At 35.3% G+C, this 64,620-nt stretch overlaps 6 protein-coding genes and 1 pseudogene across 6 annotated transcripts; all 7 read left to right on the top strand.

Annotated features, from left to right (window-relative positions):
- Window positions 1-3,874: 3,874 nt before the first annotated feature.
- Window positions 3,875-7,505, top strand: LOC140958027 (zinc finger BED domain-containing protein RICESLEEPER 2-like). The gene is made up of 4 exons (XM_073415431.1): window positions 3,875-3,943; window positions 4,422-6,471; window positions 6,824-6,900; window positions 7,497-7,505. Exons 2-4 carry the CDS (start codon window positions 5,856-5,858, stop codon window positions 7,503-7,505), a joined length of 702 nt encoding a protein of 233 aa, XP_073271532.1. The 5' UTR covers window positions 3,875-3,943; window positions 4,422-5,855.
- A 16,112-nt stretch (window positions 7,506-23,617) lies between these two features.
- Window positions 23,618-28,640, top strand: LOC140956733 (dnaJ protein ERDJ3B-like). The gene is made up of 10 exons (XM_073413596.1): window positions 23,618-23,951; window positions 24,034-24,182; window positions 24,314-24,443; window positions 25,115-25,226; window positions 25,433-25,549; window positions 25,665-25,751; window positions 26,834-26,893; window positions 27,386-27,463; window positions 27,930-28,001; window positions 28,125-28,640. Exons 1-10 carry the CDS (start codon window positions 23,881-23,883, stop codon window positions 28,281-28,283), a joined length of 1,035 nt encoding a protein of 344 aa, XP_073269697.1. The 5' UTR covers window positions 23,618-23,880; the 3' UTR covers window positions 28,284-28,640.
- A 22,353-nt stretch (window positions 28,641-50,993) lies between these two features.
- LOC140956858 (phospholipase A1 PLIP2, chloroplastic-like) lies at window positions 50,994-54,218 on the top strand (annotated as a pseudogene).
- Window positions 54,219-54,871: 653 nt separating this feature from the next.
- Window positions 54,872-55,489, top strand: LOC140958026 (protein FAR-RED ELONGATED HYPOCOTYL 3-like). Its single transcript, XM_073415430.1, has one exon. It carries the CDS (start codon window positions 54,872-54,874, stop codon window positions 55,487-55,489), a length of 618 nt encoding a protein of 205 aa, XP_073271531.1.
- Window positions 55,490-59,457: 3,968 nt separating this feature from the next.
- Window positions 59,458-61,304, top strand: LOC140957599 (uncharacterized). The gene is made up of 2 exons (XM_073414925.1): window positions 59,458-59,480; window positions 59,570-61,304. The coding sequence occupies exon 2, from the start codon at window positions 59,575-59,577 to the stop codon at window positions 60,400-60,402; it is 828 nt and encodes a 275-aa protein (XP_073271026.1). The 5' UTR covers window positions 59,458-59,480; window positions 59,570-59,574; the 3' UTR covers window positions 60,403-61,304.
- LOC140958025 (uncharacterized) lies at window positions 60,490-61,248 on the top strand. The gene has a single exon (XM_073415429.1). The coding sequence runs from the start codon at window positions 60,490-60,492 to the stop codon at window positions 61,246-61,248; it is 759 nt and encodes a 252-aa protein (XP_073271530.1).
- A 10-nt stretch (window positions 61,305-61,314) lies between the features above and the next one.
- Window positions 61,315-62,716, top strand: LOC140956874 (uncharacterized). Its single transcript, XM_073413781.1, has 4 exons — window positions 61,315-61,905; window positions 61,985-62,135; window positions 62,223-62,288; window positions 62,362-62,716. Exons 1-3 carry the CDS (start codon window positions 61,377-61,379, stop codon window positions 62,224-62,226), a joined length of 684 nt encoding a protein of 227 aa, XP_073269882.1. The 5' UTR covers window positions 61,315-61,376; the 3' UTR covers window positions 62,227-62,288; window positions 62,362-62,716.
- Window positions 62,717-64,620: the final 1,904 nt, after the last annotated feature.

The following is a 64,620-nucleotide window of genomic DNA, read 5'->3' as shown; positions in this document are numbered from 1 at the left end:
AAAGAGAACTTTGTTTGCAGGTTGAACAAATCTCTGTACGGTCTCCAACAGGCGCCGAGGTGTTGGTACAAGAGATTTGATTCCTATATCATGAGCCTTGGATACAACAGACTGAGTGCAGACCCTTGTACGTATTTCAAGAGGTCTGGTGAGGATTATATCATTTTGCTGTTGTATGTAGACAACATGTTGGTAGCAGGCCCCAACAAAGATCATGTCCAAGGATTGAAGGCACAGTTGGCTAGGGAATTTGATATGAAGGACTTGGGACCAGCAAACATGATTCTAGGGATGCAAGTTCACCGAGACAGAAGTAACAGAAAGATTTGGCAATAAAAGAAAAATTATTTGAAGAAAGTCTTGCAACGCTTCAACATGCAAGATAGTAAGCCAATTTCGACCCCTCTTCCTGTTAACTTCAAGTTATCCTCAGATATGTGTCCTAGCAGTGAAGCAGAGAGGATAGAGATGTCTCGAGTACCGTATGCATCAGCAGTGGGAAGTTTGATGTTCGCCATGATCTGTACAAGACCGGACATTGCTCAAGCAGTGGGAGCAGTTAGTCGGTATATGTCGAATCTTGGACGAGAGCATTGGAGCACTGTTAAGAGGATCCTTAGATACATTAAGGGTACCTCGAACGCTGCATTATGTTATGGAGGATCGGATTTTACACTCAGGGGCTATGTCGATTCAGATTATGCTGGTGATCCTGATAAGAGGAAATCTACTACTGGTTATGTGTTTACACTTGCAGGGGGAGCGGTAAGCTGGGTTTCAAAACTGCAAACAATTGTGGCAATATCTACAACGGAGGCAGAATATATGGCAGCTACTCAAGCTTGCAAGGAAGCAATATGGATTAAAAGGTTATTGGAGGAGATCAGGCACAAACAAGAGAATGTTCCTTTATTTTGTGACAGTCAGAGTACTTTGCACATCGCAAGAAATCCAGCCTTTCATTCCAGGACGAAACACATTGGAGTACAATTTCACTTTGTGCGGGAAGTAGTAGAGGAAGGAAGTGTGAATATACAGAAGATCCATACAAAGGATAACATAGCTGATTTTCTGACCAAGCCAGTGAACACTGATAAATTTGAGTGGTGTAGATCCTCAAGTGGTCTAGCAGAAAAGTAATCAGCAGAGAATGACAAGTTTGAAAGGATGTGTGGAGATGTGTTTGATTCTCAATCAAATCTCCAAGNAAACAAAAATTTGTAAAATCAATTAACCAAACTGGTTGAAGTGATCACAATTCTGCTTCTCTTTTATATTAAAGAGTGGATTAGTATCTTTTGCGAATTAAACTTATATTTGTAAAAAAACCATAAAATGTACCAAATAATTATATTTAGGGATGTTTTGGCCTCGATAGACCAGTATCATGCATTTTAACGACTCTTGTTATATATAAAACATGCAAAAGATAGGATTATATTAATTAATTAATATTTTTGATACACAAAATATATTTATGCAAAATAACTATTTGGTCATTATTTTGATTGATTTACTATCAGATCATTTTAATCAAACCTATATTTTACTGATCATATGTACATGAATTCTCTCTAAATCTTAGATAAATTTATATTATAAATATATTATATATTTTTAAAAAAACATAATATTTCTTTCCACATTTGTGATATTCGTTCAAATATAACAAGTATTTTGAAATAAAGACTAGCCTGTTGCCCATTGATGCGTGGAGATTGACGATCATATCTTCTTCCTCAGGTGAAAAATTGCCTCTCTTCAAGTCAGATCTTAAGTAATTTATCCACCGCAGTCTGCAACTCTTCCCGCATCTAAGTAAACCTTACAAATTATATATGTTTCACAATCCGAAATTCGATTAATTAATATATATGAAACTGATCATAATCAAATCAAATCAGCATATATATATACACACACATATACCTGCGTTCTTGGGCAATGATCTCCAGGAGCCTTCTCCATTACGTTGAATATAGTTTCTAAGTATTTCGTCTTCTTCTGCAGTCCATCTTCCTCTTCTGAGACCGACTTTCTCACAGCATGGAGTTCTTCCCATAATTTTTTTATACGAAAACTAAACTCAATGAATTGTCCTAAATGTGCATGTATATATATTTATGAAGGCAGCTTCATTAATCCTCTACAACTTGCTCGGCCCCACCTAGCTACTTAGCCGATCCTTTCATTAATTAATCACTTTAAACTATGCATGCATGCTTGATAAATAGCCTAATTAGCTTCCTATATATGTATTATAGAATCCAATTGCAGTTAAAAAGTTACTAAAGATCCCTATATATCACAAAAACAGCGGAGTATTTTGAAAAGAAACGTAAGGTAAAGTATTTTTCGTTAAAATTCTAGCTGATTATTATCTGGTGTGTTGGTGTACTAATAAAGTAGCTGTGTTTTGCTGCATAATATACATCCGCAATCATATATTTGAATAATTTTAAATACTTCATATAGTAGTTTCAGACACCATGTTTTGTAGTATATAACACGTGCTTTAAAATTTTGGAGCTGATGTTTTCGCATCCACCCCATCACTTGCTCCGTTTTTAATTCTGCATGCCTCTATCCATTCCACGTCTCCCCTTTCGCCTAACGCTATGCTTCCTTGAGTATTTGAAATGTCTATGTATCTTATATTTTTCTTCCCATTTCCTTCGGGTTTATAAATGACCTACGAATAGTAGCGATAACTTGAGCTTCTCAGGGGAAAAAGCTTGGTTGATGTTAGAGATTTTTCTCAAAATCATGTTTCTACATATATATGAACATGATATATAATAAGCGGAAGCTTAATCGAGTGTTACCTCCAGCTATTGAATAATTTGAAACTTTTCTGATTTCCTCCGATCGATGCCTTCTAAGCACTCCACCCTATCGATAGATGTGGTATATATTTTTTATGAGTTGTGTGCTTAGGGACATCAATCACCGTTATTTATAGGCGTTTCTCATACCATCGATGAGTGTATCGGGAGCCGAGATTCAAAAGAAGAAACGTGTACGCATCTCAATTTCTAAAGTTGAGACGGTGCATGTATCATTTTTGTCAAAAGTTGTAGGCAATGGTCGTCGCCATTTTCTACACGTCTTTCTTTCTTCTGATTGATATGGGTCATTTTTCTTACATTCTTCCACTTGACCCATATATCTCTTTTACCACAGGAGAAAACAGAACACATTAATCATGGCGATAGATCCTCTAGAAACGAGTATTATCTTCCATGTATCACAATCCATTATGTATCTCAAACTTATAACTTAATGAATAAACCTTATGTTTATTCGAGGTCCAACTTTATTGATATTTCTCGAATCAATGAATGTGTGCACAATAAATATGAGAAAATATCACATCATAGTTTCATTAATTTGTTCTTGCAAAAAAATTACATAAAGGAACCAAGTCTCATTCTTTCTGTATAATCCTTAAATTTCAATGGTGGCATGCCTTTAGTCAAAGGATCTGCAATCATCAATTCAGTACTAATGTACTCAATAAGTAATTTGTTATCTTTAACACGTTCTCGTAGGGGTGGGCATAAAACCCGAAAAACCGAAAAAACCGACCAAAACAAATAATTCGGTTTAAATGATTCGGTTTTTCGGTCGGTTACGGTTTTAAAATTTATGAAATTCTGTTTTTCGGTTCGGTTTTCGGTTTTACTCCCCCAAAAAACCGAATAACCGAACCGACCATATTATTGTTAAGTATAGGGCTTTTATGTATAATGGGCCATATTGTTATGTATAAAACTTTTTATGGATAATGGGCCTATTACGATTTAACCCTCAATTTTCAATTTGCCGTTTTGTTTTCTTTCTCACGTCGACGTTTTATTTTCTTCTCACCAATCACCACTCACCACTCACCACAACCGTCTACGACTACCAGTCACCACTCGGCACTCACCATAGTCCACAGGTATGCAGACCACAACCCGACGCTAAACATATTATTATTTGATTATTTTGTAAGGATTTTGTGGGAGTAAGCAACGATGTGTAACGTACGCTGACGATGAGAATGGGTGCCAAGACCTATCAATAATTGAGAAATAATGGTTACTGTGTTGTGAAAACGGGTCTTGTGGTTATTGGTTACTGTATTGCGAAAGTGGGTGCCGATACCTATCATTTATCAATTACTTATGCTAATTGTTTCTTCTTTTGTGGCTACTGTCCATTCTATATACATACATATTGTGACGTTTTGCTTTTTTTTTCTTTTTTCTTTTTCATATAATTAGTTCATGGTTTCCATATATGCTTGTATATCCACCTCGTGACAAGATTCAGCAATTAAAGTTTTTTATTTGGAGTACTTCTGGTTTGATTTTGAAAGGGCACACATGCAATTTTTATCATTATTGTTTCAGGTTAATTTGTTTCATTTTTTATAGATGGCAGAAAAAGAGGGTATGATCGATGAAAGCAAGAGTTCAAATGATAACGCTCCTAATTCGTCATCTGCAGATTCGGTTGATGTTGGGAAAAAGCAAAAATCTGTAAGACCTAGATCTCTTATTTGGGAACATTTTGAGAAATATGAGGATTCTAATGGGACACGTAGAGCAAAATGTAATTATTGTGGTTCAAGTTATGCTGCCGATTCAAGTTTAAATGGTACTTCATCTTTGGGTGCTCATTTGAAAAAGTGTAAAAAAATATTCATGTAATGTGGAAACTAAACAAGCAAAAATTGCCTTTCAAAACATTTCAAAAGATCATATAACAATCAATGCTTGGAGATTTGATCAAGAAGGTTGTAGAAAAGCTTTGGCCAAGATGATACTTGTCGATGAATTACCTTTTAGTTTTGTGGAAATGGAAGGATTTAGACACTTTATAAATGTGATACAACCATCATTTAGAATTCCATCTCATAGGACTATAACAAGGGATTGCTTTGAACTTTTTTTGGAAGAAAAGAAAAATCTTAAGCTCTTTTTCAAGGAGACACGTCTAAGAGTTTGCCTCACAACAGACACATGGACTTCAATACAGAGAATTAATTATATGTGTCTTACTGCTCATTTTATTGACGAAAATTGGAATTTGCAAAAAAGAATACTAAATTTTTCTCCAATATCTAGCCATAAAGGCGATGATATGGCAATAGTTATCACTAAATGTTTGCTTGATTGGGGTTTGGATAAGGTCTTCACTATCACAGTCGATAATGCTAGTTCGAATGATACTACAGTGAAAGAGATGTCAAACCAATTCAGTAAATGGGGAAGTAATTTGATGGATGGTAAACACCTTCATGTGAGGTGTGTGGCTCATATAATCAATCTCATTGTTCAAGATGGCTTGAAAGAAGTTGGAGATTCTGTGAGAAGAGTTAGACAAGCTATAAGATATATTAGACAATCTCCTGCAAGGATTAAAAAATTCAAAGATTGTTGTGAACTTGAAAAGATAACAAGTAAGAAGTCCTTGTGTTTGGATGTTGTTACTAGGTGAAATTCTACTTACTTGATGTTGAAAATTGCTTTGGAATTTGAAAATGCTTTTGTAAGATATGGTATTCATGATCCTGGATTGTTGGATCATCTTCTTACCCATGTTTGTGAAGATGGAAATGATGTAGATGCATTGACAAGTGGTGATTGGGGAAATGTGAGAAAAATGGAGACGTTTCTTGAAGCTTTTTATAATCTTACGTTGAGAGTTTCAGGTTCATCATATGTTACTTCAAATATCCACTTTCATGAAATTGGCGAGCTTTCTTGTGTTTTAAAGTTGTTGGTAGAGAGTGATGACAGTGTTTTGGCTACGATGGCAAAAAGGATGAAATCTAAATTTGACAAATATTGGGTGCTCCAGAAAAAATGAATAAGATGATTTTTATTGCATGTGTTCTTGATCCTCGTTTCAAATTTGATTATGTGACTTTTGTGCTTTCAAAGATGTATGGGCAAGAGAAAGGGCAGCAATTAAGAGTTGAAATAAAGTTGTATATGACTTCTTTGTTTGAAGGATATAGGAAGGTCACTTCAAAAATGTCTCAAGGATCATCCAATAGTAAAGTTGATCCATCAGGTATAAACATAGGAAATATTCATGAAAGAACACTAATACAACAAGAATACTTGAGACATAAGGCTGAAAGTGGAAATATGGATGCTAAGATTGAGTTAGATAGGTATCTCGATGAAGATGTTGACGTTGCAAATGAACATTTTGATATTTTGCTTTGGTGGAAAGTTAACTCTTCCAAATTTCCTACTCTGGCTGAGATGGCTCGTGACGTGTTAGCAATTCCTATTTCTACAGTGGCGTCAGAAAGTGCTTTTAGCACCGGGAGACGTGTTCTAGATTCATTTAGAAGTTCATTAACACCTCGATTAGTGCAAGCTCTCATTTGCCTTAAAGATTGGTTCCGAAAAGAATCTTCTCCCATTAAAGTAGAAGAAGACTTGGATCATCTTGAAGAGATTGAATCTGGTCAGAAATCTGTGTATTTTTTTCTATTTTATTTTAAAATTATTTTGTTATTTAATGTTGGCAATTATTTTCTTACTTTTTTTAGATTTGATCAATATTGGAAGGGATTCTTGCATTGGAAGAGATTCTTGCATAACTAATATATAATCATTTCCAAGAAATATTGTACGTTAACTAGTTAAATTTAAGCATTTTCACTTATTGTTACTAGTTGTAATGAAATTTTTTTATATGACTTTGTGAAAGATCTTTGCAATTAGTTTCAATAAGTTTAAGTTATTGCTTCAAAATTGTGATTCATAATCACTTTATAATTGTAATGAATTTCATGTCTTTTTTTTTTGCTAAACAGGATTTTGGAATTTGAGATTTGGAAGTTCAAATATTTTGAAGGAGATGGCCCTGCGAACTGTTTTGGGATTGTCAGACGTTATATATATAGACACACACACACACACACATACATATAAGATTAAGTCCCAACAAATTAAATTTTTGACAAATACTATGATTTAGATTTTAGAGGCATAAAGTGTGGTATAATTTTATTTCTTAACAAAATTTTTGCTAACCGTATATAACCGAACCGTATTACAAAAAAACCGAACCAAACCGTAATAAAATGGTTTGGTTTTGGACTAGAGATATTCAAAACCGAAAAACCGAACCGTTGTAGAGTAAAACCGGACCAAACCGACTGTTGCCCACCCCTACGTTCTCGTATGGCTAAATACTTAATGTCGATGTGCTTACTTTGACTACCACTTTTGTTATTTTTAGCCATAAAAACAGCAGCTGAATCGTCACAATATATTCTTAATGTCCTAGATATAGAATCCATAATTCTAAGCCCTGAAATGAAACGCTTCAACCATACACCATGTGAGGTCGCCTCAAAACACGCTACGAACTCAGCTTCCATAGTGGAAGTAGGAGTCAATGTCTGCTTTGAACTTCTCTAAGATACAGCTCCACCAGCTAGCATGAAAATATATCCTGAAGTGGATTTTTCTGAATCAATGCAGGCAGCGTAGTCTGAATCAGAGTAGCCAGTTACTTCAAAATTCTCAGTTCGTCTGAACATAAGCATATAATATTTGGTCCCTTGAAGGTACCTCATCACTTTCTATGCAGCTTTCCAATGTTCTAAACATGGATTACTCTGATATCTTCTCAATATCCCAACAACAAATGCAATGTCAGGTCTAGTGCAAATCTGAGCATATATCAAGCTTCCGACAGCAGAAGCATTGGAAATGTTTTTCATTTGTTCCCGCTCTAGATCATTCTTTGAGCATTGGCTCAAATTGAATTTATCACATTTCATAACGGGAGCTATATTTGGTGAACAATCTTTCATCCGATATCTCTCTNTTCTAAACATGGATTACTCTGATATCTTCCCAATATCCCAACAACACATGCAATGTCAGGTCTAGTGCAAACCTGAGCATTTATCAAGCTTCCGACAGCAGAAGCATTGGAAATGTTTTTCATTTGTTCCCGCTCTAGATCATTCTTTGGGCATTGGCTCAAATTGAATTTATCACATTTCACAACGGGAGCTATATTTGGTGAACAATCTTTCATCCGATATCTCTCTAAAACTTTGTTGATATAGGTTGCTTGAGACAAACCTATAATACCTCGAATTTTGTCTCTATGTATCTTAATGCCAATGACATAAGATGCATCGCCCATATCCTTCATATCAAAGCGTTTAGAGAGGAATTGTTTCATCTCATATAACAGACCCTTATCATTGGTTGCAAGTAATATATCATCCACATATAGAATAATGAAACAAATCTTGCTCCCACTGACTTTCTGGTATATACATTGATCCATAGGGTTCTCAATGAATCCGAATGAAGAGATAACATCATGAAATTTCAATTACCATTGACGGGAAGCTTGTTTCAATCCATATATAGATTTCTTAAGCTTACAAACCAATTGCTCACAATTACTAGAGAATAATCATTCAGGTTGTTTCATATACACCTCTTCCTCTAGTTATCCAATGAGAAAAGCTGTTTTCACATCCATTTGTTGTAAATCTAAGTCAAAATGTGCAACTAATGCTAGAATGATACGGAGAGAATCTTTTTTAGATACAGGAGAAAAAGTCTTCTTATAATCGATTCCTTCATGCTGAGTGAATCCTTTAGCAACGGGTCTTGCTTTATATCTTTCAATGTTATCTAATGAGTCTTTCTTTGTTTTGAAGACTCATTTATATCCAATGGCTTTTACACCATCAAGCAACTGAACAAGATCCCAGACTCCATTAAATGCCATAGAATTCATCTCTTCTTTCATAGCATTAAACCATAACTTTGACTCGTTACAACTCATGGCTTGTGAAAACGTTTTAGGAACATTTTCGACTCTGATGTTAAAGTCCGATTCTTGTAAATACACAACATAATCACTAGATATTGTTGATCTTCTTATTCTAGTAGATCTCTTAAGGTTATTTGGTTGATTAACAATTTCTTATTGTTCTTCATTAACAACTTGATCTACTGGATTTTCATCAGCGATTTGTGGAACTTCAGTAACTGGTTGTCTAACACCCATTTTGTCTTGAGGGGTGTGAATAACGACCAATCTTTCATTTGAATAAGAGGGTTGTACATTAATATGATCATTCTCAAAAACTATATCATGATCACTCCCACTAATCAAGTCATTTTCAAGAAATTTTGCATTTCTTGATTCTACAATTCTAGTGTTGTGAGATGGACAATAGAATCTGTACCCTTTGGATTTTTCGGCATACCCAATGAAATATCCACTTATAGTTCTTGGAAATGTGTCCCAATCTCCGATGCCATAGTATAGAGGAATCTTCATTTATAACACATCTTTTAATACCTCCTTGAACATGCATAGTGGTGTTTTTATTTTGTAAAGAAATAGAGAAAAGACCATCAACCATTGTACTATTTCCAATAAGATTTGATTTATAAAACAAATTTATTGATTTATCCAAAAACTGAAAGGAATACCAGGAGGTACAAGTTTTGAAACTGAAATTAAATTCCTAGAAAAACTAGGAACATAAAATGTTTTTTCCAATTTTAAAATAAAACCACTATCCAATATAAGGCAGAAAGTCCCAATAGCCTCCACATGCGAAGACATTTTGTTTCCTGAATAGATGCTCAGCTCATTTTCTATGGCTTCCTTAGGTTTTGCATACCATGCAAAGTATTTGTAACATGGATTGTAGAAATAGAATCAATCAACCATGTGTTATAAATCATATCAACCATATTAGATTCATAACAGACAAATGAAGTAGGAATACCTTTCTTTTCAAGTCAATCCTTAAATTTATTGCAATCCTTCTTCATGTGTCCCGTCTTTTTACAGAAGAAACACTTGGATTCTTTCTTGATGTCAGGTTGAGGTGTAATTATTCCTTTCCCTTTTCCCTTGACTTTGGCTTGCTTTTTATATTTTTCTTGTGTAGTCATAAATACATTATCACTCTTTTCTATCAACAACCTTCCTTCCTCTTGAACACACATGGTCATTAATTCATTGATTGACCATTTATCCTTATGTGTGTTATAGGAAATTTTGAAGGGTCTATATTGCTGTGGAAGAGTGCATAAAATGTAGTGCACAAGAAAAGTTTCAGACATTTCCACTTCAATTGTCTTTAGTCGAGCCGCTATGTCCCGCATTTTCATTATGTGCTCTCGCACACCTCTCACACTGGTGAGTCTTAATGAAGAGAATTCCATAATTAGGGTGCTTGCAAGTGCTTTATCTAAAGACTGAAATTATTCATCGATAGCCTTCAGTAATTCTCTGACATTATTATGCCGATCAACAGAACCATGCATACCAGCAGAGATTTTGGTCTTTATGAACATCACGCATAGTCGATTAGATCGCTCCCATTTTTTTATAAAGATCAACATCATCCGGAATGATGTTTTCAGTAATAACAGATGGTTCTTCTTTCCGTATAGCATAATCAATATCCATCCACCCTAATTGAAGAAGAATTCTTTCTTTCCATATTTTATAATTATCGCCCTTTAGTTTGAGAATGTCACATTTCATATCAGAAAAACTAGCATGTTGCATAACTGCACAAAATATCATATGCTTAAAATATCATATGCTCAAAATATAATGTTTTAAAAATCTAGTGACATAAAATTTGCTTGTGGGCTAAAATTTTAATTCAATAAGATTTTTCTGTAACTTTATGATAAAACTATCAAAATATATTTTCCTTAACTCTTATGGGTAAATTAAGAAAAATATAATTTTATATTTTAACCTAATTAGTTATATAAATATAATAAAAATCCATGTGGGGTAAAATTTATTATGTTTATATAATTAATTACAATTGATGTCCATTATGTGATCCAAATCCAATTAATGCATAATTTTTCATAATTAAGGATGTTGTGGCTATTCCTCAATTATTTAAAATTATACGGTTCACCGGAAAAATTTTTGACTTTACTTTAATACTTTATATAATAATTATTTAGTAACATAATCAACATTTTTCAAGAGTGCTCACAGGAAAGATAGGTAGTGCTAAGGTTTTTTAAATACCTAACTCCTAGTCAGAGCGACATTCCTCAGGGAGACCAGTGGCAAGTCAAGGCAATTTAAACCTATCTATGAAGGACTCCCTCAGATCATGTTTTCTTATGTCACCTTATAATTATTATTCAACTTAATTTTATCCACATTTATGTGAATCTTTATAAGCCAAAATTTTTCATTAAATAACTTTATATTCACATTTTTACTTAATATGAACAAATACGTTCCCCATCAGTTTTTTTCTTCAATCAGAATAGTGATAAAGTGAGGATCACATTTACGTGAAAATGTGGGATCCTCATCAGTTTTTCTCTTTTATCAGAGTAGTGATAAAGTGAGGATTATTTGTTCATTTGTGAACATCTGAAATATTTTTTTTTTATAATATTATATTCACATCTTACTTGATATGTTCATTTTAAATTTGTTAGGATCGGTTTGGGGGAAAATAGTTGAGCTATAATAGCTCGGTTCTTGAAATATTGAACACCGATGAATTAAATTGAGTTTGGTGTTCAAACCAAGTGGAATACACTCGAAATAATCCTTCGTAGAAACCGATTAAATATTTTTTAAAGCATTTAAAATATATGCAAGTTGAATGAGTAAAAATATTTTAGTTGAAGCATTTTATCAAACAATTAGTATGCAATATTTTGGTATTTGAAAACACATAAAATACTTCAACAATACATCTTTAAAACTATGAAAATGATGAGTAAATGCAATAAAAAAAATAGACACGAATTTTTTTATTGATGTTCGAAGACTTCAAATGCTCCTACGTCACCCCTTCTTCCCCTTGGGAAGGATTCACTAGAAAACTTTGATTTATACAACATCTTGTACAAAACCATTTCAACTTAGGACTTATCTCTTGCCTAACTGAAACTCCTTGCACTCAAGATTATAGGCAGCACCTTACAATCAGCATATTGTTTAATGTCTCATATGCAAAGACTACAAACACAATTTTTTACGTCTTTGTGTAAAGACTCACTCAACTAATCTTTGAAGTTCAACTCTCTTGTATATGTGTGAGTGATTGTGTGTGAGGATTTATCAGTTACAGTCTACATCTCAAATGTATCCTCACACAAGGGCTTGTGCTCTCAACTAGCTGATTTCTTTATGCTAACTGTCCATGCTTTGAATCCCTTTCAAAAGCTCTTGTTTGATCTTCAAGATATTGTATTTATAAGCTCCAATAATGATATATACGTTAGACACAAGAATATGACCGTTTGAAAGGTTTATGTACTGTTTCTGAAATTGCAACGGTCAAATTCGCCTTGCTGGACATTTTCCTGACTGGTCAACTCTGGTTAACTCAACTGGTCGTTCAGTTCAACTGGTCAGTAGTTGGTTCAGTTCAGTTCAGCTGGTCAGGAGCTGGCTCAGTTTCAGCTGGTGTGCTGAAATCAGCCTAGCTGATTTCAGTTTGTGCACAACCAGTAGTTTTATCGTCATTTATCAGCCTTTTAAGCTTTGATTCAGACTTTGACTTTTGAAAATGATTTGTAGACCATTGTCTTATCTTTTCAACGCATACTGAATCGCTTCATTTAAATAATCGAGCTGAGAGATATGACCAAAATACCGCAGCTGCTCAAACCCAACTGATTGTTGTCTTCGTGCGATCAGTTACGATCAGGTTGACCTAGATAACATCCGAATTTGCCCAACTGACATGAAATACGACTTGGTTTAAATTAAGTTTTCTGATCAGTTCAGTTGGCGGATTGTCATTTGATCATCCAGCTGGGAGATATCATCAAAACACCGAAACTCGCCAGAAATTCAGTTTGTGCAGAATTCAGTTTCAGCTTGCTTCTTGTTTTAACAACTTCACACTTGAGTAAATATGTTAAAAACACAATAACAAGTTTTGTTAACATCAAAATCAAGATTGCGAACATGAAATGTTCTAACAAAATTATAAACAACTTAATATAATTTAATATGAACATAATGTGAATATTGATATACCAATTATTTTTTTTTAATATTATTTGCATTTCAAATTTCAAGAATAAATGCATTTATGACTACACAAGAAATTTCAATAATATTATTTGCATTTCAAACATAATATTAAATTTGCATTTACACATCAAACACTTATCCATAATATTTGACATTATATCTAACATGCAAAAATAATTTCTAAACATGTATTAGAAATTACATCGATCTTGAAATTATTTTAATGTGTACAAATTATTTAACCAAATATTATATGTATACTAAAATATACATATAACTTAATTAAACATTAATTAATTATTTATTTATTTATTTATTATTATTAAAAATAATAAAATAAATAATTTTTTTATTACGACAATTGCAAGCAATTGTAAAATTGTGTGGGTCCCACATTTTAAAAAAAAATTGAATTGATTGCCGACAGTTGAGGAGAGACCAACTTTCTCAATAATTCAATTCACATAAAGACAACTGAATGCATACACGTTAAATTGTATTCTGATTCATTTTTGAAGCCATGTTGCAGAGAGTTATCTTCAACCTCTCGAGAACTTCATATTCTAAGTTTCTTGAACAAAATTGCAGAAATCTTCCTTATGATAATTTTCAAGATTTCGACCGAGAAATTTTAAGGTAAGTTTCTTAATATCATTATGTTCGAACTTTCAAAAATGAAAAACAAATATTTTTAAGACAGATGTATCACGGCTCTGATACCAAATGTTAGAGATTTTTCTCAAAATCATGTTTCTATGTATATATGAACATGATATATAATAATCAGAAGCTTAATCGAGTGTTACCTCTAGCCATTGAATAATTTGAAACTTTTCTGATTTCCTCTGATCGATGCCTTCTAAGCACTCCACCCTCTCGATAGATAATGTATATTTCTTATGAGGTGTGTGCTTAGGGACCTCAATCACCGCTATTTATAGGCATTTCTCATATCATCGATGAGTGTATCGGGAGCCGAGATTCAAAAGAAGAAACGTGTACGCATCTCAATTTCTAAAGTTGAGACGGTGACACACACACACACACATATGTATATATATATAACACACACACACACACATATATATAACATATTACTAAAAAAATATACCAATCCTCAAAGCATTAAAATCATGAACGTTTTGAAATACTGTTTTAACCATAACCCTCATAAAATAATAATTTGCGGAAGAATCGCAAGGTCCTCGGGCTTCTCGTGCGTCACCAGTTCAGTCCACTCAGTCCTCAGCACCTCCAGTCTCCTCAACAATATGCTCACCTGCATCAATCACACATAGTGAGTCTAAAGACTCAACAAACCCGAAACATATAACAAAGTACATATACATATCAAGCAGCAGTGAAAAGTACTGTAATTAAAATAACTTTCATGATCTTCAAAAGAGTGAACATAAAAATAAAAATATTCCTATTCGAATCATGTCATCATATACATATTCGTTTTTCTTTTATTGAATTCAGATCATTAGTTGTGAATTTCGTATCAGCTGTTGGTTGATAGATCCATCTATGAATAACCATGATACTAGTCGGCGGGGACATCAACGACACTCTCACCCGTCAACTGAGCCTTGGCCTTATACGTTTCATGTTCGTGTTCGTGTTCGTATTTGTCATAACCAAGTCACCTCCTTCAAACATATTATCACCTTCATCACTTATAAAATTTCATTCATATAAATACATTTTCTCGAAAACAAGCATGCAACATATTTTCAGCATTTTTCATAAAAATTCCATGTTCATATAAAATAAACATTTTAAACATGCATATTCAGTTATCAAGGCACTGTTAGGACTGTTAACTCAATTCAGGTGCAAAATGACAATTTTGCCCCTAAAACCCTAATTTGACCATTTTATCCTTGGACCTTAAAACTTTGACCCGAATCCATCCAAACTTATTAAAACACCCTAAAACATACTTATAATCATTTCTCGGACGTAGACTCGAGCCCATGCATTAAATTATATAATTCATTTAAAACTTGATCGGAGTCCCGGTCTTAACCCGAATCAACCCTAAACGCAACCAAACTTCCCAAACTTAAACCATGACTTAATGACACCTAACTATTCCTAAAACAACCATATCCAGATCATAAATCCCCTAATCCCCTGCAAGCCACAGGAATTTCCGCACCAAAAGAAAGAAAAACCGAAACCCTAACTCCAAGCCAAGCTCATATCTCGACCCTAGCCCAAACCACACCGGAACAACCTCGAACCAGCCACTCCTAGGACTCGACTGAACCCTCTCCTAGACTGATCTACCATGGTCCCCAGCCCCATGCATGCGGACGTGCATGGTTCACCCGAAACAAGCCAAAGCTGAACCACAACAATCCCTAGCTCCCTCGATCCACCCCTAGACCACGACCAGCTGTGCACTAGCCATCCTGGGCTACGTCTCAGACCCATCAGGGTCTGATCCAAGGCCTGGAACAACCCTTGCACCGCTTCTCCCCTCCTATCACTCGATCGAGCCAAAACCGAGACAAAACCAAGAAGTTTGATCAACCACCTACAACGACTCATTCCAGATCTGATATTTTCATCTAAACCCTCTCTAAACCTCCTGTAGATCGTCCCCTAACCATCAAAACCTGGCAGCCCCTTCATCCATCATATAAACGTGAGAAGCATGACAAAGAATCCCATATTTTTCATGTAAAAACTATATAAAATCGATTCATATTAGTAGATCTAACAGTTATCATGCAAAATCGTTCAATATGCATATCATGATGTGATCGATGGATGAAACAATATGATTTTTAACCTTGTTCAACTGGTTGTTCATCAGATATATTTTCTGAACAAGCTTACTGTTATAATAATTGGAATAGCCACTCTTAGAGTTCTGGTTTTTATAGCTGAACCGTTTAGGTGACCAGCTTCGCGAATCATTTGAACTCGTAGGGCTATATCTGATTCCATACTTCTTAGCCCTGTTCTTATTTTCAATCGGTTGCTCAACTGGTTTACTTGGTTCTGAAAGTTCATGTACCATAGCTGATTTTACAAAATGAATATACTTCTCTTTGCACATATTCAGCTTTGGAATAGTATCACTAGTAGACATCTTGGCTATTAAAGCCTAGACCAGTTTTATCAGTAACTGATTTATGTAAATCTTGCATTTCAGTCAACGTGACTGATGAGTTATTCCAAGCTCGAATCAGACCAGTTTGTCTTGAATTTTCAAGTTTCAACTGCTGAATCAAAGATTGGTTCTCAATCATTTCAGCTTTCTGCTTAGCAATCTCCCTTCTTAGACTCAACAGTTCAACTGATTCATCAGTTTCAATTTTATTGACTTGGGGATCAGTTTGCTTTTATTTGACCTTCTCAAATGAGAGAGCAAGCTTGTGATACTCATTTACCATGTCGTAAAGTGTGGAAATAAGTTCTTCTTGTGTAAAATCAATTGAACTGAAATCAAATACATGTTCACTGTTTGACTCCAGTTCTATGTCATCAGCCATCAGACACTTTGCTTCTTCTTCATCACTGGAGCTGCTCAAGCTCTCAGATTTTGAATAATCGCTATCAGTTTCTGCCCATTTGGACTTGCTTTCTTCAGCTAACAGGATTTCATGTTTCTTTTTGAATGATCTCTTGTCATCCTTATCTCTCCTCATGTGCTCAAATGACTTCTTTCCTTTTTCAACTGAACGTCAACTATCCTTCTTTGGGTTAGGACAGTCAGCAATGAAGTGTCCATTTTTGCTACAGTTGTGGCAAGCATTTGGTTCTTCCTTAGAGATGTTCTTGTGTGATTGTCTTTGAAATGAACCTTGATTCCTTCTCATGAATTTCCCAAACTTCTTGATGAACAATGACATGGCATCATTGCTCAGATGTTCTACAGACTTTTCAGCTGAGCCAGTTGGTTCAGGTTTCATTGTACTGAGGGCAGTTGTGACTTTTGGAGTTGATGGTTCTCCCTCTCTAATCTGCAGTTCAAACTCGTAGGCTTTGATATCAGTAAATAAATCATGTAATTCTACTTTGTTCAGATCTTTGGATTCTCTCATTACCATTGTCTTCACATCCCATTTTTTGGGAAGCACACGAACAACTTTCAATGCAACTTCTTTATTTGAATACACTTTCCCAAGTGCATTCAGTTCATTGATGATGCTGTTGACTTGTTCATCATATTCATTCATCGATTCTCCAGTCTTCATCTTGATATTATCAAATTTTTGTACAACGGCTGAGAGTTTGTTCTCCTCTGTTTGATGATTGCCTTCACACAGCTGAATCAACTTTTCCCAAATCTTTTTAGCTGTTTTGAACATCTTGATTTTCCTGAATGTGATCTTATCCAATGTTTTGTATAAGATATCCTTTGCCACATTATCCAAGTTCTCTTTCCTTTTGTCTTCATCATTCCACTCTTTTCATGGTTTTTCAATACGATGAGGTGCTCCATCCGTTATGGCAATAGCTGGATTTGCTTTCATTATCTTCATTGGTCTCTCAGTTATAATGTACCACATATCATCATCTTGTGCAGCTAAATGAGTCTGCATTCTGATTTTCTAATCATCTAATTCTTCTCTTGAGAACATGAGAATTTTATTGAAGGAAGGCATGGTGATAAGACATGTATTCAGAAACAAGATTTAAACTGCTCTGATACCACTTGTTAGGATCGGTTTGAAGGTCGGAGTGTTTAGAAGGGGGTTGAATAAACACTATAAGATTTTTGACTCATTTTCGATAAAGATGAATCAGTTTAGTGATAAACTGAATTCAGTAATCTTGTTGTCGATAACAACAAGTTAACTAGTTTAAGTGTGGAAATAAACTAACTCATAGATTGAATACTTCAACGAATAACTGAAACAAAGAACACAAAGATTTTATGGATGTTCGAAGATTTCAAATACTTCTACGTCACCCCTTTTATCACAAGGATAGGGTTTTCACTAAAATACTTTGACTAAATATAGAGGTTGTAATAACTCACTTCAGTTTGGACTTAGACACTGCCAAAAACTGAAACTCTTAGTTCCTTTACACTTTATCATTATACAACTGATTTTTTTTCTTAGCACAATTGATCTTAAAAGATCGAATAAAACAGTATAATGTGCTAGTAATTTTGCCCAAATAATAGCCTGGAAGCTATAAATATTTATGTTAAGTGTGAGCTTTTCTGTAAAATATCATAGATGAGCTTTGTATATTCAAAAATCAATCAGAGTAATGATTCAAAAGTTGTTCTCTCAGCTGAACTCCAAGGCTATTTATAGGCTTTGCTTCCAACGATAACATTAAATGCATTAAATGACTCATATCCATTGATTTGTCTTTATGAATGTGTCAACATTCTTCTGACAATAGTACACTGTGACAGTCTGATATGCGGCGCTCCCACTATGAGTTACAGTCTGCTTTGTACAATTTTTCGGCTGATGGCTACGCTTTGACTGCTGATTTGTTAAACTGATCATTAATTGACTTTAGCCGATCAGTTGAGCTAACTGTATAACCGATCAGTTCAACTGATAGTTCAGTTATCTTTGCAGGTTCAGTTAGCATCGATCAGTTCGATTGCCTTCGATTATTTAGCTCATTACTTATCAGTTCGGGCAACTTCAGTTTGGGTAATTCAGTTGAGCCGATCAATTCTGCAATCTTCAAAAGCTTTATTTGTCAAACTCCGAAATTCTAATTCTAACAGACTGTATAATTGAGGAGTGATTAAAAAATTTGATAGGTACTACTCATATCAAAAAGGTGTATCTTCTTTTCGGTTGCTTATCACATAAGAACTCTAAGGTTAAGCATGCTTCACTTGGGGTAATTCTAGGATGGGTGATCCTCTGGAAAGTTTCTTAGGATGCGTGTGAGTGAGAACATAAGCACGTTAGAAAGACTCGTCTTGGTACAGTGGAGACAGTCGTCGAATCTGGAAACGATACAGTTGGTATCAGAGCCGACATCTCCTTGTACGATGTGGTTCGAGGACGAACCAAGCGGAAGCTGGTGGGCATGTGAGGCCCGAGGTCGAAGAGGGCTGGGGGTGATCGCTGGTGCCATGAGGTTGCACGGATAATGGGCGGATCCTGGCAAGATTCTAGGCGAAGGGAATATGAGTGAACCGATCTTACAATGTAAAGAGAGGGATTCCGAAAATTGTTCAGGTATGGGACCATACAGTTGAGTAGTATTTAAAAGATTTAATAGGTACTACTCATATTAAGAAGGTGCATCTTCTTTTCGGTTGCTCATCACACAAGAACTTCAAGGTTAAGCGTGCTTGACTTGGGAAAATTCTGGGATGGGTGACCCCTTGGGAAGTTTCCTTGGGTGCGTGTGAGTGATGACATAAGTACGCTGAAAAGACTCATCTTGATACAGTGAGGACAGTCGTCGAATTTGAGACATTACACACATACTCTAATAATATATACTATTATACCTATTATATTGTAATGAACGAGAATTTTCTACTAACTAATTTTCGTGCTTCGAAGCTATAACATTTTTTAAGTATAAAAAGTACCTCTATAGTCAAATTACAAAAAATATTCAAATTTTATGTTAAAAAAAAAATAAGAAAAAAGTGTTTTTAGTAAATTTATAACTTATCTAAAACTAACGTACATTATCAACTTTAAAAAAATCTTTCATTTTTAAAAGTATCTATTTGTTTTCATCAATACTTTTAAATTTTTTTAGATGATCACATCACTTTTAATTCAAAAATTATGAGAAAATATTAATTTTTAAAAAATATTTTTTTTAAATAATATTCTAAAGTTATAGTTGAAATAATATAAATCGCGATATTAACTAGTAATTTTGTGCATATATTGATGTAAAATAAATATATATTTTAAATATATTTTTTAATTTTATTTAATTTGACAAAAATATCTTGTTTGTGTTCTTTTATGATAATCAAGAAAGAGCATCCGGACGCCAAACTAGATTTGATAGATGTTATTAATATGAGTAGTGAAACGACCTCGATTTTTTTTTTCCTAATATTAAATCATAAATTATAAATTTCTAAATAAAATAATTTAACATAATCATGGATCATAATAATTTAACAATTTAAATCTAAAGTTCATAAAATAAAATCCTAAATCGACTAACCACATAAAATAAAATCCTAAATCGACTAACCAAACCTTCCTAAATTGACCTTTGAAAAGATAAACTAACAATAAAAATAAAGCATAAAAATATCTTTAAATAAAATCCTTAACATAAATCTTTAAATCATAAATCTATCTAGCTAGTGCGGAAACATAAAGACCCTCGGGTGTGTACTGCTGCACTCGATCCACTCAAGCGTCAGCGCCTCCGATCCCATCAATAATTAAATCATGCATCATACAAACATAGCTAGTGAGTCTAAAGACTCAGCACGCTCCAAACATAAATAGCAAATAATACATATACACTCACATGCATTTAAAAATCATATTTTTTATTTAAAATAGCTTTTGAATAAATAAACCATTTAAAATCATTTAAGCATAATTAAATCATAAAATCATTTTAAATAACTTTAAACATAAATAAATCCTTTAAAAATCTTTTAAAATAAGATTTAAGCATAAATAAATTATTTTAAAAATAGCTTTAATCATCATTATAAAGCATATATCATAAAATCATTTTAATCATAAGCTTTCAATCATAAATCATTTTGGGTGAAGTTTGATCCTTGAAAGTGACTAGCTTTTATCATTTGATCGACTGCAGTCTTAGCTCCACATGGTCCATGGGGGTGGACACTAGGCTCCACCATGGAAATACGATGTCGGGATCCCTCGAGGGCCTTTTCCCATAGACGGGGTCTCTCCGGGGCCTTGGCCCTTAAACGGGGTCCCTCTGGGGCCTTGGCTCGAATATGGGTTCCCTCGGGGGCCTTGGCCCTCACGTCATCTCCACAAAATCATATATCATATCATTTGTCACACTCAATTCACATCCCTCAAAATATTTTTCATTTTCTTAAAAAATCATAAAATACATAGCTTTCCAAAAATAGCATTTTAAACAGTAAAAATTGCACAACTTTACCATAAATCGTAAAAATATATATTATCATCAAAATCATCATTTTAAATCATATAATATCATTTAACATGCGTTATAATCCTTCGGGACGCTGCCAAGCGTTGTCGTATTTTCCTAAGTGTAAAAAGATCGTTTTGCCCTTAGACGTAAAAATTCTCGAATTTATCTTTTTCTCACTTTTAATGACATGAGATTACTTTAAATAATTTTTTAAGCTTAAATATAATTTTCTATAATTTTATGAGGCCTGAAACTAGGCTTTTCAATTACTTTTTTAATTAGCGTTCCGTGCGGCGATAAAATACCGGATAAATCCAAAACTCAATATTTTGATCCCAAATTTTAAAAATAGCATTTTTATTATTTATTCTACCCTTCCAAGTCATGAGCCACACCCGTGGACCCATAGATTCAATTTTAGCCTTTTAATTTTTTAATTTGACACCTTATCGAACCACCCGAGCCATCTCCCAATTTACTCGAGCCACACCAGAGCCACCTCAAGCCAAACCCTAGCCAACCCACCTAGGCACCCTACTGACCAAGCCCAGCCCAAAGAACCAGCCTTGGCCCGCTCAAAAACCTACTGAAACTTGCCCCAAAATTCTGCACGTGTGTGTGTGAGCCTCCCATGAACAATATAACTCCTACCTAGTCTAGGACTCTTCCAGCCCTTAACCACCGAGCCCACTTGACCCTAGCCATCCTTGGACCACCCCCAGACCCAGCCCAGACCAGCCCTTACCCTGGAATTCCAAGCACGAAGCTCCTGGATTAGAAGCACAAAGCTGCGCGTCCCAAGTCTTCACTCACGGTTCCATCTTTTCCTTGAGCCAGCAGCGAGTCCACTTGCACCAACCCCTGGCCCGACCCCTACCCATCACCCTAGGACCCTGATGAACCAGCCTAGCTCGCGCCCAGGCCAGCCAGAAGCCACTCTTCTTTCCCGAACAGCTTCTGCACGCCCTTGAGCTTTCTCGCGCTGCCTCGAACCAGCGGCCAGCCCAAACGCTCCAGCCCCTGGCCCAGCCCTTGCCCATCATCCTTAGATCTTATAGGACCTACCCGAGTCACCCTGCCCCCAGCAACGAGTCCCGTGAGCGGGGGGGGGGGGAGAGTCCCTCTTCACGTGGACTCTTCCCCAGCCCAAATCTCGAACCCTAGCCGCCCTAGGACCCAACCCGAGACCTATCCATGACCCCTAAGACCCAACCTCCAGACCTGGTCGAGCCACCTACCCCCATGCATAAGAACCAAGCCTTTGAATTTGCAAACCCAACAACAAATCTCACGCCTCTTCCTGAATTTCCCACGGCTGATGCAGCTTGTTTCTTCTATTATTTTATCATGTTTGTCCATAAATTAAATCATATTTTATCATGTATTGGCAGCGTGTCCGTCGGAATCAAAAACATTTTTCAAATAAACGTAAAATCGTTGAAACTTTGAAAAATACGCATCCCACTGTAAAATAATCGAACACCAATATTTTTCAGGCATAAACAATTAAATCAAGCATATTATGATTTGTATGATGTTTAAAAGACTTTAGAAAACGTGCCTTTGCATTTATAACGCTCGAATTTTCAATCGTCGGCGAGGGAGGACAAACGGGCGACGAAGAACACAAGCTTTCCTTCTCCTTATTTTTCGAAATTGTGGTGTGTGCTTTGATGTGTTTCACGGCTGATGGAGGTTGGTTTGTGGTGATTAAAAGACCTTGGTTGCATATTTTTAATTTAATTAACAAATTAAATGGGCTTTGGTCTTGGGCTTGCATGCATAAGGGTAATTGGGCATACTTAATTTAATTAAATTGGGCTCAATAACACTTAATTAATTAAATAATAAAAGTTTATAAAATTAGTTCCCATAAAAAAATATTTTTGTTATTTTAAAGCTCCTTGGTTGCCCAAAACCGGCTTCCCGAGAAAAATCGAGCTGGACTCGTAAAATAATTCGAACTACAACATTTTTAGGAAAATTAAATCATTTTTAATCATATTAGGAAGCCTTGCTATTATTTAAAGAAAAATAAATATTCTTGTCTTAGTCGTCTCCGGTCTCCTTTTCCCTGCCTATTATCGAATATTCGGGTAAAATCCTTAATTTCATGAAATCATGTCATATTATCATTTAATCATGTAATCATACATTTAATCAGATAATAAATATCATTCTAGCATTAAAATCAATTAAATAAAACAATTAAGCAATTTACGTAGACTGATTTTTCGGACGTTACAAGTAGTGTTTATATCTATTCACTATATTATACGTGTGTTAAGCGATGAATCGTTTCATTTATAGCGATGAATCGTTTCATTAATCCATACATTATAATTAAATAAATAATCATAATTTATCCATTCATCAAGTACATGGGTTGAGCATTACACTTAGTAAACCCAACTAGGATGCCTGAAACGTGGCGGACTTTGATTGGCTGTGAAATGTAGGAGGGCTTTCTCATTGGTCATTTGGCAAAATACCGCGTTGCATGTGTGAATCGATCTTTGGCACTGCAAATATGAAAAATTGGCATCTCCTCCCGCGGTTGACCGTTCTTCCCACACGCGCACACTCAAATCTTTTACTCACACACAATTCGCATTTGTACATGCATCGATAATGGATACAATATTCATAATTTGTGTAGCAATTGCATTTCTGTAGAGACTGTTGATTTGATTGGCTTTTGGTTCCGATTTCAAGACCTAATTTTCTTGGTGATAGTTTTGATCTGTGTGCCAGAGCAATATGGCGCATCCGAGATCAAAATTATTGCTCCTTTTGTGGCTATTATCTTGCCATCTGATCGCCATTTCTGCGTGAGTAGTAGGCCGGTACTTTTTGGTGCAAGGTATTGATTCGACCTACTTTTTATTTATCTGGTTTTTTAGGCTTCTGCAGGAAGAGTTATTATAACATCCTCGAAGTGCCCAAAGGGGCGTCGGATGAGCAAATAAAGCGTGCTTATAGAAAGCTTGCCTTGAAATATCACCCAGATAAAAATCAAGGAAACGAAGAGGCAAATAAGAAATTTGCTGAAATCAATAATGGTATTTTTCGATTACCTGTATTATTTGTCAACTGGTTTTGTGGGATAAGCTTAGGACATACATATTATATCGGTGGCTGTGACCATCTGTAAGATTTGATTGGCTGGATTGGAATGGTTGGCTTTTTGTAGCTTATGAAGTACTATCTGATGGTGAAAAAAGAGGTATATATGATAGATATGGCGAAGAAGGTCTCAAACAGCATGCTGCTAGTGGGGGTAGAGGAGGAGGAGGAATGAATATTCAAGATATTTTTAGCTCGTAAGTTCCTTCGGCTGAACATTAACCGCTACATGCATTGTTGTTCCCGCCCAAATGTTTTGCTAATTGAACTGATCATCATGCATATGATGCTAAGTTGAGTTTTACAACTCCCATTATTTGTGCTTTTTACTTTTGTATGTGTTGATGATTTGGAGGTCTGTGAATTTTACAGAAGAGATATACTGATAATTTAATATGCGTTTGATGTTTGTTATATTTATGTATTGCTTTGGATTCTGCAAAAAAGGGCAATTTGTAGGCTCTAAAGTGCAAAAAACTTGCGGTCATGTATTTTGCTTTTAGTTGTTGGATGCTGACAAACCAGATTAGTTTGTTTCTTCTACATGAGAATTTGGAATTTGAGATGACCATGGTGGTTTAGCCCATTGTTACTGTTATTTTCCAAGACAGCAACTGCAATGGCATCCATGCTCCCTTAGTTCTTTCATAGCATAATCAAACTATCAAAATATCTTGCATAATTGTGGTGTTAAATGATGTCAATCATTGTGATACAGATTGCTGATTAGATTGCTGATAGTTTCATTCAGATATCCTATTTGTCATTTTCTCCTGAATGGACTGGCATTTTTTGTTGATTGTTATATTCAAAATATGGCACAAGTGTGTGTATATGTTTAGTTGGTGACAAAGAAATTTGTTTCCAGTTTCTTTGGTGGAGGTCCCGTGGAAGAGGAAGAGAAAATTGTAAAAGGGGATGATGTGATTGTTGATTTGGACGCTACACTTGAAGATCTGTATATGGGGGGAACCTTGAAGGTACTTTGTTCGATACATATAGACTCATAGACAACCCCGTAGATTGACTCCTCCGATTATGAAAATTGAAAATGATTCTAGAAAATGTTGAAACTTGATATGAAATAAAGCTCCATTGATTTTACTGAAATGTTATATTTCGGTTTGAGCCATCTTAAGAGCTTGTAGTTGGCTTATGAGTGGATATCGAATGTGAAAATGATCAGGTTTGGAGGGTGAAAAATGTGCTAAAACCAGCCCCTGGGAAGAGACGCTGCAACTGTAGAAATGAGGTTTATCATAAGCAAATTGGTCCAGGGATGTTCCAGCAAATGACAGAGCAGGCATGTTATTTCCCTGTGAAATATCATTGGACATCGTGTGGCGGCAGCCAGACTTTATGTGCCGCTGGTATCTTCTATTCTGTCACATCTATCTAAATTGCTTATTGTGTTCCAGGTCTGCGAGCAATGCCCAAATGTGAGGTACGAACGAGAGGGTGATTTTATCACGGTGGATATTGAGAAAGGAATGCAGGATGGGCAAGTAAGCTAGCCTCCACCCCTCTTCTCATACAGTTGGTGCTTGAGTACCATGTTTTTGAGCAGATGCTATGTTCTAATTACATCATTTTACTATAATCAGCCCACACTGTTTTTTGGATTCCTTTCTTTGATTTTCTTGAACCATTTCACCTTCACTACTTTTTATCATCCCAATCGTGTGCTTAGGTAGGGTCAGGTTTAGATTCAGTTATTATTTAATACAAACAGAATCCCACAAATGTTCATGACCTACAAATTCCTTTTTCCTTCTGGAGGAGTACTTTCTTCAAGGTAGAACTGTCAGAAACAGCATACCATGTTGGCAACACAGAATTTATGTTGCATACACTCAAAATAATATGCAGAATATTATCAAAAAAACAGACAGAGAATAGAACTATGGAATGAAACTGCTATATTAGAATAAAATGAACAAAGTGATCTTCCCGGAGCTATGCTCTGTACAATTTTTCCGGCGACGCAGATGGTAAAATGCAAAATGACAGAGAATATCCAAATGCCATCACAATCTCCCAATTCCCATTTTTATTTCCTTCATTCTAGATCTTTCCTTAGACTTGTAACTCTTGGGCCTGTTTTGATCTAGGCCCAATATATTAGGACCCCTATCAATATTGTAGTCCGTGACAACTTCAGAGTACTACACCATTATATCATATGATGGAAACCACTATAATTTTGACTGTTGTCCATAGAAATGTGTTTGGCTCCAAACATTATGGGGCTGATCTTCCAAATTTGTAACCACTTGCTGTACATGGCCTATTGAAATTACTCCATGAAATGAACTTGCATTTATGTGTTGGAGCAGTTGCTAAATTTGCATTCCCTGTATACTTGAGATATGAAGTTGAATTGAAATTCACATTTTATGTACTTGCTTCTTAGCACGTCTTTTACATTGATGTATAGTGAATTAGTGATACATCTGACTGACCTATTTAAATGGGACTTTCTGGGATGTTTAAGTTTGTTGTCCTAAGGTATGCATTTGCAATCTTCTCAACTGCACCGAATCCCTTGGTTTTTCAATTAAAAAAAACTGTACTGTTTGCTTCACAGGAAGTGTTGTTTTATGAGGATGGGGAGCCAATAGTTGATGGTGAAGCTGGAGATCTTAAGGTCTGATCTTTTTTTCCATGGTTTTCACTGCAGTTAATGTTGCTGTGTTACGACCACTAAATCAAACACACAATTTGTCGGCAGGATATGGATAGGATTAAAGCTCAATAACAAAATAGAAATGTATCTTCATTGAACGGGGATACCTTACAAAAAATGACCACTCTCTTTTCAATAGAGATGCCTCCTTGAGCAAGAATAATAACGGAATATAATTCTCTCAAGTTTCACCCTAGCAATGCTAGCAATATTCAATCGGAAAAAGTGCCTTGCTTAGATAACTAACTCCCACCTTATTCATCCCCTCCCCTACATGCGCAAAATTTCCCCCGATCCCCACTTTCTAGATTCTCCCACTATAAACTTGAAATAGACAAGGCTTATTATCACTCGGGTGTCTTGGCCCAACCCACTAGAACTCCTTGAACCCAAGTTTGTAACACGGTTGACGGGCCATTTCACTTTGTTGATTGTTTATTCATGTTTGGGCAGTTTCGAATCCGTACGGCACCCCACGATCGATTTAGCAGGGAAGGCAATGATCTACACACAACAGTCACCACTACTTTGGTAATGCTGCTTTGGACAATTCTACACCCTCCTTTTGCATCATAATCTCTTCACTATATTGCCGACAATTTGTAGAGGCATGGTACGTTTGCCACTGCGAGATAATTTTCGTTGCAAATCATTTTGGAAGGCCTGTTTATTTGGTTGGTGGAGTTATTTAGAACAATCGTGCGAATGCAGCTTTTTTTTTCAAATTGAACATTTAAGAAGATCCATTGAGTAGGTTTTGGCAGTAGACTATGTGGATTTTCTTTTACTCAACAAGCTTTTTTGCTAATCGCTGCTAGTCAATGATCACTTGTTTGGTTAACAATGAGCTCATGTAGATTCTGTGTGATTTTTTAATTTCTGTTCTTAGAATAATACATCATTTTCTATTGATGTGAATTTGTAAATTTCTGATTTGCCTGGCTTCACAGTCGCCATTTTGGTTGTAACAAGTAGAGTGCTAACCTCTCATGTTCAGGTGCAAGCACTTGTTGGTTTCGATAAAACAATTAAACACCTTGATGAACATTTAGTGGACGTTAGCTCCAAGGTGAGTATCAACGTTACATGACTATAGTTTGCATTAGCTCCAACTATATTGTTTTGCGGCCGTATCCTCTTATTTGGAGGAGAAAACAGAATTTATCACGAATATTTTATCCTTCTCCATCAGGGTATTACAACGCCCAAGGAAGTAAGGGAGTTTAGAGGCGAGGGGATGCCATTACATTTTAGCAACAAGAAGGGCGATCTATACGTCAAGTTTGAAGTTCTTTTTCCCACTTCATTGACAGAGGCCCAAAAGACACAGATCAAGGAAATTCTTGGTTAGGAATCAGAGGACCACAATGTGACTTGATTATTCATATTCTCTGTTCACTCTGCCGATTTTGTTCAAATTGAAATAGTAGGATCATTAGCTGCGACCTTCCATCGCTTTGCTTTTGGACTGTACGGTTCAATCAACAGTAATGGGATCCAGCAGAAATGGGTACCCAACCTTGAAATTCTTCTTGTGTATTATTAGCAGACCATCATCAACTACCAGCTGCTACCAAATTTCCATGTTAAAGTGAAAGGAAAAATCTTGCCTGAATACAATGAACATTGAACGATCTCTCCCCGCATCACCCTTTTATATGGTCATTAAATACATGTAGGAAGAAACAGCATTTAGCTTATGGTGGGCAATTTTAATTACTTTTATTTCTTATTTTTAGCTTGGTGATATATTTTCTGCAACTAAATTTTATATAAATTAGTTTGGTAATATATTTTTTGACTTCACCTCTCTGAATAAATATCGAGCAATTATTCTGTATTTGCATAAATGAAGAAAAGAATCTCAATGAAATTTGGGTAAATTAGAAAAAAATCTCTAATTCAAGTTTCAATTTAAGATTTAATCCTTGGGGCAAAAAATTTTAGTTTGAATTCTCATATTTTTACAAAGTGATTGAAAATATCTTTAATGTTTTAATTATGTCAGAAATGATATCAGAGTTGAGATAAAATTATTTCATATAATGTTATTATTACTATCTGTTTATCACGAAAATTGCGGGCGTGTCAGGCACGTGATTGTGGCAAAGTTGTGAAATAATCTGACTTCGTTTACCAAGCGTTGTGAGTCTCGATTCGACCGTTAGTTATAGTTCTTTCGAAATGGCTCAAAAACGTAAACACAGAAATAAGGAATATGACAAAATTATAGAAGGAATCCATTAACAACGTCAAATTTAATTACGTTATGAATTTGAACGACATTATCACAAGAAAGTTGGAGGAATATGCGAAATATTAAGAAACTAAAATACTGAAAAATAGAAAATGAGCAAACAATTAATGATAGAATTCTGCAGAGCTTTGCTGTAGATTTTTGTGTTGATTTGTCGAGGCTTTCTTTCTGATTCCTCCTTCTGTTTTTGTCACATTCCACAGGGAAGTTTCAACCATATTCCACGATCACTCCACGTCTTCCATATTGGGTAATGGATGTAACCGGCCGCAACTCTCTTTCACTGGCCAACTGCAACTCCACTATGCTTTATCTGTTGGGCTTCTCTTATGGGCTTCTGAAATAATAAAATAATTTTAGGCACAACAATTGCCCCCTAGCTAATTTGGACCATTGGCCAATTTGGCCCAATTTTGGCTATTTGGTAATTCCACTAATTCGGCCCAATGGGCCAAACTAGCTATTTATAAATCACGTACAATCCTATGGTGAAGAAATGAATGGTTCTGTTGAGTTGAATATGAATTGACCGAGACACATGTTTTTCTTCCATCGGGTTAAATCCAAGTGTGCATTCCCTGAACTCCCTAATTCCTCTCACCTTCCTTAAACCCTTCTTTATCTCTTTCTTTCTCACTTCCCCCCAAACCTCCATCGGTGCCCACCAATTTTCCCGAAGAAAATGCCGCTCCATCGACTTTGTGATGCCATCCAAGTTTCTGAAAGTTGTCATCATCAATCTCCTTTACATCAAACCACACCTTCTCAAGATATGTATATTTCACCATTTTTCTCAATCCTCCATCACAAAAATATAGTAGAATATGTCACATTACATTCTGCCCTTAAGGTGTTTGTGGATATGTCTGAATGAGTTTTTGATGGGTAACAATGGGTGTTGCACTTCAACAAAGGGGCTACCTTGCTGTGCATATTCAGAGCTTGGCCTATAGCTAGTGCAACTTCTGTAATCTTCATATTGAGAACACAACCACACGAGTTGCTCTTCTTTTGCCCAAATCATTAGCTAGCACTGTATAAATTAGCTCTGATTGAGATGGCAGAGTCTGATGGATTTCAGAAGATGGAAATGAGGAATGTATAAATCATCCAACTGTCATTCACTTGGTCATCTTCCATCTTGCTTAGTAGATGCTCTTCTTCCTCGCTGTTATGTTGCATTATTATTTGAGAATTCATAGTTTGCTGATCAACACTCTGTTATCCATCACTTGGTCCCATTTATTTCGCAGGAACATAGTTGGAGGAATTGAGGATTTATCTCAAAGGCCAATGCAAGCAGTACCTTAAATACCAATGGATATGGAAATTACCTCTTGGGAGTGCCGCCGGCCAATCCAAGATAATTTCCAAGCTTGGATGAATATCTTTGCAACTGACTGAGCATATATGTATGAAGTATACTACACATTGAAAAAAAATACATAGGCTAGGGATAGTAGGTGTACTTTTTTGCACTTGTTTGTCATGGTTTGGCAAGTGTCTTTTATGATGTGTAGAGTTGAAAAAGTGGCTTGAAAGCCAAACTTTGTTTGTAAAATACATTGTTGTTCTTGTATATGTTGCTTGGGATATATTTGCAGGTGTTTACAATTTTGGCATATCACATTTACAAGGGAAACTCTGCAAAAAATTTTCTAAGAAATAAACAAACGGCAAAAAGCATGTTTTCTTCAACATTGACGCAAACATGGCGGGTCAACACTGCTTGTTACAAATCAACTGTTAAACAACATTTTTCTAACAATACTCCCCAAGGTTTCGAGATATGCCATAAACGAACTTCACTTTTTCATCAATTTGGCCGACCAACACAACAAATATTCCTCTCAAAATACATCAACTACATCGGATTTCATGAGCAATGATTTTATTTATTCACAATGCTCCATCATTATTTACAAACAACTTCAGCAAGAAATGACTTAAAAGCCTATTCCTCACATATTTACAGAAACTTCTTATAGGCCAGTATGACAAAACTAACCAAAGTGGCCATCCAGCCTACTTTGTACAATACTTCTCATCTATTCCAGCTTCATGAACCATATGTTTCCGACTGTCAATCTTTCATCTGAGCCGGAGCTAAGATGAAATCCTCCATTTGTAACTTTTCTTCCTCATTATCTTCAGTAGCCTTCCTCTCAAATTTTTCTTCTCTTTGAATGACTCCTCCATTCTAAACCTGCGCTCAACAGCTTTTTCTCTCAACAAACGTCGTTTTTGGGTCCTGAAAATAGGTTTTGGAAACTTTGGATGTTCTACCCGCCTCCATACACCATCAGGGATTGCTCTGGGAGGAACAACAAAACAAGGATTCTTTTCATATTTTCTGTCAGCGCCTAGAGATACTGGCCTCTGGATCATCTTCTGGGCCAACTGTGGGTCATTTCTTCTCTCGCCATTCACCAACCAAGAACGTGGGCTCCTTCTGAGGTATTGGTTCTCCGGCCTTTTGGCCATGGATCCCCCTCCATACCTCATATTCCTCCCCTTATAATACATATCCTCCCCACTGTAATAGCAATCTTTCCCATGAAAAGTTTCTGTTTTTTTCTCCTTAACCTCAAGCATCATTTTTCGAGGCACCCAACACTTCTTTATAGTAATTCCTGGCTTAATAGACATATCCCTGTTTCCACTCATTCTCCTCTCATTGATTAAGAAGCGCAAGTTAGTACTGCTCATGTTCACATTGGCTACCGGGGGAAACGGATCTTCATCCACTATCATTGCTTCTTTTTTCTAGGGAAATTTCAGAATACCCTTGCTAATTCTTTCCTGCAACACATTCTTGAAAGCCCAACAAGCATTAATATTATGGTTGAAGGAATTGTGGTACTTACAGTTATCTCTTCCTCTCAACTCCTCCCTAGAGGGCAGCTTGTGATCTGGGGGAAATGTAATAAACTTTTCCTTCACCAAGTGATCGAAAATTTCATCTGTCTTTGATGCATCGAAAGTATAGGATTTTTGCACTGGAGGAATGTTTTTCTTGGAAAGTTCTTCACTTTTGCGTTTTAAGAAGGGGATAGTGTGTGATCCGGAATTTACCACTTCTGCCAATGCGACTTCCTCCACTTCTTGGAAGTAAGAGCCCACTGTAGATTTTCTTTTATGACTCTCTTCCCGCAACAATTCTTCATATTCTGATACTTTTGCAGCAAGTTCATAAAAATCGCGAAAGTCCATCCCTTGGAACTTCTTTCTGAGTTCAAAATCCAATCCTCGACGTGCCATCTTCACATATTCTGATTCGGAAGGAAAACTCGACATCTACTTCTCACTTTCTTGAATTTACAAATGAAATCATCAGCGGATTCCCTCGATTTTTGGACCATCCTTGATAATTCTGCTATACTAATCTCATGTTCTGTTCTGAATAATTGTGTATGAAATTGGTGTTCCATGTCATGCCAAGTCATAATAGAATTCCGAGGCAGTGTTGAATACCAAGTAAACGCAGTGCTAGTCAATGAATTGGGAAACAAACGTAGCTTGTAATTGGAAAAATTCTCCAGATTTGCTAATTCCCCACACTGGACTGTGAATCTTCCTACATGTTCTACACTTGATTGACCGCCTTCCCCAGAGTATAAAGTGAAGTCTGGAATGCGATACCCTCGTGGATAAGGATTTTTACGATCAACAACATCGGGGTATGGCTTGTGAAACTCTGGTCGGTTGATTGGCCTCACTCCTGGGCCATACAACTCTTGAATAACACCATGTATAGTCTCGAAGTCCAAGACTGAAGTTTTTTGCGATGGGTGCGGGGAATAATTTGCCCCCCGAGTGTTATTCCCTGAACCTGGAACTGAACACCCATGCATTCCCCCATCATCATACATCTCTGGATGTAATTTAGGAGACGTCACAGAGAACACGTTACTAGCCATTTGTTTACTATTGCTGCAGTTTTGGAATTTCAACCCCAATTCCTCGTCCCTTTTGTGCGGAGGAGTGTATCTCCCTTCTCTGGCAGATTCAGGAATTCGTGCTTCCCCCAAGCGGCGATTTTCACCTGCTTGAGAAACCCCTGATCCTTGGCCTTGATCTTTCAGCAGCTTAACGTCATTCTCTTGAAGTTTATCATTCTCTGGTGTAACCACTTCACCTTTTGCAGACTTCCTCCATTCCTTCATCTCTGCCACAATTTCCATCATGACAGTAGTGAAGGCTTGAATCATTTTGTTGAGATCCCCATGGATATTTTTCTCCATGGACAACATAATGTTTGCTGGAAGTCCCCCGCCACCAGAAAATGAAATTCCTTCCTTCACAGCCTCTTCTTCGAACTCTTGTACCAGTCGTTCCACTGATCTTCCATCTGCATCAGTTCCTTCTTCATGTGAGCGATGAATTTTCCCCTGTGATGGAGGAATTCCTTCATTCTTCTCAGTACGCTTTGGAGGCATTGTGTCCCACCGGGCGTGCCAACTTGTTTATCACGAAAATTGCGGGCGTGCCAGGCACGTGATTGTGCCAAAGTTGTGAAATGATCTGACTTCGTTTACCAAGCGTTGCGAGTCTCGATTCGACCGTCAGTTATAGTTCCTTCGAAATGGCTCAAAAACGTAAACACAGAAATAAGGAATATGACAAAATTATAGAAGAAATCCATTAACAACATCAAATTTAATTACGTTGTTATGAATTTGAACGACATTATCACGAGAAAGTTGGAGGAATATGCGAAATATTAAGAAACTAAAATACTGGAAAATAGAAAATGAGCAAACAATTAATGATAGAATTCTGCAGAGCTTTGCTGTAGATTTTTGTGTTGATTTGTCGAGGCTTTCTTTCTGATTCCTCCTTCTGTTTTTGTCACATTCCACAGGGAAGTTTCAACCATATCCCACGATCACTCCACGTCTTCCATCTTGGGTAATGGATGTAACCAGCCGCAACTTTCTTTCACTGGCCAACCACTAGGCTTTATCTGTTGGGCTTCTCTTATGGACTTCTGAAATAATAAAATAATTTTAGGCACAACACTATCTAATTAAATGCTTGATAATGAGATTTTTTCAAAAATAAAAAATATGGATATGAACATATGTTTGAGGATAAATATTTACAAGATTTATTCCAATAATTTGGAATATTTATAAGAATAGTTAACTAAGGTTATATATCAAGTGCAAAGAAGAACACTTTAGAGTCTTAAGATAAACGTATTACACAAAGTAATAGGTTTCCAGAAATAGTCTCGGATTTCTCTAAACTCTCCGGAGATTTTAGAGAGATCTAAAAGATAGTACAAAACTATGACAATCAGTTATACTATGTACTACATAAAATCAAGGAAATCCTTGAAAAAAAAGAAATTCTTGGTGCATTAAAGAATATTCAAATAAGAATTTAAACCGTATAACAACAATCAAGTTTTAGTAAAAGGATTTCTGAATGAAGGTTACCATCATCCTTTGCTATTGAACCGTTATTACACCAAAGTGGGAAAAGGCCAAGGTAATGCCAAAAACTTTAACCGGCGAAGAAAAAATGATCAATCTGATTAAACCGTCTCAAAAAAGAAATTAAGCTGATTACAACAATAAAAAAGATTGGTCTAGAATATCTTTAAGACTTTGCAAAGTCTTTTGCGAATTTCAAGATCGTAAATCTGAATATAAATATAACATGGGGCAAATCTCTCTCAATAACTTGATCATCTTCCCATGAACCACAAAAGAACTAATACAAATATGAGAGGACCCACATAAAAACCAAAGAATCAATCCTAGCAAGAGAATCTCTTAGTGAGATAGTTGGGAGAATGACTATCCTATTTAAAGCACAATTTATAGCGATAAAATATTTTAATAGTCAAGACACAAAGAAGAAAAATAAATATACACAAGCTTAGTATAGTTTTGAATTATATGACATCTGTTTAGTAGATGAAAACATTATATTATTCACTAATATAGATAGAATTCATAGATCGAAGAAAATATAGCATTGCTAGTTTTCTTCGCCAAAAATGTCAAGTCCCTCGTGAGAAATCCTAATTAGGAATATGTCATGTTAATGCAAATACTTTGGCACGAATCTCCTCTTTTCTCAAAGGAAAATTTGCAGAATTGTATAATATGACAGCATTACAAAAGAATTACAAACGATTAAGGGATATCAATAAACGTACTCTTTTATGTTGTAAAGAAAATTATCTTCCAACAATAATTCGAAGTAAGCCACAAAGGCAGAAAAAGAAGGGCTTTAGATCTCATCTTTATGCTAGAAAGGGAAGAAGTGGAAGTAGTTCTTGGAAACTTAGAACAATATGGTCTAGAAAAAAGTCAGAACTAACAAATTTAGGCAAAGAAATAGACCATCAAAAAGTAATATAAAATCCCAAGCTTCAAACTCATCTCGAAGCATGAGGCGTACAACAACAAAGAAAACTTTCAGAAGAGCTCAAACACGAGCTAGTGAAAGTTTTAAATATTGTAATTATTGGACATGTGGAGCAAGATATCATAATTCGACCAACTGTCCAGAAAATGACAGAAATGGATAAAATGCTTTGAACCAACTCCGGATATTAAAGAAGCGGTTTATTATCAAGATCTAGTTCAAGTATACTAGTTTAAAGATATTCCTTCAATGAAAAAGAAGAAATCTTGAGTTAGGAAGAATCTGATGGAACATAATCAGAATCGGAATCTAACTGAAGGCAATGTGTTTTGACATGAAACACGTGAATACTTGTCTGGTTTCTTTAGACATACAACAATATATCATAAAATGGTCCAAAAGATCAAGTGGGAAAATTATAGCATACAGATATATCAAGGATTCTCTACAGGACATGTAGAAAAGTTCTTAAGAAATCTTGTTCTAAGAAATAGAAAGCATCATCTGATTTATAAAATTTCCAGAAAGGAACTTTCGGAAAACCAGATGGAGATGCAATTAATTCTTTCTGATGAAATTAAAGAGGAATTGCAAAAACTCAAGAAAGAAGTAGCATGAACCATGCCCTGGATTCATATTGGAGTAATCCAGATTATGATAAAAACTACTTTTAAAGATGGACTATATTCACCTATTAACATTACTATATACTATAAACGAATGAGTAATCTTCAAGACTCATTACGGGGAATAATCTTATGGAATCTATGCGCGGGAAAAATTATAGGAGTAATTTACTTGAGAATTGCCTAAAACCTAGCAGATCGAGATTTCAGCAGAATGTTAACATTACATCAAAATTTCAAAGAAAATAGCTGATGAAATATGGTGATGGAACATATTTTATTACCTATCAAATTGCATATGCTCTACCTAATACACATCTATCATAATTGTTTAGAAATGAGCTTATTGAAATATCAGAAATATTTGAAAAAGTTGAACATGCAATTTATATAGAAAAAATCTAGTTTCCTTTAATACATGAAATAAATATTCATATCCAAGATAAACCGAAATCAAAGTCTTATATTAGAATCAAGAATACTATATTTTCAAGGAGATAGAATGATAAGTCGTGGGTGGGGAAAAACACATGTCCAAGAAATCCAACAGGTATTAAAAAGCTTTTCGACAATAGAAAAGCTTAGATTTTCAAAAGGGTAGAGAGAAGTTTAAATAGTATTTAATATTACAAGACAAATAAATTATTTTCATTGTAATACTCTATACTATTTGGAACAATATAGGATAAGAACTTACCAATGAATTATCAATATTGGGGAGTTAGAAGTTCATAACAAAGGAATTCTAGGAAAAGAACCAAATCAATTGATTCTTGGGTTAGAATTTCTCGAGTAACGCAAACCTTGAAAGCGTCTACAGAATGGAATGAAATTAATGATAGCAGATAGAATGTGGAAAATCCAATTACCACAAGCCATTTTCGATATGAATCCTAGTAGAATACTTTGCTACTTTTATTGATTCTGGAGCGGGAATCTTTACAGCAAAATGAGCAGTGTTTTCAAAATAATTGGAAAAAGAATTACCTCATATTGTTGGACGAGATTTCTCCAATTGAATCTTAATTTTACATAAAATGATTAAGATGACATAAATATTAATCGGGGGTGCTGGAAAACACCTTGGTACAAAGTGAAAACACCACCGATTTATTTTCATGATACATGAGCAAACATGCATCTAGGAAATAATTTCTTGCAATTTTTTAAATCATATACACAAGAAAATGAGATTAGAATATTAGTGTTTGAAGGATCGAGTGTGCTAGTGCCTTGGAAGACATTTCGAACACTATATTTTCCAATGAGCTGCAATAGCTCGTGTTCTAAAAATATGAACACCGATGAATTAAATCGAGTTTGGTTTAAAACCAAACGGAAGAAACTCGAAATAATCCATCGTGAAGAAAACTGTTATATTAGAAAACATTTTACCTTATGTAAACTGAAGAATTGAACAAGACTAAATTAGTTTTTGCATTCATCAGTTCAGTTATGGTGACAACTGAACTGACGAGTACTCTAACTGATCTGACCAGTTTGAAAATAGCAGTTGTAACGTCCAAAAAAAATTGAAAGTGCATGTGAACCACATACATGCAAATTATTAAATTTCTTTGGTATTTTATTAAATTCTTTTAAAGCATAAAATGCATGTTTATTTTATTAATTTGTGTTTAATTATTTTTATGCATTTTATGCATTACTACTGCATGGTAGAATTTATTTCATGAAATTTTAAAGATTCATGCATTATAGATTTTTAAGTTGCATTTCGCGCTCGAACGAGGAACGAAGACCGAAGAATTTCAAGAAAAATATTTTTATTACACGATTACTTTTTATTAATTAATATAAGGTGTTTTTAATTGTATTTTTCAAAAATGGGATTTTTGGGGTATTTTACCCGTAGGATTTTAATTTTTAATGATACACAAATTTTATCGAATCGGGGGACTTCTTGAGGGTTCAGCTAATATTTTCAAAAACTTTCCAACATGAAATATTTTTCGGGAGTATGTTTGGATTTAATGAACCTACTTTTAAGTTTATTGGATTTAAAATACTTTTTAAACTCTTAATTAGCAATTTAGGACCCATTAAGTATTTGTTTACTATTTAATTAAGCACATAAACATCATTTAAATTAAACCTACCCTACACCAATAATTGAAGCAACCGACACTCCCCTCCAATTATCACTATTCTCTCCATTTTCAGCATCCCAAACTCCACAGAAGCTTCGACCAAGCTTTTCTTGTGCAAGAGAAAATCTTCCCGGTGTTCCCTCGCCTCGATCTTGCTCTTCTAACATCATCAGGCACGCTTGTATTTTTTTTCTCATCACATACGCCATTAGTATACTGATATGCATATGTTTGTACGTAAATGTCATGATCTAATGCATACTTGCATTTTCGGTTGTTCTTTTTATGAAAAGCATTGCAAAGTTGCTCCCATCTCACATGTTTTCTTGATTTGTTGCAAAGGGATGCCATGTTCTTGCTGTTAAGGGGCTGTGCGAAGGGGTAAGTTGCTGTCATTTAAGCTGAAGTCGCGTTATGCTCTTGGTGGTGAGGGAGCCGATGGTTTTGTGGTTTGGGTTGGGGTTTTTGGTGGACAAGAGTGAGGAAGGGAGGGGCTCGGCCAAAGGGGAACCAAACCAGGTCATGGTGAGGTCCAGCAGGGTCCAAACCGCAGCCTTGGAGAGGTCCTTCATGGTTGGGTTCGGCTAGGTGGAATTCGAGGATGGTTAGGGTCGATTTTTGAGCTTGTAGGGGATGGGGCGATTAACCGAGGAGGGATAGCTGTGGCCGTGGATTTCATGGTTTAGGAAGGAGTCCCTAGGCTCGGTCTTGATCTTGAGGTGTCGAGATAGTGGCTGTACAAGTCGGAGTTTAGACAAAAATCGATAAGATTACGGTTCGGTGCATGGAGAGGCGTGAGAGTTCAAAGTACCGAAACACCAGCAGCTTTTGGGGGCTGTTGTCGTGGGTCTTTGAGGGCTGTAAGGAGTGGTTTAGGGGCTGTAGGAGGTGTTTTAAGTATGGTAAAAGTTTGAGAAAATTTTGGTTAAGATTTGAATCGATTCGGGTTAAAACCGGGCTCCGGTTCAAGTTTTAAAATTATTTGGTTAAGTTATGAAATGAGTTCGAATTTACGTCTAGGAATGCTTTTAAAAATGTTTTGGGACATTTTAAGGAGTTTGGTAAGCTTCGGATCAAAATAATGGGTTTTGGATTTATCCGGGATTTAGTCACCGCACGAAACGTTAATTAAAGAATTAATTGAAACGCCTAGATTTAAGCTCAAAAAAATTATGAAAAATTATATTGAAGCTCAAATAATTATTAGAAGTATAAGTTTTTAATTTGAGAATTTTATACTAAGGTTTGGTTTAATTCGGGATTAAAGTGCATTAATATTTTATATTTAAAGATTAATTTAAAATTCATCGATTTAAGCCAAATAAAAATATGAAAAAATTCTTGTAGGCTTAAATAATTATTTGGGACATGTTAGAGTTAATGGAATTAATAAAATGTCAAAAACGTGGAATTAGAGTTCCAGGGATTAAATAATAATTTTTGGGTTCGAGGGGCAAAATGATCATTTTGCACCTGGGGTGAGATTTCGGTCCTGGCAGCACCCTGAGTACAAATTTATCATATTTTAAATGTTCATGCATCATGATTCACAATTTTTAAGATTTTATGAAGATATACGTCGCATGCTTGGATTTAAGAAAAATTGCATTGGTGCATGATTTTTATAAGTGATGAAAATGGTAATGTTTTGAATGATGAGAATTAGTTGTGTTTAAGACGTATATGTAAATGTTTAAGACGTATATGTAAATGCTGATGATGAGGCCTAGGCGCAGTGGATGGGTGATCTTGTCACTGATGTCTGACAGCCGCCGGATACCGCGGTTCTATGTATGATGGATCCATCGTAAATGATGATGATGTACGATAGTCACTTCTAATGAACTGAACTCACCAATGATGAATGATGAATGATGAATGATGAATGATGAATGATAAATGATGAACGATGAATGATGATTAAAGATGAGCTGTTTTGACACGTCATGATTTTACACGACACGTTTATGTTATATTTTTAAAATTCATGAAAGGTATGTTGAGTATGGTATTTTTCACTGTTGTGTGCTATGTATATGTATTTGCTATTAACGGTGCAGGTGTGTTGAGTCTTTAGACTCACTAGGCGTGTGTGATGCAGGTGAGCTTAATGATGAGGGGACTGGAGGTGCCGAACTCTGAGTAGGTAGACCTGGTGCGGTGACACGACCCGAGGACCACACATTTTTCCGCATTATGATTTATGAGATTGAAAGGAGATAAACATTTTAACATGTTGATGATTTTAAGATTTTTATTTGTTTATGTCTATTTTAAACTACACGATTTTACTATTAAATATTTAAGATCATTTTTAAATGTTATATTTTCTGTAGATCGCATGCATACTTAATGTTTAAATGTTATTTCGAAAATGTGAGCTTTAAAAAAAATCCACATTTTTTAAACTAGTAGACCTTTCAGCAGTTAATCAGTTAAATACACGAGATATGTTTATGGATGTTGGGAGACTTCAACTGCTCCTACGTCACCCCTTCTACTCCACGGGTAGCGTACACTAGAAGACTTTGATTTATACAAACACTTTGTACAAAACCACTCAGCTAGGACTTACACTACTGCCTAAACTGAACTCTTAGCTACGACTGAAGGAAGCACCTTCCAGCCAACACTTCTTTAACGTTTATGTGTCAAAGACTACATACACAAGTTTAACGTCTTTGTGCAAGACTGTATTTGAGTGGTGGTGAGAGTGTGTGTGTGTGTGTGTGAAAAATGAACAAAGAGTGTTTTCACACACTGAGGGTAAATAGGTTCTAATCTAAGCTGATAGAACAATGACGAATTCTCTCTGGGCTTAAGTTCTTCTGAAAGCTGATATGCAACTGAGCGTGCCCTTTCTTTTATCACACTCTCTTCCTCTTCTGTCTCTCTCTCTTCTTCTTCAGTTTATCCTCTTATTTATAGGAGGGAACNGTCTCTCTCTCTTCTTCTTCTTCAGTTTATCCTCTTATTTATAGGAGGGAACATTGAGCGTACAGAGAGATACATTAATATGTCTGTTGCATTTGAATCGACTCCTTGGACTTTGTTCCTCGTCTTTTCGACTGCCCTTCTGGAGCGTTTTGTCTTTAATGCTCTAATGCTACGTCCATTATTGTCCTTTGACTGGACACTGATTTGTACCTTTATGCACAGCTGGAATCCATTTAGTATAAGCTTGTCTTGATCTGCAACTAAAAGGTTCTGACTGATGCTTCAGATTGGTCAGCTGGACTGATCTTCAGTTGAGCCGGTGAAATCAGTTGACTCGTTAGTTGAATTGATTTCATCCTCGTTCAGTTGAACTGGTTAGTTGGGCTCTTCGTCAGTTGGACACAACATCAGCTAGCCAGGCTTCTGAGGTTCTCCTGCTGAATAACCTGTTAGCTGGATAGTCAACTAAGCTTCTTGTTGAAAGATCAGTTTGACTGATTTAGTTTCATCGATCAGTTGGTTCAATCAGTTGGCATCTCCGATAACTTCAGTTGTGGCTTCGTAAACTGATTATTTCAGTTTTAGCTGTATGCGCACTAAGGTAAATTATTAGTAACATGATAACAAGTTTTGTTAACATCAAAATCTAGATTGTGAACTTGAAAAGTTCTAACAATCTCCTCAATTTTGATGATCACAAAACTTGAGCAGTTAAGCACAATATATTCAGTTTAAAGGTTAGTACATTCAAACTCTGTTAAAGGCTCCCCCACAAAAACTGAATTAAAGAAATTTTGAAAACAAAAGAAAACTTCCCCTTTAAAACTGAATTGTTAACCAAAGGAAATTTAAGATAGTACTTTTCAGTTGACTAAGAGAGTAACTGGATTTTAAGACTTATTTTTCAGTTGAAAGAAAGCTCCCCCTTAGAGACTGAATAAAAGTCCGTATTTGAAAAATACTTATTTAATCGTTTAATCATTCAAGCATCGTAGACAAGAAAACTGAGAATATCTATTTAATCACAACAAAACACAGCTGAATAAATATGATGTTTTATTTAAATAAATTTCATTGTATTTACATCTGAGTACATACATCAAAGGAAAAATTGCTACAATAATAGCATAATTTAAACAATATCAGATATCAGTCGACTTTTGTGACAGAACTGGATATACCATCAGCTAGCTGTCTTGACTGCTTGAACTGCTGCATCAGTTGTGAGTTCAATTTAATAGAGAAACGAGTTAAACTGCTTTGAACTTATCTTCTGTGCTTACCCAACTGGTCAAGCAGACTTTGACTAGGCTCATGTGGAGTTCAGCTGGTGATTAAATCGACCAATATCCCAACATGGATGAGTTTCATCTAAAAAACAGCTGACTTGGTAGGTTTGCAACTAAATTCTTGTTCAGTAAGCAATTTAGCTGTTCATCTTTGCAGATGTTCCTCAGTTCCCTGCAGGCTAATTAAAACCCCAAAGTTAAGAGTCTAGAGAATTGGCTACAATATTAGTTGCAGAACCAATCATCTCAACTCTTTACTAAAGAGCGACATATAAATATTTTCAAATAGTTTTGAGAATAGTATGAAATACTTTTAAATAGTCTTTAACACTGTTTTAACGTAACACATTTTAAAACACAGTTTTCTTCAAATGTTCTTCTTAGAACAACCTGCTCTGATATCAATTGAAGGATCGAGTGTGCTAGTGCCTTGGAAGACATTTCAAACACGATATTCTCCAATGAGCTGCAATAGCTCGTGTTCTAAAAATATGAACACTGATGAATTAAATCGAGTTTGGTTTAAAACCAAGCTGAAGAAACTCGAAGTAATCCTTCGTGAAGAAAACTGTTATATTAGAAAACATTTTACCTTATGTAAACTGAAGAACTGAACAAGACTAAATTAGTTTTTGCATTCATAAGTTCAGTTATGGTGACAACTGAACTGACGAATACTCTAACAGATCCGACCAGTTTGAAAGCAGCAGTTAATAAGTTAAATACACAAGATATGTTGATGGATGTTCAGAGACTTCAACTGCTCCTACGTCACCCTTTCTACCTTCAATGGTAGGGTACACTAGAAGAATTTGATTTATACAAACACTTTGTACAAACTCACTTAGCTAGAACTTACACTAATGCCTAAACTGAACTCCTAGCTACGACTGAAGGCAGCACCTTCCAGCCAACACTTCTTTAACGTCTATGTGTCAAAGACTACATACACAAGTTAACATCTTTGTGCAAGACTGTATTTGAGTGGTGGTGAGAGTGTGTGTGTGTGTGTGAAATGAACAAAGAGTGTTTTCACACACTGAGGGAAAATAGGTTCTAATCTAAGCTGATAGAACAATGACGAATTCTCTCTGGGCTTAAGTTCTTCTGAAAGCTGATATGCAACTGAGCGTGCCCTTTCTTTTATCACACTCTCTTCCTCGTCTATATCTCTCTCTTCTTCTTCAGTTTATCCTCTTATTTATAGGAGGGAACATTGAGCGTACAGAGAGATACATTAATATGTCTGTTGCATTTGAATCGACTCCTTGGACTTTGTGCCTCGTCTTTTCGACTGCTCTTCTGGAGTGTTTTGTCTTTAATGCTCTGATGCAACGTCCATTATTGTCCTTTGACTGGACACTGATTTGTACCTTTACGCACAGCTGGAATCCACTTAGTATAAGCTTGTCTTGATCTGCAACTGAAAGGTTCTGACTGATGCTTCAGACGGGTCAGCTGGACTGATCTTCAGTTGGGCTGGTGAAATCAGTTGACTCGTCAGTTGAACTGATTTCACCCTCGTTCAGTTGAATTGGTCAGTTGGGCTATTCGTCAGTTGGACACAACATCAACTGGTCAGGCTTCTGAGATTCACCTGCTGAATCACCTGTTAGCTGGACAGTCAACTAAGCTGATTGTTGAAAAATCAGTTTGATTGATTCAGTTTCATCGATCAGTTGTTTCAATCAGTTGGCATCTCCAATAACTTCAGTTGTGGCTTCGTAAACTGATTATTTCAGTTTTAGCTGTCTGCGCACTAAGGTGAATTATTACTAACATGATAACAAGTTTTGTTAACATCAAAATCAAGATTGCGAACTTGAAAAGTTCCAACAATGTTCAATATAATGTGGTCACAAAGTCATAGTCCAGAGCGTAAGAGAGACATCTTACAAAAAATTGTCAATCCAGTTTCGCAACAACCGTGGTGATGAAGGAAAACTCCTTCACACAAAAATGAAGGATTCTAAACGGTTTGGATAAATGATGTTTCAATTAAGTGCAGATAAAAACCTTCAACCAGAAGAAATAGAATTTCTCAAAATAGCTTTACACCAGAATGATGTAGAGTTCGAATCAAAAGTATCATTAGAAGATGCCAAGAAAATGATAAAAGAAAACTACACTGGAGATCCCTTGGCATGATGAGACATAAACCAACTCTAAGTCAGCCTTAAAATTAAGGAAGATAAGGAATATGATTTCATCATATGTAAGCCTATCCCAATTAAAGATAGTAGATCAAAAGGTTATGCAGATTATTATCGAACAACATTTTAACCTTGGTTTAGTAAAAGCAGGAATATCAGCATATAGCAGTCTAGGTTTTCTTGTAAGAAATCATGGTGAAATAAAAAAGAACAAACTCATATTAGTAATTAATTATAAAAAATTTAATAAAATTCTGGAATTTGATGGGTATTTTAAACCAGTGTGACAACAAGATGCTGGAGAATAAAAAAAAGCTCATCAGAAATTCTATAATATGGCTCATGTGAGAAGATGGTCAGAATAAAAATGTCCATAATGCCCAAACCAGAAAAACCAGAATTCGGGAAAAGTTTTCGACCCAGATCTGACCAAAAACATAATGCAGAGAGAAATCCAAGTGGCGAAGGTACACACAAATCACGTTTCCTCGAGGACCATATAAAAGCAAAAGATTCCCGATAAAAGTGAAGAAGACATGTGATCCAACCACTCTATTAGTGGAGGATGAACCACTCAATCACCACAAAATAACAAACCACTAACTAGTGGATCATTAACTAAAAGATGTTATTGGCCACAACTGACAATACAATTCACAAGTTTGAAGTCTAGATTTCAAAGCCACCAAGATTTCTATTTATATCAGAACAGAAGGAAGATGAACACATCATTTAACATCTTCATTTTTCTTTCAAAATAAAATTTGTAAAATTTTCATTTTATATGTGTTGTAATTATAGCTATTATAAGTAGTTAAACAAGGTTCTACTCCTCTGCATGAGGTTACTGTTAATAATATGTTGTATATTTAAATAAAATAACTTACGACCACTCTCATGTATTATTTTCAAAACTAAACTTCTTTGCCATGCATCCTGATATAGGAAACAATACAGGGTTGTGCTAAGTGTTGTTGAAAGGACATACATCAAGAACCATCTACTGCGACTGAGTGGTTAGGCTGTAAAGAGCAGTCTGTAAAATCCGGTTGATACAACCCGACGACATTCCGATCGAAGAGGCAAAAAGTTAATTTTATTATAATTAAGCATGATAAGCTATTTTTTTTAAAAAAAAAACCTTGATTCATGGTATATAGTTTGAAAAAAAATATACATTTGGATAAACTCGATAGCTATAACAACGACACATACCGAAAAATGGGAGGTTAAAGATGATTTTGTAAAATCTTAAATATAAGAAAAATAAATTTTAAATAAAACTAGGATTTGAGAATTTATCCATAAAATTTTTCCATGAATAATATATAATTTATGTTTACATGGAGAAAAGGATGAGAATCTCCTCCAATTGACCACGTTGCAGGCAACGAGCCTTTAAAGGTTACTCGACACCCTTTTCTATCAATCATTCAAAGTAGGGGAGGGAAAAAATATCGAATTAACGAAATACCGAAAAACTGTGCCAAAAAAAATACCGAACTTGCCGAAAAAATCGGTATACAGTACCGAAATTTTCGGTATCTGTATCGGTACGAAATATTTTTTTTTTCGGTATTACCGAAATACCGAAAATAATTTATTATTATTATTATTTTTAAAATTTAAGTTCGGTATACCGAAAAAATGTCGGTATATCGAAAACATTTTCGGTATACCGACATTTTTTCGGTATACCGACAAAATTTTCGGTGTCGGTACGGTACCGGTATGAACTTTTTTCATACCGAAAATTCGGTATACCGAATTTCCGGTATCGATATCGGTATGGAAAAATTCCATACCGATATTTTCGGTACGGTATACGATACCGTAGTTCGGTACGATATACCGTACCGTACCCACCCCTAATTCAAAGCACATATCCTCTGGATTTGGGTTCCCACCGACTCTCTTTTTAACTAACTTGTGTAAATATCTCAAACAAAATTTTGAATTCTAAAAAATAATCCTTAAAATAGAAATAAATAAATAAAAATGAAAAATGCAGATATGTTTCAACAAATGATTTTTCCTTTATAGGAAAAGAAAGGGTTCAATGGCATATGTGTGTGACCCAAACGGGAAGACACTCCTAATGCTTTTCTCATATCGGTAATTTATCATTGTTATGTAATTAATTGTTAAAATTATTAAGTATATATAAAACTATTATATCAAAAAAATTATATCATTTGAGATAAAATTTAAGCGAGGACAATATTCTTTTGCCATTAAATTGACTTATTTATTTTTGATGGGTGAAACTATTACTAATAAAAAAAATATATCTAAAAATCATATATTATTTTGTTTATCAAAATTTTAAACAATAAATAAATATTTTTTAAAAAATTTCAAAATTTGTATCATTTATTTGATTATTACATTTTGATTAAATTATTATTATTATTTTTGAGAATATTTTAAAATAATAATAATAATAACCATCAATATATCTAAATTCACGACGATACTCTTCTTAAAATTGAAAAACATATTATTATATAAAAAATTATATTTTATATAATATGATAGAAAATAGTAATAATTAAATATATAAAAATAAAATAAAACTTAAAATCATAATTAAAATTACATAAAATGATATAATCAATATAAATAAAATACATCAAATTCAAATTTAAAGTTAAAAATAAAATGTATATTTACCTACGTAAATTTTTTTATTTGTTAATATTAATAAATTTTTTTTGTAAGAATTTTTTTATTGATAACTTTCGACAAAAACTCAGTATTTATATAGATATATGTAGATGTAGGCATGCTTATCGGTTCCACCGGACCGGTTTCGGACCGGTTTCTATCGGTTTTCGGTCCGGTGAGTTCGGAACCGGTCTGAACCGGTAAGGAACCGGTTTCGAACCGGTTCCGGTTCCAAGTTGAAATACTTGAAACCAATCCAAACCTAGACCGGTTCGGCCTCTAATAAACCGGTTCCGATTCGGGTCGAACCGGTTCCGAACTCTAATTTATTATATTTATTATATAATTAAAATTAAAAATATTAAGGGACAATTTTTTATTTAAAATTTCGATGCAAATAAATGTGCATTACATTAAAAAAAAATTAACAAAATAACTTAAACATTTATTTTTACAATTGAACATCTAAAATTCATCACGATTTATTAAAATATATTTTGAATATTCTGGATCTTCGTCGGAGCTTGAGCTTTGAAATTCGTCGATCGCGCCAGATGTCCTATTCTTTTTTTCTGCAGCAAACCAATCTTGTAGGCATGTTAGCATGGAAAGTGTTTCTGGCTTTAAATTAGTTCTTTGATCACCAATGATCCTTCCACATACTGAAAATGCTGATTCGGAAGCAACACTTGAACTTTGAATTGGTAGGACATCTCTTGCGATTGCAGCTAACACTGGATAAAGTTTAGAATTTACTTTCCACCAATCAAGAACATCGAAATTCTCCGTAGTCTCAATATATTGGCTTAAATAAATTTGGATCTCATTGTAATTGGTCGTTGTCACCGATTTTCCTTTGAACTTTTGTCGTTTCAAACTTTGAAAGAAGTTAAGTGCTCCACTTTTGCTTTTATATGTCGGCATCTCCTCCGGCTGCGCGCTCGGTTCATCACATTGTTCACTAGCATACAAATCAAACAATTCTTGGAGAGAATGCGTGATTGACTTCTTTTGATCGTCAACATTCTTTCCAAGAAATTTAGCATAATATTCAAAAAAAATGTCTAATCCTCCTTGATTTTGAGTAGGATCAAGTAATGTTGCTAAACCATGCACAATTGGTATAGTTTCCCAATATTTTTTAAATTTATTTTCCATATTTGAAACAAAATCACGCATAACAGAATCATTACGATATTCAATAAATTTATAAAACATATTGAAAAGTAAAGGTAGAAACATCGTTGAAGTAGGATAGTTAATGCCAGAAAATTTTTCGGTTGCTTCTTTAAAAATTTCTGACAAAGAAACATATTTACTCATAATAATCCAATCATCGTCATTTAGCATTAAACTTTCTACCGCAATATTATTATAATATGGAGTAACTAAATCTTGAAAACGTAATAAAGTATGAAGCAAGTGATATAAAGAATTCCATCTAGTATCAATTGGAAGAGGAAATTTTTTAAATTTAATTCCGGTTGATTCGACTAGTGTTTTCCATTCACGTCCATATCTTCTTTCACGTAATAATTTCCTACATAATTTGAACTTTTCTATTACAGTGGACATTTGCTCATCACATGCACATTTAACACATAAGTTGATAATATGACACGCACATCTAACGTGAAGCAGATTACCTTCTAAAATTGGTTTTAGTGAATCTTTAAGATATTTAATTGCAAGAGTATTGACACTCGCATTATCTAACGTTATCGACATTATTTTATTTTGTATGCCATAAATTTTAACAACATTTAAAACATATCTAGCTATAGTGTATGCGTTGTGAGACGATTCTAAATGATCTAGCGCTAAAATTCTTTTTTGCATACTCCAACTTTCGTCAATCCAATGATATGTAACAACAAGATATGATTCATATTTTAAATTAGTCCAAATATCAGTTGTCAAACTAACTCTACAAGAAATATTTGAAAGATGCGATTTAGTGTTTCTTTATATTCTTTATAAATATCAAAACAATATTTTTTAAGTGTGTGCCTAGAAATATTGTGAAAACCAGGTTGAATAGTACTAGTAAATTCAACAAAACCTTCTTGTTCAGCTATTATAAAAGGTTGACAACATTTGGTAACAAACTTTACGATAGCTTTCCGATAAATTTCTTTTGTAATTGTGAAAGCTTTACCACTTGAAGGATTAATTTGTTGTTGTTTTAATTCCCTACCGAATGGTTGTAGCGTATCGGGGTCAAGTTTATATATTTCAACTAAATGTTTTTTCAAAGTGCCGGTTCCACCGGAACCACCACCTGTTTTGTAAGAATACCTCGTTTTGAAAATTTTACAAACGGCAAAAGAGTTATTCGTACCTTGTTGTTCAATATCAAAGTGATCCCAAACTTTGCTTCGCTTTGCACGGGCCGTCGTCATGCTCGTAGAAATTGTGTTGCTTGCTCGAGTAGACGATGGCGTCCCTACATCTTTGTTGGGGAGTTCCATGGGTTCTTCATCCTCGTGGTCAGGTTCGACTTCATCAAAGTCGGGGATGTAGCCATAATGTTCATCAAAGTCGGGAGCGTATTCGCCACCACCACCACGACGGTTTGAAGATGATGCCATTGAAATTCGAAATATTTATATGAGTAAATTACGAAATAGTAAATAAATAACAATAAAAATAATACGGATTATAGATAAAATTATAACACAATTATTGAATATATTTGGAGATATGATAGCAAAGAAATATATTGCTTGTATGGAAATGAAAGTTGAGAGAAAATTGATATATGAAATGAAAAAAATGACTTGTATTTATAGGTGATTTTTGGGGTTTAAAAAAAAAAATTTTATTTGCGATTTGATTGAGAAAAAAAAACTGCAGATTTCAGTAGCAACGTCTACTGAAATCTGCAGAGTCCAACGGCTGCAAATATCCGGAACCGACCCGGAACCGGTTGAACCGGTTCAGCAAAATTAACGGATTGTAGATGGTTTCGGGTCCGGTTCTCACATACCGGATCCGGTTCCGGGCTTANGTTCTTCATCCTCGTGGTCAGGTTCGACTTCATCAAAGTCGGGGATGTAGCCATAATGTTCATCAAAGTCGGGAGCGTATTCGCCACCACCACCACGACGGTTTGAAGATGATGCCATTGAAATTCGAAATATTTATATGAGTAAATTGCGAAATAGTAAATAAATAACAATAAAAATAATACGGATTATAGATAAAATTATAACACAATTATTGAATATATTTGGAGATATGATAGCAAAGAAATATATTGCTTGTATGGAAATGAAAGTTGAGAGAAAATTGATATATGAAATGAAAAAAATGACTTGTATTTATAGGTGATTTTTGGGGTTTAAAAAAAAAAATTTTATTTGCGATTTGATTGAGAAAAAAAAACTGCAGATTTCAGTAGCAACGTCTACTGAAATCTGCAGAGTCCAACGGCTGCAAATATCCGGAACCGACCCGGAACCGGTTGAACCGGTTCAGCAAAATTAACGGATTGTAGATGGTTTCGGGTCCGGTTCTCACATACCGGATCCGGTTCCGGGCTTATCGGACCGGTTCGACCCGGAATCGACCCGGAACCGGTCCGATAAGCATGCCTATGTAGATGTATATCAATCAATGAAAACGTTGATCAAAACAGTCTCTCCTCTACGATCTCCCAAAGGACTCCGGTGTAAAATAGATAGAGAAGAAAGTTGGGTCACCGGCTTAATCTGATATTATATTTATTATCATTATTATTTCTAATATATCCTCAATCTGTCCCTGGAACACAAGAATTTCAAGAGAAAACGATCATTCAAAGCGTGTATTTTTTAAAACAATCACAAGGAAAAACAGAATCTTTTTACAAAAAAAGATGGATGTTTTGTGTGTGAAGGCAGGGATTCATGCAGTGGCGGCTGCGCCAAATGGGGAACATCGACTTACCTCTGTGCCCCTGTATAAGCCGTCTTTTTCGACAACGCCTCGGAGGAATTCGGGATGGGTTTCCGCTTTCCGGCACCCGCCGAGATCTCTGCACCACTACGAGCTGGCAACCGCGGTGGATGACGCCGTTTCGGTGGATAAAAATGAAAAAATCGATGAGGTCGGTACAGAAGAGCAGGATGAGAATTGGGTTTTCAAGATTTTGCGTGTGAAGTCTCCTTTCAGGGAAGAAGATAAATAAGGTGATCTAGTTGATGATATTAGAAGAAAAATGGAGAAAGATGATGAAAGCCAAGATGAATTCAAAGAAAACTGTGGGGAAGAGACTGAAGGGTGTGATGTGTGTGCAGTTGATGACGATGAAAAGATCGAGTTTGATAGAGAATCGTTTTCGAAACTGCTTCGTAATGTGCCGCTGGCGGAAGCTAGATTATATGTTAAGATGTCTTATTTAGGGAGCCTGGCTTATTCAATTCCTCAGATTAAGGTAATGTTTCGCTTGATATTGATGCAAGTCTTGCCATATATGTTGTAAGGAAAACAGAAAGGGCGTCGAAAAATATTATCATCTGCTTGATATATGATGTTTATATTTGGACTTTAAACTTGAATTTTAGTTCCGAGTTTGTTCTTTCTCTATACTTCTCCTTAGATCGTGCCTTTTCTTGACAAATGATCCACCTGTGTATTGAACTGTTGCGATAATATTGGCTTGTGACTCCAAAGTTCTGGCTTTAGTCAGCTGATGTGGGTAGATCAATTTTGACGCGTAGAGATTATACCCTGATGGCTTGATCTCTCTGTTTTAATATTGAATGGTGTACAGCCTGAGAATCTCCTAAAGAACCATGGATTGTGTTTCTTGACTTCATCTGTTGAGAAAAAGGAGCAAGCAATGAAAGCTGAGAAAGATAGAGTACCACCTGAAGACCAACAAGAGCAAGTGGAAGCAGCAGATGAAACTCGTGATGTACATGGAAATGAAATCGAGCGGGTGGAAGGAGGAGAAGGGACGCAAAATGGAAACCTTACTATGGTATATGCTGCATATCAAATTGCTGCTTCCACTGCTTCCTATTTACATTCTCATACGGGGAGCTTTCTTCGATTCAATTCTTCCAAGTCCATGTCAAGTAAAAAATTGGCGGAAGAAATGAATGCGGGAACTGTCGATGTTGATGTGATCAATCAGGACGTGGCCTCGTTAATTGCAACCACGGATTCAGTTACTGCAGTTGTTGCAGCAAAGGAGGAAGTAAAGCAAGCTGTGGCCGATGATTTGAATTCAACTTGGTCATCGCCATGCGAGTGGTTTGTGTGTGATGATGATCCGAGTGCCACTCGATTCTTTGTCATACAGGTAGGACAATTGGACTAAGCTCAGAAAATTTATGCTTCTTAAAGAATCCACGTGCTTTCTGGAATATGATCAATATGATGATTATTTAATTTTTGAAAAGCTTCCAAATGTTTTATTGCTGACAGGGATCTGAGTCATTGGCTTCTTGGCTGGCCAATTTGCTTTTTGAGCCCATTCAGTTTGAGGTAATCATATGTATACCATTTCTTATGTGTTATCAACTGCTGATTTTGGCTTTTAATGTCACAAATGTATTCTTGAAAAAATGCTTTTTAGACGTAGTTTATTCCTTCTTTTATATGGTTGAATGGTGTGTGCACGACAAATGAATTCGATACATCTTTTGCTTTAGGGGCTTGATGTGCTTGTGCATAGAGGTATTTATGAGGCAGCAAAAGGCATATATGAGCAGATGTTGCCTGAAATTCAGGCACACCTTGGATCTCGAGGTGAGTGTGCTAAATTCCGTTTCACGGGGCACTCTCTTGGCGGAAGTTTATCTATTCTTGTAAATCTCATGTTGCTGATAAGGGGCGAAGCACCCCGTTCATCATTACTCCCGGTTATAACTTTTGGAACACCTTCGATGATGTGTGGAGGGGATCGCCTTCTCCTCAACCTTGGATTGCCTCAAAATCATGTTCGTTCAATCACCATGCACAGGGATATTGTTCCCCGAGCTTTCTCTTGCCATTATCCTAACCATGTCGCCGAATTTCTCAAGGCCGTAAATGGGAAGTTCCGCAATCTTCCATGTCTTAACGAACAGGCAAGTATTTATTGATAATCTAACTTAAATGTCAATCCTCTATTAATTTGTCAAAATCTTTACTCTCTTCTCTTTAAGTATCAACAGAAGCTGCTATATGCTCCAATGGGAGAATTTTATATTATGCAACCAGACGAAAAGTTTTCTCCAAGCCACGATCTTCTTCCTACAGGCAGTGGTCTATATGTTTTAACAGATGTTGGTAAAACAGATAAACAAATTCTTGCAGCACAGGCAGTGTTCCTAAACTCGCCGCACCCTCTCGAGATATTAAGTGAACGTTCGGCATATGGCTCAGACGTAACCATCCAAAGAGACCACGATATGAACTCTTACCTGAAATCCATTCGACACTTCATTTTTCAAGAGCTTAGAAGTATGAGAAAAGCCAAGAGAGAGCACCGACGAAAAGTTTGGTGGCCGGTTGTGGTACGACAAGGAATTAACGCCGGAATCATCATAAGTAAGTCAGTTAACTTGGTGGGACAAGTCCAATTCAATATATCTTGCATTGTACAGAGCAGCAGAGAGTCTTTGAGACGATTTAGTAGGCCGATGAGATCAAAGAACCTGCATTTGCTTCTGGTGCTCTTAATTCCTACAACCCAAAGATAGGTGATTTTTTTTCCTATTATTCTTTATTCAGTTGGGTATGTGTAGAAGAAACAAGCAACACTTATATGAAATATATAGAAACAGAGATATACAGAATTATGAATCTAGTCGGCGCAGAAAAATTAAAATTAAGTTATCTTCCTGATGTGAAGCATTGCAATGTTCGTCTAATTTATATTGAGGATGATAATGATTTGAAAGCATACTTATATTTTGGATGTGCAAAAGAAAAACTTGTACTTCATGTCAAATTTGAACTCAATATTGTTTCTCTTGATATTGTTGAAAGTGAAAATATCATGTCAGCGGATTTAAATGTGACTCATTTGGATGATGATTGTGTCGATAATGAAACAAATCTGTATGATCATTATTTTGATAGAACTTTGTCTCAAATGACCATTGTATCAATAATGATGTATTGAAAGATATAAATACTTCATGTTCAACTGAAAATATGGAAGAGAAAATGATGTGGAGGACATAGATGCTGCATGTGGATGATAATGATGTCATGCAACAAACTTACATCAAGCACATCAGTGTAGCTCATTATACTGAGACTCATGTTCAAGCTAAAAATGATACATATTCATTTACCGATGGTTCCAACCTATTTATTGGTCAAAGATTTTCAAGCAAGACTGAAGTGAACAAAGTGCTATCCAAAATTGCTTTGAACTCTTCTTTTGAGTTTGAAAGTGTCAAATCTTTCCCAAATATCTATTCGGTTCGTTGTGTGACTAAATGTTGCAACTAGAGAATTTGGACTTCAAAACATGAGGACTCAACAGATTTTGTGATTCGTACATACTGCAACATACAAAATTGTGACTTGACAGGAATGCGTAAAAGGCATGGACAAGCAAGCTCATTTGTCATTTGTGATATGTTGGTAGAGAACTTTCGTGGACAACAAAAAACATCTCAACCAAAATCTATTATGACAATGATGCGGAATAAGAGGGTTGACATTACCTATTACAAAGCCTTGAAAAGCAAACAACTTGCTCATGATATCTTTAGATGTGATCCTGAAAGAAGTTTTGCTATTCTGCCTTCATATTTGAAAATGGTCAAGAGAATGAATCTAGGTAATATAATAGATTTAGTAGTAGATGAGCATAATAGATTCAAGTATTTTTTTTTAGCATATGGCACATGTGAAAGAGGATATAGATGCATGAGAAAAGTCGTATCTATTGATAGTACATGGTTGAAAGGAAAGTACAATGGTACTTTACTTGTGGTTTCAGCACAAGATGGAGATTTTCATCAATATCATTTGGCTTTAGCTGTTGTTGATGTAAAATCCATTGCTTCATGGAGTTGGTTTTTTACGAAACTCTTGGAAGTAGTGGTTGATGAGGAAGAGTTGGTGATTATCTCAGACAGACATCCGGGTATCATTGCTGCAGTTGCTGATCTTTACAAAAATGCACATCATGGTCATTGTATATGACATTTGTCACAAAATATGAAAATTTGTTGAAAAAAAGGGTTTTACCGAAATGTTTATGCGTTTAGCAAAAATTTCTAAGCAAACTGACTTTGACGTGGAGTACAAAAAGTTTAATTTGAGTACATCTTGGTTTTCAAGGTATCGAAATGCATCCGTCGCATAAACAACAAATTTCACTCCAACTGTTGAGTCGATTCTGCGTGAAAGGTTTAATAATGGTCGGGGGTATCAAGTTTATGAGCTGGGCCCTCTTGAGTTCGATGTTCGAAGTGCTACAAACAGTGACATTGTGGATTTGGAATCGAAGAGATGTACCTGTAGAAAGTTTGATATTGACAAGATTCCATGTTCTCATGCAATTGCAGCGAGTTACTTCTGTATTAAATTATTCCTTGTGCTCAGAATATTATTCTGCTATGATATGGTCCCTAGCCTATTCTGAGCCAATTTATCCTGTTCTGAATCAGAACGAGTAGCCACTTGATGATATGTCAGTACTGCCACCTGTGATCAAGAGAAGACGTGGAAGAAAAAACAAAACATATTTCCTTTTATTAGGGAATTTGGTAGAAGATAGGGTTGAATGATATGTAATTTGTTTGAGTTTAAAGACAATCGATTTGATTTTATTAATATGAAATGTTTTTGTGGTGAATTTTCAAGTTTAGTTCGAGTGGGTCGATTTTGGGTTTAGTGGGTGGTGTGGGTCGAGTGGACAAGATTGTAATGTGTTTGCGGTCGGTTTTTAAGTTTGGGTCGAGTGAGTGGTGAATGGGTCGATTTTGGGTCGAGTGGGTGGAGAGTAGGTTGAGTGGTGGTGTTTGGGTCGATTTGGGTCGAGTGGGTAGAGGGATTTTGAGTTTTGATCATTTGTAATATATAATTCACTTTAAATATAATTAGAATGTAAATGTTTAAAAAAAATTATTTTTGTAAATATTTTAATATGAGTTATATATTATAATTTAAGTATGTTAGTTAAAAAATTCATAACAATAGTAAATAATGTATTCTTTTGATCTAGCAATGTGAGTTGAATTTTTACTCGACTAAAATTCTTAACAAATTTCATAATTCCACTAAAATTCTTAACAAATTTCATAACAATAGAACCTAAAAAATTCATAACAAATTTCATTACATGTTCACTTGACTGNATAAAAAAATTATTTGTGTAAATATTTTAATATGAGTTATATATTATAATTTACGTATGTTAGTTAAAAAATTCATAACAATAGTAAATAATGTATTCTTTTGATCTAGCAATGTGAGTTGAATTTTTACTCGACTAAAATTCTTAACAAATTTCATAATTCCACTAAAATTCTTAACAAATTTCATAACAATAGAACCTAAAAAATTCATAAAAAATTTCATTACATGTTCACTTGACTGAATGTTTAATGTATCTCGAGCCATATGAACTGAATGTTTAATGTATCTCAATAAGTCGAGCCTCCATATTACTCGTGCACTGAGCGTGGGTCGAGTCTTCATGACGAGGTCGAGTGGGTCGAGCCACCTCAATGGTCGATGGGTCGAGCCTGTCTCAACCCAAAATCTGTTAGGCTCGACCCAAAACCTCAAATTGGGTCGTGTGGGTCGAGCCAAAGAGATTTTGTGTGGCTCGACCCACATGACCCCATTCTCGGCCCAATGAATTGTTTTTATTGTTTAAAATAGATTGAGTATATTGAAACTAAAAAACTCTAATCAAAACTTCTTAAATGGATCACATAAATTCAACTCTAAATCAATATAAAATACCATATAATTGTTTTAATCCAATTACAATAATTTATCCCAAATACAACAACAACAACAATGCCAAATTCCTCAATCTTCTNGAGATTTTGTGTGGCTCGACCCACATGACCCCATTCTCGGTCCAATGAATTGTTTTTATTGTTTAAAATAGATTGAGTATATTGAAACTACAAAACTCTAATAAAAACTTCTTAAATGGATCACATAAATTCAACTCTAAATCAATATAAAATACCATATAATTGTTTTAATCCAATTACAATAATTTATCCCAAATACAACAACAACAACAATGCCAAATTCCTCAATCTTCTCATCGTTCAATTGATAGGCATTTTATCTGAACATGGTATAAGCTACTGTCGTTAAACAGTAAACTCCACATTCACTGCTGCAATAAAAAAAACATAAAATGTACATTGACATACACTAAACCATAATGAAATAATAATTTTTAAAATAAAAAAATTTAACCTGATTTTTTGAGTAGGAAAATTATCTGGCGTAACTATGCTTCATCTTTTAGAAGCATCACTAACACCCAACATATGTGAAAGCATAAGCGACAAAGGGTTAATAAGTTTAAGCAATGTCTTGCCCGACTTATCTATGCTGCTATCTGAATCCATGATTGTGATCTTCTTAATGTTAGGTAAAATTTTTAACAAAACCCAATGTCCGAGAACAAAACACCTGCCAAGAACAAAAAGACTGGCCAATTTCAACTTCTCTACGTCTATTTCTTCCCTTAAGTCATTCTCGTACCATCCATTCTAACTATGAAATCCTCCAAACCTATATTGTCTCTTCCACCAAAATGCCTTCACCTAAATTCATCTTCATCAGGTATCACAGGATAAAATTTTGAATAATTTTAGCCCCGTTAGGAAACAATACTCTAACAATGAAAATTGTAAAGGTCGTTTACGATATATCATCCAAATTCATTACATCAACTGTCATAAGTTTGTCTACTCATCAAAAGCCATAACAATTTATTTGAATTGTTATAATCCTTAGCACATATAATTAAATTACCGAATTGTGTATGCTGGACCAAATATTATATTTCTTTCTCATTCAGAAATGATATAATCTGCTTACAAATCTTAACATATTTTGATCTTAAATTTAATTACATTCAAAGAATTGATTCCTTCCAAGTTTAGTGGGGAAGTAAATCTGTAAAAAAAAAACAAAAATGTTCTTAGTTGTCAAAATTAAAATTAAACAGTGTTCATTTAAAAAATTAGGTCGAGGTGGGTCGAGCTCGACCCATCTGGGTCGAGCTCTTCACGACCTCGAGCTCTTCACACCGGGTGTGAAGAGCTCGACCCAAGTGGGTCCAGGTGCTGGGTCGAACTCTTCACACCTCGACCCACTCTCTTGGGTCGAGTTGGTCGATCTAGATGCGAACGAAAAACATCTCAATCAAATTCATAGGTCGGGTTCGACCCAGTAAAATTCAAAATAAAAATTTGATTTCTTACCAATACGTGGTTCTCTCGTTCGATTTCTTTCAGACGAATACCTTGTAAACTCATTGTTATCCAGAAACCAAACAAAATTACAATGGATGGTAAGGAGGATTGAGAAAAAAAGATATTTTGTGAAGATTAGGAAGAATGGAGTGAGATGTGGATTGGGTTGAGTTGAGTGAGATTGGGTCGTGTAAATTTTTATTTAATTAAATTATAAATTTTATTATATATAAAATTAAAATAAAAAATTAAATATACTAATGAAAAAAATTAGTTTTTAAACAAATTTTAAAAAAAGATAAAAATAAATAAATTATATTCCCTCCTTTTTTTTTAATAAATACTTCCAACAGTTCCATTTTCCTCGTTTTCCCTTTATTTTGAAACTGGGATAATACCCATTTTCGTCCTTTTCGTTAACCGCTTTTCCCATTTCAGTCCCTCGTGATTTTTGACTGCTTAAATAATCCTTCATGTTTTCAAAATATTCCCGAATTGGTCCCTACCGTTATCCTGACGTTAAGATTAACGTTGACTCCTTTACCTTTTACTCCCAAACTCTACAAATACCCTAATCCCCAAATTAGACGTATGAAGGAAGGGAAAGGCGAACTCGAAGAAAGGGAAGGGCGAACTCGAAGAAACACCACCGGTTTCTTTTTTGAAATTACAGTTTGGTATATTTGCTAAAGTGGAAGTCGGTAATGGCTAAAAGTCTCTTGAATTCACCCCGAATTATGGTAATGTTTCTCTTATTTAATGTGCTGACTTTGAGGATAAATGTTTTGAGATTTATCACATTTACTTATGTTACTCTTATGCATTTTAGGCTGGATGCGAGAACCCACTCTTGTTACAATTAAATTGTACTACAATGGTTCAACGGACAGCAATCGCAAGAGGAAAATGTACAAAGGTGGGAGTACTGAATACTTTGATTTTGTGGATATGGATAAGATAGGCTTGATTGAACTTTGGGGTTATGCTGAGCAAGTAGGATGCGTGGAGAAAGATAAGTTCAGATTTTGGCACAAAATCGGTAAATCTTTAAACAATGGTAGATCTTTGGAAAGTGATGCTGATGTGGTTCAAATTAGGAACCACGTCCCCAAAAACTTTGAAGTGGAAATTTATATTGAACATGATGAATTTGTTTCAATAAATGAGATAGATGCATCTGGTGTTTTAGAGAAACCAAAAGAAGTTGAACCGAAAACAAGGGTTGGAATCACTGATGAAGATGAGGCAGAATTTTATGATAGTGAGTTTGATTTCGATGAAGATGATAATATTAGGGGAGAAGGGGAAATTATAGTCATTGATGGTGATATTTCCAATGATTTGTTTGAGAGAATGCAAGGTGATGAAAGAGATGATGATTGTGCAGAAAGTGATGAGTTAGAGAGTGCATTTGATTCTCAAGAGGAAGATTCACAAAAATTCGAAATGTATGCCTACTCTGAGAATCCTGATTTGAAGCTTGGTATGATATTTAATTCAAAAAAAGAGGCAATGTTTGCTATAGAAAGTCATTGTATCAGACGAGGGATGGTAGTGAACTTTGTCAATAATGATAAAAGTAGGCTTCGAGGTGTGTGCAAAAATGAAAGATGTGAATGGGTTATTCATGTGTCACCAGTGAATAAGGACAGTTGCTGGTAGATAAAGACATTTAAACCTGAGCACAAAAACTGCTATTGGAATGTTAAGAACAAAAACATCAAGTCAAGCTGGTTAGGTGAAACTTTTATGAGTAAATTGAAATCAAATCCTAAGTTAGGTACCAAAGAGTTCCGAGAAGAGGTTAAATCTACTTTGAATGTATCCCTCACATATAAACAAGCTTATTTGGGTCGGAAAAAAGCATTAAAGCTAGTTGATGGCAGCATAGCGGAACAATTTAGCCAAATAAGAAATTACTGTGCTGAACTGAGAAGGTCCGATGAAGGTGCATCTGTGATTCTGAAACTGACTGATGGAGATGATGCGCCAAGATTTCAGAGGCTGTATGTGTGCTTCTCGGCCTGTAAACAAGGTTTTAAGGAGTCTTGTAGACCTGTGGTTGGAGTGGATGGATGTTTTTTGAAAACCAATATTGGTGGGCAGTTGTTGACAGCAGTTGGCCTAGATCCAAATAACAACAGTTTTCCTATTGCTTATGCATTGGTGGAAGGAGAGACAAAGGATAGTTGGATGTGGTTTCTGCAGTTGTTGAATAACGATATTGGCTTTGAGAATGAAGATGGTTGGACCTTCATGTCTGATAAGCAAAAAAGCTTGATTCCTGCCTTTGAGAATTTGTTTCCAAATGCCGAAAATAGATTTTGTGTTAGGCATCTATACACCAACATGAAACACGATGGTTTCAGAGGTGTGGGGATTAAAAATGCTCTTTGGGCTACGGCTAGGGCAACAAGAGTTCAAGAGTTCAAAAGGCGGATGGAAGACTTGAAGAAGATCAATCATGATGCCTATATCTGCTTGAGCAAAAAACCTGAACAACACTAGTCCAAGGCATACTTCAGCACGATTCCAAAATGTGATATACTTCTTAACAACATGTGTGAATGATGTGTCCAAAAATTAAAGTTGTGTTGGCAAAGAATAGCAAGGAAGCAGCTGTGTTTAGTCCTTTGATGGCTGATGAGACACATTTTCAGATCACAGGATTACACCAGCAGCACTTTGTTGACCTGTGTAGGATGACTTGCAGTTGTAGGAAATGGGATTTGACTGGAATTCCATGTGAACATGCTGTTTGTGCTATTTGGTGTAAGCAAGAGAACCCCGAGGCTTATGTACATCGTTTTTACAGTGTTTTGAAATACAAGCAGTGTTACTCGCGCTTCATCATGCCCATTAATGGACCAGCCCTGTGGCCTGAATGCCAGTTAACTCCTCCATTACCACCAATCTATAAAGAAAAAGTTGGTAGGCCAGCTAAGTTGAGAAGGCGACAACCTGATGAAGTTCCTGCTTCAAGACAATCAAAGTTGAAAGGTGTGAAACGAAACAACAAGTGTCGGACATGTGGTGGGTTTGGACACAATCAAAAGAGTTGCAATATAACTAAAGCAAGTGGTTTAGAAAAGCCAACACAAGAAAACAATGAAATGGACAGAGGTCAAATTCAAGCACCGCAAAATTACAATGAAATGGATATAGGTGATGTTCTGGAGTTACTTTTATGATATTGAAGTTTCGTATTTTAATTTTTATCTAAATAATATTGAGCATTTCATAGGTGACATTGAATCTGCACCACAAACATGCAATGAAGCCGAGTTTGTTGCGACTGGACAAGGCAACACAACGTCAGATGAAAGCGAAAGATTCATTTCCACTAAACTGTTGAACGTGCTGAAGCAGCATTCAAAAAAAGGAAAAAATTACAGGTTATAAACTACTTCTTGTGTATTTATGTTTATTTTAAGTGACAATAATTTATGTAAAAGTTTTTGGATTTAAATATTTATTTTCAGGTAGTACGACAACGAGCAAGTGGAGTAACAATTACTGGCAGCTCTAACAGAATCTCATCAGTTAATGTAAGTGCAAAAAAACCTTTTACATTTATTTTCGTGAGTTGGATATGTTTGAGTTTATTTATCTTTTTTTCAGGTCGATAAAGTACTCAACAAACAAACACATGTTATTGTGAAAGGCGGAAGGAACTTCGTAACTGTGTCTAGTTTGAGAGCTTCATTGGATGATCAAAGGAAAAAAACACCGACAGAATCAAATGGATCTCGTTTAATGAAAGATGCCGCAAAGAAAAAGGGTACTGGATCATCATCAAAATCTTGAAAGTACTGGATCATCATCAAAATCTTGGATGGTTTTGGAACTAGTGGTTGATGACATGTTATCTTGTTTTGTTGGATTCTACATTTTATGGAAGTAGTGGTTGTGGACATGTTATTTATTTTTTGTTGGATTTTAATGGTTGTGGAAGTAAATGTTGTAGTTTTGAAAATCTCTTCATTTTAATGCTGCTGGTATTTGAATTGGGAAATCTCTTAATGGTGCTGGTTGTACTGATCCAGCATTTTAATGGTGCTGGTTGTGCTGGCATTTGAATTGACACTGCTATTCGTAATAGTGCTGGTACTCATACATCTAAAATTTGGACACAAATAATTAACAATCACAGTTGCAAACACAAGATGAATATTATACATCTTACTCAAGTCATTGTTGAAGACAGATTGTTGCATTGTTAATTCAAATCCCATAATACATAAAAGAAACTTCAGTGTTTACACAAGAGCAGGATAATCGAAAATGATACAAACACATGCATCACTAGATGTGCCTCACTAGCTGCGCCACCAACAGAAGCAACAACAACTCTATTTATCTTCACCAAGGTGTAGGGACTGTAGTATTTCTTTGATCTCTTTAGACAACTCTTCCATTTTCAATGCATTTTTTCGATTCTCACGTTCTAATTCCATTTGAGCCTCCACTAAGTGGGCTATTCTTTCATACTCTTTCGGTTTTCCGCTCGAACTTGCATCACATGTTGAACTTGAACATTTTTCCTCGTCAGAGTTAAAAGTAGTAGCTCCACCAGATTTTTTTTCATGTACTCATCAAAAGATTTCAGTGCCTCTTCTCTACTCCAATAGGATTTGTGAGAAGCTCCACTGTATTTATTCACTTGAAGTTGAGCCTCCTCCCAATTCTCGTAAACACCGGGTTTTCGTCCAACGAATACAACATATGTTTTCCTCTACATTAAATAAGAAATTTCAAAATTAAAAAAAAAATTCATAAAGTGAACATGAAAATCACGTAAGCAAATCACAGAGAAAGTTACACAATACAAACTAAATTTGTAATAAAATAATAATGCTACTACTCTGTTCAAAAATTTTGATAAACCACCTTCGAAATTAGAAAAATATCCTAACAAATATCCTAAAATTTTTGATAAACCACCTTCGAGTTGGTCCCCATCATTATCCTAACAATTTACCAAAATATTGATAAACCACCTTCGAATTTAAATTTGAAAATGTTGACATACAGTATATACATACATATTCCATTTCAAAATTACATAAAAGTTCACAAAATACGAATACTACGAACATAGTAATCGAGAAGCTACAACAAAATCATGGAAAATAATTAAAAGCCTTTACCATGGCAGATGTTGTAATGGAATCAATGAATCTGGAATTGCTACATTTTCTTCGAGTTCGACATTCCCTTTCCTTCCATCGTTTGATTTGGGGATTAGGGTTCTTGTACAGGTGGGGGAGTAATTTTGAAAAGAAATACTCGACTGACTGCCTTCATAAACAAATGATCATGTGAGTGGCACGTGATATGAGTCAACGTAATCTTAACGTCAGGATAACGGTAGGGACCAATTCGGGAATATTTTGAAAACATGAAGGATTATTTAAGCAGTCAAAAATCATGAGGGACTGAAATGGGAAAATCGGTTAACGAAAAGGATGAAAATGGGTATTATCCCTTATTTTGAAACTAGAACATTGTGATATTCTTGTGAGCAAATCATTTTGAGGATATATTATTTTATGATTCTAAAATTTGTGTACATTTTGATATTTGTTTATTTATTAGTGCTAATTTAAAAAAATTTAATTGTGTATGATCATCGATGAAGTTGGTTTAGCTCGAGTTTTATGAAGATATCAGATCAATCCAGTTTCGAATTTATAGTTTTAGGGTTGGTTTGGGTTCGAATTGGGATTTTTTTTGACGCTTTTGCTTCAACTTACGTAATATGAACTGAAATGTGAGAATCTCGATCGGCCCACCCCATCCCGATCTATCCACCCACCGCTGTTTGCTCAGATTTCACTCCACATCTATATATCATCTGACTCTTTCTTCCTCCTCCAG

The sequence above is a fragment of the Primulina huaijiensis genome, chromosome 14, assembly GCF_012295235.1.
Source record: "Primulina huaijiensis isolate GDHJ02 chromosome 14, ASM1229523v2, whole genome shotgun sequence".
NCBI classification, from domain to species: domain Eukaryota; kingdom Viridiplantae; phylum Streptophyta; class Magnoliopsida; order Lamiales; family Gesneriaceae; genus Primulina; species Primulina huaijiensis.
The sequence above is the reverse complement of the archived record's forward strand: the minus strand, read 5'-3'. Positions and strand labels throughout refer to the sequence as shown.

Coding starts and splice junctions, on each gene's coding strand:
- LOC140958027 (XM_073415431.1), top strand. CDS start 5,856: ATGAATAAGATGATTTTTATTGCATGTGTTCTTGATCCTCGTTTCAAA. Junction 6,472..6,823: donor TCTTGAAGAGATTGAATCTG/GTCAGAAATCTG, acceptor TTTGCTAAACAG/GATTTTGGAATTTGAGATTT.
- LOC140956733 (XM_073413596.1), top strand. CDS start 23,881: ATGGCGCATCCGAGATCAAAATTATTGCTCCTTTTGTGGCTATTATCT. Junction 24,183..24,313: donor ATTTGCTGAAATCAATAATG/GTATTTTTCGAT, acceptor GGCTTTTTGTAG/CTTATGAAGTACTATCTGAT. Junction 27,464..27,929: donor CAACAGTCACCACTACTTTG/GTAATGCTGCTT, acceptor TCTCATGTTCAG/GTGCAAGCACTTGTTGGTTT.
- LOC140958026 (XM_073415430.1), top strand. CDS start 54,872: ATGCGTAAAAGGCATGGACAAGCAAGCTCATTTGTCATTTGTGATATG.
- LOC140957599 (XM_073414925.1), top strand. CDS start 59,575: ATGCGAGAACCCACTCTTGTTACAATTAAATTGTACTACAATGGTTCA.
- LOC140958025 (XM_073415429.1), top strand. CDS start 60,490: ATGAGTAAATTGAAATCAAATCCTAAGTTAGGTACCAAAGAGTTCCGA.
- LOC140956874 (XM_073413781.1), top strand. CDS start 61,377: ATGGCTGATGAGACACATTTTCAGATCACAGGATTACACCAGCAGCAC. Junction 61,906..61,984: donor TTACAATGAAATGGATATAG/GTGATGTTCTGG, acceptor AGCATTTCATAG/GTGACATTGAATCTGCACCA.